We start from the raw sequence: 72,089 nt of genomic DNA, 5'->3' as shown, positions 1-72,089 counted from the left end.
ATATCTTCACGTCTGGTGACTGTATAGCATTTTTAGGTTTCTGACTCATAGATGGAACCAGATTAGGGAATTCTAGGGAATTAGAAGCCATAACTGGGTTGCTAAACCCAGTTTGGTGGTGCCTGACTGTCCGCTTGTGAAATTCAATCTTGAGTGTGGAGTTTCCATGGCTGCTCGTTGGCCTCCTTTGGCCTTTGAGGGTATTTTCCTCTCTGACCACATGTGGATGAACTATTTGTGAAACAAGATGTCCTGGAACTCCAAGGAGAGGTCAGTGGGCAGTACTTTATGGAATTATCTTTATGTATATTTCAGTGTCAAATTTAAACCTTCTAATGCGAGCACATAGCAGTTGGAGTTCTTAGTTTCTTACCAGCTTTAGTGGAGTTAAATTCCTCTGGAATAAGAAAGAAAAAGACAAGTCAGTTGCTTTCTTTGTTCTATAGCAGACAAAATCAGCAGTAAATGTAATTTCCCTTGATCTTCTATCATGAAGACAGCATACCTATCCATCTGCTTCTCCTTATGGTTCTTAGCTACGTTCTTCCCTCTTTCCAGTGATGGACTAGCCAGTGGGCAGTCAGGAACCACTTCATTCCATGCTGGTTACTGCCAGCCACAGGGAGTTGGGTTTAAGAGGATGCTCAGTGCTGTCTAGGTGGGTGCTACAGGGATTATTCTTTCCCCACCTGGCCAAATTCTAGACATAAAACCTGGAGATTAAGAAAGTCCTAGATGTGGGTGCCATGATCCTGCTGTCTTGTCACCGTACGTTGAAGGCTTTAGCAGGCCCGGGCATGACAAACAAGACGCTGGCAGTCCTTGCTCTTCCCCCTTCCCTCTACCCTGTAAACCATAGATTATATCTCTAAAGCTAACCACCAAGGTCTGTCACCTTGATGGACACTTTGATATTGCAGACTCATTTGTAAAATTGATCATCAAGGCTCAGCTATCAAAGTATTGAACTGCAGCAACCAAAAGCCCCCTTCAGCTACCCTAATCAACATGTCCAGTAAAAATATACCACCACATCCTAGCCCATTCTGACACAGACCGCCCCCTTTTTCGTCTTAAAAATCATACACCCGACAGACAGTTCCGGGTGGCGGAGGCACCGGCAGGCAGGCCTAAGCGGCGGAAGCACCGGCGCGCAGGCAGGCCCGGGCGGTGGAGGCACCAGCACGCAGGCAAGTCCGGGCGGCAGAGGCACCGGCGTGCAGGCAGGCCCGGGTGGCGGAGGCACCGACAGTCAGGCCCGGCAGGCAGGCCTAGGCGGCGGAAGCACCGGCGCACAGACAGTTCTGGGTGGCGGAGGCACCAGCAGGCAGGCCTAGGCGGCGGAAGCACCGACGCGCAGGCAGGCCCGGGCGGCGGAGGCACCAGCACGCAGGCAAGTCCGGGCGGCAGAGGCACCGGCGTGCAGGCAGGCCCGGGTGGCGGAGGCACCGGCAGTCAGGCCCGGCAGGCAGGCCTAGGCGGCGGAAGCACCGGCGCGCAGGCAGGCCCAGGTGGCGGAGGCACCGGCAGGCAGGCCTAGGCGGCGGAAGCACCGGCGCACAGACAGTTCCGGCCGGCGGAGGCACCGGCAGGCAGGCCTAGGCGGCGGAAGCAACGGCGCGCAGGCAGGCCCGGGCAGCGGAGGCACCAGCACGCAGGCAAGTCCGGGCGGCAGAGGCACCGGCGTGCAGGCAGGCCCGGGTGGCGGAGACACCGTCAGTCAGGCCCGGCAGGCAGGCCTAGGCAGCGGAAGCACCGGCGCACAGACAGTTCCGGGTGGCGGAGGCACCGGCAGGCAGGCCTAGGCGGCGGAAGCACCGGCGCGCAGGCAGGCCCGGGCGGCGGAGGCACCAGCACGCAGGCAAGTCCGGGCGGCAGAGGCACCGGCGTGCAGGCAGGCCCGCGTGGCGGAGGCACCGACAGTCAGGCCCGGCAGGCAGGCCTAGGCGGCGGAAGCACCGGCGCACAGACAGTTCCGGGTGGCGGAGGCACCAGCAGGCAGGCCTAGGCGGCGGAAGCACCGGCGCGCAGGCAGGCCCGGGCGACGGAGGCACCAGCACGCAGGCAAGTCCGGGCGGCAGAGGCACCGGCGTGCAGGCAGGCCCGGGTGGCGGAGGCACCAGCACGCAGGCCCGGCAGGCAGGCCTAGGCGGCGGAAGCACCGGCGTGCAGGCAGGCCCAGGTGGCGGAGGCACCGGCAGGCAGGCCTAGGCGGCGGAAACACCGGCGCACAGACAGTTCCGGGCGGCGGAGGCACCGGCAGGCAGGCCCGGGCAGCGGAGGCACTGGATACAGGATAGTGCGGGCAAGAAACAGTGAAGCCTGCACTGAGAACAGATTGCCCCGCTACAATTAAATCAAACCCAATAGATAGCATCGGTAAGAGGAGATGGGCAGACGCCAAGGCAAGAATTCACCCAACAATCTGAAAAACAACATGAAAACACCAGAACCCAATGATCTTACAACACAAGGACTTGAACACCCTATCACAGGAGAAGAGGAAAAAACTGACTTTTTGAAAGCAATAGAGTCCCTTAAACAACATGTAAAAAACGCCTTCATAGAAATGGATGAGAAGTATAACAAAAAGTTTGAAGAAATGAGTAAATACGTAAATGATACCCTGGGAAGCCAAGAAAAAACGATCAAACAGGTAATGGAAACAGTCCAAGAATTGAAAACTGAAATGGAAGCAAGGAAGAAAACACAAACTGAGGACCAGCTGGATATGGCAAATATAGGTCAACGAGCAGAGACTACAGAAACAAGCATAATCAATAGAATACAAGAGATAGAAGAAAGAATCTCAGATTCTGAAGACAACATAGAGAAAATAAACGGACGGATCAAAGAAAACACCAAAACCAACAAATTCTCATCACAAAACATTCAGGAAATATGGGACACAATAAAAAGACCAAACCTAAGAATAATAGGGATAGAAGAAGGAGAAGAGGCACAGCTCAAAGGTCCAGAAAACATTTTTAACAAAATTATGGAAGAAAACTTCCCCAACATAAAGAAAGATATTCCTTTGAATATTCAAGAAGCATACAGAACACCAAACAGACTGGATCAAAAAAAACCGTCCCCTCGCCATATAATAATCAAAACACAAAATATACAGATTAAAGAAAGAATATTAAGAGCTGCAAAGGAAAAAGGCCAAGTAACTTATAAAGGTAAACCGATCAGACTTACACCTGACTTCTCTATGGAAACCATGAAAGCCAGAAGGTCCTGGATAGAGGTACTACAGAAACTAAGAGACCATGGATGCAAACCCAAACTACTATACCCAGCCAAGCTATCGTTCACTATCAATGGAGAAAACAAGACATTCCAGGATAAGAACAAATTTAAACAATACGTTGCCACAAATCCAGCCCTACAGAAAGTAATAGAAGGAAAATCACAACCCAAGGAATCCAACATTGCCAACACTGCCTACAATAACCCAGGCATCTAGCGACCCTTCAACAGCACAACTCAAAGAAGGGAGACACACAAACTCTTCTACCAAAAGCAGTAAGAATAACCGGAGTTAACAACCACTGGTCATTAATATCACTTAATATTAATGGTCTCAATTCACCAATAAAAAGGCACAGGCTAAGAGATTGGATACGAAAACAGGATCCAACAGTCTGCTGTTTGCAAGAAACTCATCTCAACCACAAAGACAGGCATCTACTCAGAGTAAAGGGTTGGGAAAAGGTTTTTCAAGCAAATGGTCCTAAGAAAAAAGCAGGTGTGGCCATACTAATTTCTAACAAAACTGACTTCAAACTAAAATCAATCAGAAGAGATCGACAGGGACACTTTATACTCATAACAGGAACGATTCAGCAGGATGAAGTCTCAATCCTGAATATCTATGCCCCTAATATAAAAGCACCCACTTATGTAAAAGAAATATTGCTAAAACTCAAGGCAGACATCAAATCACACACACTAGTAGTAGGAGACTTCAACACACCTCTCTCACCAATGGACAGGTCGATCAGACAGAAAACTAATAGAGAATTAAGAGAATTGTTGGAGGTAATGAATCAAATGGACTTAACAGACATCTATAGAACACTCCACCCAAATAGGAAAGAATACACCTTCTTCTCTGCAGCTCATGGAACCTTCTCGAAAATTGACCACATACTTGGAAACAAAGGAAACCTCCACAGATACAAAAAAATATCAGTGTCCACCTGTGTCTTATCAGATCACCACGGATTAAAGTTAGAAGCCACCAACAAAGCTACCCCCAGAAAGCTGACAAACTCATGGAAACTGAACAGTCAACTACTGAACCACACCTGGGTCAAGGAAGAAATTAAGAAAGAAATTAAAGTCTTCCTTGAATTTAATGAAAACAAAGAGACAACATACTCAAACCTATGGGACACGATGAAAGCAGTGCTAAGAGGAAAGTTCATAGCACTAATTGCCCACTTAAAGAAAACGGAGAAAGCATACATTGGGGACTTAACAGCACACCTGAAAGCTCTAGAAAAAAAAGAAGCAGACGCGCCCAGGAGGAGTAGAAGACTGGAAATAATCAAACTGAGGGCAGAAATCAACAAAATAGAAACACAGAAAACAGTCCAAAGAATCAATGAAACAAAAAGTTGGTTCTTGGAGAAAATCAACAAGATTGACAAACCCCTATCCAAACTAATTAAACGACAGAGAGAGAACACGCAAATAAATAAGATCAGAAATGAAAAGGGGGACATAACCACAGACACAGAGGAGATTCAGAGAATCATTAGATCTTACTACAAAAGCCTGTATGCCACAAAACTGGAAAATGCAAAAGAAATGGACACTTTTTTAGATAAGTACCATATACCAAACCTAAACCAAGACCAGGTGAACGATCTAAATAGACCTGTTAGTCGCGAAGAATTAGAAACAGTTATCAAAAATCTCCCTTCCAAAAAAAGCCCAGGGCCAGATGGTTTCAATGCAGAATTCTACCAGAACTTCCAAGAAGAGCTAATACCTATACTTCTTAATGTATTTCACAATATAGAAACAGAAGAGTCATTGCCAAATTCCTTTTATGAAGCTACAGTTACCCTGATACCAAAACCACACAAAGACCCAACCAAGAAAGAGAATTACAGGCCTATCTCACTCATGAACATCGACGCAAAAATTCTCAATAAAATACTGGCAAACCGAATCCAAGAACACATTAGAAAAGTTATCCATTATGATCAAGTAGGCTTCATTCCAGAGATGCAGGGCTGGTTCAACATACGCAAATCTATCAATGTAATCAACCATATAAATAAACTGAAAGAAAAAAAACATATGATCATTTCATTAGATGCTGAAAAAGCATTCGACAAAATTCAACACCCCTTTATGATAAAGGTCTTGGAGAGATTAGGGATACAAGGGGCATACCTAAATATAATAAAAGCTATTTACAGCAAGCCGACAGCTAGCATTAAATTAAATGGAGAAAAACTCAAAGCCATCCCACTAAAATCAGGAACACGACAAGGATGTCCACTCTCTCCATACCTCTTCAATATAGTGCTTGAAGTTCTAGCAATAGCAATAAGACAACATAAGGGGATCAAGGGGATCCATATTGGAAAGGAAGAAGTTAAGCTTTCATTATTTGCAGATGATATGATAGTATACATAACCGACCCCAAAAACTCTACCAAAGAACTCCTACAGCTGATAAACACCTTTGGTAATGTGGCAGGATACAAAATCAACTCCAAAAAATCAGTTGCCTTCCTATACACTAAGGATAAGGAAGCAGAGAGGGAAATCAGAGAAGCATCACCTTTCACGATAGCCACAAATAGCATAAAATACCTTGGGGTAACTCTGACCAAGGAAGTGAAAGATCTATTTGGCAAGAACTTTAAGTCTTTGAAGAAAGAAATTGAAGAGGATACCAGAAAATGGAAGGTCCTCCCTTGCTCTTGGATTGGGAGGATCAACATAGTAAAAATGGCAATTCTACCAAAAGCAATCTATAGATTCAACGCAATCCCCATCAAAATCCCATCAAAATTCTTCACAGATCTGGAGAAGACAATAATCAACTTTATATGGAAAAACAAAAAACCCAGGATAGCCAAAACAATCTTATACAATAAAGGATTGTCTGGAGGCATTACCATCCCTGACTTCAAACTCTATTACAGAGCTACAGTACTGAAAACGGCTTGGTACTGGCATAAAAACAGAGAAGTCGACCAATGGAATAGAATAGAAGACCCTGACTTTAGCCCACAAACCTATGAACACCTGATTTTCGATAAAGGAGCTAAAAGTATACAATGGAAAAAAGAGAGCATCTTCAACAAATTGTGCTGGCAAAACTGGAAGTCAATCTGTAGAAGAATGAAAATAGATCCATATATATCACCATGCACAAAACTCAAGTCCAAATGGATTAAAGACCTCAATATCAGTCCAAACACACTGAATCTGATAGAAGAGAAAGTGGGAAGTACTCTACAACACATGGGCACAGGAGAACACTTCCTACGTACAACCCCAGCAGCACAAACACTAAGGACATCATTGAATAAATGGGACCTCCTGAGACTGAGAAGCTTCTGTAAAGCAAAGGACACTGTCACTAAGACAGAAAGGCAACCCACTGACTGGGAGAAGATCTTCACCAACCCTGCAACTGACAAAGGTCTGATATCCAAAATATACAAAGAACTCAAGAAATTAGACCGTAAAAGGTTAATCAATCCAATTATAAAATGGGGCACTGAGCTGAACAGAGACTTTTCAACAGAAGAAGTTCAAATGGCCAAAAGTCACTTAAGATCATGCTCAACTTCCTTAGCAATCAGGGAAATGCAAATCAAGACAACATTAAGATACCATCTTACACCGGTCAGAATGGCTAAAATCAAAAACACCCATGATAGCCTCTGCTGGAGAGGTTGTGGAGAAAGGGGCACTCTCATCCATTGCTGGTGGGAATGCAAACTTGTGCAACCACTTTGGAAAGCAGTGTGGCGGTTTCTCAGGAAAGTCGGGTTCAACCTACCTCTTGACCCAGCAATACCACTATTGGGAATATACCCAAGAGATGCCCAAACATACAACAAAAGTATATGCTCAACTATGTTCATAGCAGCATTGTTTGTAATTGCCAGAACCTGGAAACAACCTAGATGTCCTTCAATGGAAGAATGGATGAAGAAAGTATGGAATATATACATATTAGAGTACTACTCAGCAGTAAAAAACAATGACTTCTTGAATTTTGCATACAAATGGACGGAAATTGAAAACACTATCCTGAGTGAGGTAAGCCAGACCCAAAAAGAGGAACATGGGATGTACTCACTCATATTTGGTTTCTAGCCATAAATAAAGGACATTGAGACTATAATTCGTGACTCTAGAGAAGCTAAATAAGAAGGTGAACCCAAAGAAAAACATATAAGCATCCCCCTGAATATTAACCTTCATCAGGCGATGAAAGAAGACAGAGACAGAGACCAACAATGGAGCACTGGACTGAAGTCTCACGATCCAAAGGAGGAGCAGAAGGAGAGTGAGCACGAGCAAGGAACTCAGGACCGCGAGGGGTGCACCCACACACTGAGGCAATGGGGATGATCTATCGGGAACTCAACTCACCAAGGCCAGCTGGCCGGGGACTGAAAAAGCATGGGACAAAACCGGTCTCGCTGAACATAATGGACAATGAGGACTACTGAGAACTGAAGAACAATGGCAATGGGTTCTTGATCCTATTGCATGTAATGGCTTTGTGGGAGCCCAGATAGTTTGGATGCTCACCTTAATAGACCTGGATGGAGGTGGGTGGTCCTTGGACCTCCCACAGGGCAGAGAAACCTGCTTACTCTTTGGGCTGAGGAGGAAGGAAGACTTGATTGGGGGAGGGGGGGGAATGGGAGGTGGTGGCGGGGAAGAGGCAGAAATCTTTAATAATTAAATTAATTAATTAATAAAAAAAATCAGCAAGAAAAAAAAAATCATACACCCAAGGTCATTTGCTGATGTTTTCAGCCTGAGTTAGAAACCAGCCACTTAACTTTTTTTTCCCACTTAATAAAGGATCTGTCTGTGAACATAGATGTTTGGATATGGTTTGTGCCTAATCTAGGGTTTAGGAGGGAGCAACCCATGGTGTGCAGGTCCTTTCAATTGTGTTCCTTATTTTTTACTGTCTGTCTGTCTGTCTGTCTGTCTGTCTGTCTGTCTGTCTGTCTTCTAGTACCCCAGGAGGGACTTGAATCACAATCCCTGGCTTAGGATACCTTATCCATCAGATGACTAGGGACTTCTTTATTTTTAAAATAAGTGCAAGTGTACATATGTGTCAAGACATATGTGGAGGTCAGAGTATAACCTTGGATGTTGGTCCTTGCTTTCTACCTTAAGATAGCATTGTCTGTCTTTTGTTCAACACCAGGTTAGCTGGCCCATGAGCTTCTGGGCAGTCTGCTGCCTCTGCCTCCCATTTTACCATGGGATTCTAGGATTACAGACACACAGGGCCACATCTGACTTTATTTGTGTTCCGGGGATCCAAACTCAGGTCTCCACACTTGCATAAGAAATACTTTACTCACAGAGCCGTTTCCCAGCCCCATTTTGCTTTCATCACCCTGTTTTTATGTCCCCTTAGCTCAGTCTCTGATACAGTCATACTGATAGCTTTCGACATAGAAACGAAGGGGGTTAATTTAGAATGATTTTTGCTGCAAATCAGTAGATTCCTGTGTGCTCACAAAATTTTCACCCGCTTTCTTATTTTTTAATTAAAAAATTTACTTGTGTGTGTGTGTGTGTGTGTGTGTGTAGCGTTTGTGTCCTTCTACACATATCCATGTGTGGATGTTGAGGCCAGGGTAGGACATCAGTTATCCTGCTCTGTCACCCTCCATCTCATTCCATTGAAACAGGGTCTTTCATTGAACCTGGAGCTGGCAGCATCCTCCTGTCTCTGTACCTTACAAGTGCTTTGGAACATAGCCAGTTTTTTTTTTTCTTTTTTTTTTTTTATGTGGATTCTAGGGATGTGAACTCAGGTCCTCATGCTTGTGCAGCAAGCACTCTTACCCACTGAGCCTTACCCCCAGCTCTTCAGCCCGTTTTATTTATTTATTTTTTATGTTTTATGTGTATGAACACTTGCTTGCTGAGTACTTCAAAGTCACTTACAGTGACAGACAGCCTAGATTAGCTGACTTCAAATCTTAGACTCCCATAATTCTGAGTCTGCATCTCAGGGAGCCAATGTGACAAAGGAAAGAAATGGGCACATGCACATTCAAAAGCCTTTCCTCTTCAGCTCTGTAAACAGAAGCCGGCTCTTGGATTTTAGGGATAGCTGGATGGCTGTGTTTTGTTGGTGAGGACAGAGCAGCCGCAGAGGGAAAGGAGGTGTCAGGAAAGGAGCAGGGCTGATGACTGCAAGGCAGGCTGAGACTTTAGAGACAGTTTCGGGGGTGTTTGGGGAGCATTGGGCATAAAATTCATAGTATGCCTGTGTTGTGACAGTAGGCAGAGGATGGGGAGAGGCTCTTGAGAAGTTTTATTTTTGTGACGAGTGACTGTTTCCCCAGTGCCTCAGGAAGACGTCTCTGTAAAGCTTTCTATCGCTTTCCTGATTTCACTGAGGGCTGACTTGTCCTTTGGGTTCGGTTCCTCTGCAGTTGACCCAGCTGTATGTTACCAGACTTATCCCATGAGCTTTCAATCCCCATCTCACTCTCTCATGTGCAGTCGTGTCAGGACGGGGAGGTCAACCTTGTCAGCAATGCCAAAGGAGACTCTGGAGTAGGCCAATGGATGGCTTCTCCCTCATCTATTTGGCTGTGTTGGTGGAGGCCAGTCTCAGATTGGCATTCTGACGGTCTTCACTGTGAAAGTCCTAAGCTAGAGATTCAGCGCAAACCCTCTTGCCCCTCCATAACTGCCCAAAGACGACAGATACCCTTGCACTCACAGTGAGAGAATGGCATGGCTCCAACGGCAGATTTGTGTTTTTCTACAAGCTTGCTGTAAGCATGGTCTTGTGACCTGATCCCACTGGTGTAACAGTCTGGGCAGCTAAGGGGACGGAAATGTGTTGCCTTAGCTGAACCACAACCTTGTCCCAGGAGAGAAATCACAGTCTCTCCAGTCCTGGCTGGTTAGAGGAGACTGAGGCCAAAGGTAGACAGCCTGCCTTTTAACTTGTCTGAACATCTGAGGACTCAAGGATTGGTTTCGCCTACAGTGAACAGTCTGTTAGTTCATGGGTAGTGGGAAGCTGATTGCTTACATGCTGATGTCCAGGAAGGACTTCTCTTGAGCTAATGGATAGAACAAGACACTGTAGTTTGAATAAAAGCAGAAGCAAATGCTCTTCTTTTTCTTAATTTTTTTTGTGTATGTGTTTATGTTTGTGTGTGCATGTCTGGGTGTGAGTGAGGACACGTATGTGCCACAGCATGTGTGTGGAGGTCCCACGACAACCCTGAGTTGCTCCTCTCTTTGCCCTTTGTATGAAGTAGAGTCTCTGTTGTGTGTCACTATGAACACCAGGCTAGCTGGCTGGCGAGCTTCTGGGGGTTCTCCCATCGTGCACATGCACTGCCATCACATCTGGCTTTATGTGGGCTTTGAGGGTTCAAGCTCAGGTCCTCACGCCAGTGCCACAAGTATTTTACTCACTTAGGACCTTTTCCCGGCTCCCAGAAGCAAAACATTTTTTAAAAGTGAGTATTTATTTTAGTGTATTGTGTGTGTGCCTAAATGTATGTCTGTGTGCTACATGCATCAGGAGCCCTCAGAAGTCAGCAGAAGCATCAGCTCCCCTGGGACTGAAGGTAGAGATGGTAGATGGTAGTGAGCTGTCAAGTGGCGCTGGGAACTGAACCTAGGTCCTCTGTAAGAGCAGTAGGCACTCTAACCACTTCACCATCTCCCAGCCCCCACTTTTATCTCTTGCACTGGTGAAAATATGAAGGAATTATACCTCTAAATGTGTACATTAGCTAAAATACAGGCTAGTGCTTAAGCAGCCCTGTAATTTGGGGGCATCTTTTCAGAGCTCCGTCCTTTGATGTTTACAGCTTCATTCTCCCTAAAACAGCTGCCTTAATTTGGATAACTAGGCTTTGGTATTGTGGGCTTTCAGAAAGTTATCTACTTGGGAGACAGAACTGAGCTTGGCACTAGCCTGAGCTACTTAGTGAGGCCTTGTTTCAAATGTGAAACAAACAAGCAAGCAACCCCCAAAAAGCTCATCTGCCTTACTTAGAATATAATATTTTGAGTATTCATTTTGTATCAGATGAGGCTCTGGGTTACAAGCAACAGTTTGAAAGCCAAGTGGTTCATAAACACAGTAGCACAAAGTGCCTTACAAACAGCAGGAATTCATTTCTCCCAGTTTCGGAGACTGAGAAATATAAGAGCAAGACTAGCCAAGACTAGGGCATGTTCGTCATCCGGCAAGGACTCATTTCATGGCCCACCTTTGTTCTATCCTTATACATTAGGAGGGGTAATGGGTCTCTCTTAGACCTTTTATTTATAAGGGTGCCAGTCATGTTCATAAAGGATCCTCCCCTACTCCCCCATAAAACCTCATACATCCCCACATGCTACACTTTTGTTTTGTTTTGTTTTGAGATAGAGTTTCTCTGTATAGTTTTGGAGCCTGTCCCAGAACTTGCTCTTTAGACCAGGCTGACCTCTTTTTTTTTTTTTAATTTATTAAAGATTTCTGCCTCCTCCCCACCACCGCCTCCCATTTCCCTCCCCTTCCCCCGATCAAATCCCCCTCCCTCGTCAGCCCAAAGATCAATCAGGGTTCCCTGCCCTGTGCAAAGACCAAGGACCACCCACCTCCATCCAGGTCTAGTAAGGTGAGCTTCCAAACTGCCTAGGCTCCCACAAAGCCAATACATGCAGTCGGATCAAAAACCCATTGCCATTGTTCTTGAGTTCTCAGTAGTCCTCATTGTCTGCTATGTTCAGCTAGTCCAGTTTTATCCCATGCTTTTGCAGACCCAGGCCAGCTGGCCTTGGTGAGTTCCCAATAGAACATCCCCATTGTCTCAGTGTGTGGGTGCACCCCTCGCGGTTCTGAGTTCCTTGCTTGTGCTCTCTCTCCTTCTGCTCCTGATTTGGACCTTGGGATTTCAGTCCGGTGCTCCAATGTGGGTCTCTGTCTCTGTCTCCTTTCATCGCCTGATGAAGGTTAATATTCAGGAGGATGCTTATATGTTTTTCTTTGGGTTTACCTTCTTATTTAGCTTCTCTAGGATCACGAATTATAGGCTCAATGTCCTTTATTTATGGCTAGAAACCAAATATGAGTGAGTACATCCCATGTTCCTCTTTTTGGGTCTGGCTTACCTCACTCAGGATAGTGTTTTCTATTTCCGTCCATTTGTATGCAAAATTCAAGAAGTCATTGTTTTTTACTGCTGAGTAGTACTCTAATATGTATATATTCCATACTTTCTTCATCCATTCTTCCATTGAAGGGCATCTAGGTTGTTTCCAGGTTCTGGCTATTACAAACAATGCTGCTATGAACATAGTTGAGCATATACTTTTGTTGTATGATAGGGCATCTCTTGGGTATATTCCCAAGAGTGGTATTGCTGGGTCCAGGGGTAGGTTGATCCCGAATTTCCTGAGAAAGCGCCACACTGCTTTCCAAAGTGGTTGCACAAGTTTGCATTCCCACCAGCAATGGATGAGTGTACCCCTTTCTCCACAACCTCTCCAGCAAAGGCTATTATTGGTGTTTTTGATTTTAGCCATTCTAACAGGTGTAAGATGGTATCTTAAAGTTGTCTTGATTTGCATTTCCTTGATCACTAAGGAAGTTGAGCATGACCTTAAGTGTCTTTTGGCCATTTGAACTTCTTCTGTTGAGAATTTTCTGTTCATCTCAGTGCCCCATTTTATAATTGGGTTGATTAGCCTTTTACGGTCTAGTTTCTTGAGTTCTTTATATATTTTGGAGATCAGACCTTTGTCAGTTGCGGGGTTATTGAAGATCTTCTTCCAGTCAGTGGGTTCAGGCTGACCTCTAACTCACAGAGATTCGCATGCCTCTGCCTCCTGAGTGCTGGGATTAAAGGCGTGCACCACTATTGTCCAGCCTCATGTTTCACTTCCTAATACCAACACTTTGGGGGTGGGGTAGGATTTCAGTGTAGGTTTTGGGTGGTATAAATACTCATGTGTGACGGCGTAAATGAATGCAGACAGATTATAAAAATATATACAGCTTTAATAAGGGAATAGACTTACAGGACCACAGGTTCCCACGGAGAACAGGAAAAGCAGAGAAAAGGGCTGCTGTGATCACGCCCGGCAGATTTATCGGTAAACATTAGCCCGAGGCGAACACACCCCCAATGGGTGGGGCTATATCCCTACACTCATGTTAAGTCATAATAAAATTTAATTCAGTGGTTCATGTGGCTGAAAAGATGATTGGTCCTCTTTTAGCAAGGCGTGGCTGTCTTGAAGGTCCATCTTTTTCTACCTCTTAGCTCTACTTTCCTTCAGGTTGGCTATAATTCTGTCCATGTCAGCACTCTGACTGTCAGTTCAGAGCTACAAAGTCATGAGTTATTGCAAGGGTTTAAATATCTGACATCTTCTGAGTCCACATGTAATCCATAGTTATTTTGTTATTTGCATGTGTGCATGGTAGTCAGAGGTTGATTCTGGCTGTCTTCCTCAGTTGGACTCCACCTTAGCTTTAGGATAGGGCCTGTCACTGGATCTGGAGCTCATCAGTTAGGCCAGGTTGATTGGTCAGGAAGCCACAGCAATCCTCGTATCTCCAGTGTTGAGATTACAAGCAAGTGTTGCTGTACGTGGCTTTCTATGTGTGATCCAGACTCAGGTCCTCAGGCTTGCACAGTATGAGCCATTTCCTCCATCCACAATGAAGTTATTATATGATTATTTAAGGGGCTAATAAAAGACATGTTCTTCCCAGGTTCAAAACTGTGTGGTAGAATCAGACCTGGTTCTATCACTTCTTAAGTTACATGTGTATCAGAATGTTTATAATACTTGATCATAGAGTATCTGGGATTGAAGATGTTCTGGTATACATAAAACCTCTAATAGCTTGTCTGCCATGTAGAACCACTCAATAAATGACAGATATTTATTTAATAGGAGTTTGAGGCATCTACCAGCCATAGCAATACATACCTGTAATCTTGGGTTTGAACGAAAAGGTAAATTAAGACATGGGAAATGGCAAGAAAAGGGAATGGATGGGGACTAAAGGGAAAACGTGGGAAGTATGTGTGTGTAGAATGTGCCTCTTAACACCTGTGTCAGAACTGTGATTAGAAATAGAAGAACCAAGACACGGTTTGTAGACTGTCAAACCAAGCAGGGGTTCTCTGTGTGGGGGACAGGGCTTGCTGCTTCAGATATGCCTCATCCTGAAAGTATTCTTGTAGAAATGCATTATTTTCATTAGTATTTGCCTCGCTGGCTCACGTTGTTTCTAAAGTCAGAGATGGACTTACTGGTGCCCCTAGGAAATATTTCTTCTATGAGGTGAATTTTATAATTCAGAGATAATTTAAGAGGCAAGGCAGGGGCTTAAGATGAGTGATTATGATGCATATTAAAAAGGAAAACTAAACTAGTGTGATTATTTTTCCTCTGATTAAAACTAGCTTTTGAGAAGAACAGTAATAAGACTTTAAAATCAACTTTTTACTTTTTACATATGGAATTTATTAACTCAACCAATTACATATTACATAACACTTGCCGGGTCTTAGGCATGCTGCTAAGTGCTGGGTTTATAAAGATGGATAGTCACTGCTCTGTCGGAACCTGAGTTTGGTCACTGTAATGCAGTGAGATCTGGGCATGAAATCTGTTCAGGTTCGGTGGGCTGTTGTAGGCAGTGGGTGTGGGTGGGTGGACTGTAGTTATGGAGTCTGGGGAGGTTTGTTCAGGTTCCATGGGCAGTGGATGTGGGTGCGTGGGCTGTAGCTATGGAGTGTGGGGAAGTTTGTTCAGGTTCAGTGGGCAGTGGGTGTGGGTGGGTGGGCTGTAGCTGTGGAGTCTGGGGAACTTTTAAAGTGGTGATAAAATTTGCTTGTGGAATTGAAGGAAGAGTATGAATTTGCAAGAATCTGAAAGGTATAGGTGTGTGTGTTTCAGAAAGAAATGCATCTGCAAAGTCCTGGGGGCCATGGATGTCAGCATTGTATTTCCTGGTGAATGAAAAAGATGAAACACTTAAGGGCATCACCTAAGTGTTTGCTGGGACTGCTCCAAGAGGTGTTCAATTGCTTATGCTCACTGGAGTTAACATTTCAAGATCTCACCTAAGGTGTCTAGTTTTGAAAGTCATTGGGGAGAAAAGGTATGGTGCCTGCATGGTACCTTCCCAACACTCCTTGAGGACTTCACAGATGAGGAACTTGACTGCTCAGAGGTTTAATTAACTTCCCAAATTCTATAGGGAAAAAGCTAAATTGAGATTTGGATTGGCATCTGCCTCATCCTCAAACCCACGTTACACCATATTTATCATTTTCTCTTTCTCTGATGACTCAGGACTTCAGTTCACCTGATGGTATTTCTGGGTAGGAGGTATCTGGAAACCACAGGTACAGGACTCTGAGAACACAGGCCACAGGCAGTGCCTGGACTCATGGTTCTTAGGGATTCATGAGAGTCCTGAGCCCAGGCTCCATGACTGAGAGTCTGCCTTCTTAAGGAGCATATAGGGTACTTCTGATGTAAGTGTATTCTGTTTATATTTGAATTAAATTACCATGTGTGGAATTCTTATGTGGTTATGGAAACTTCCCTTCCACCTCTGGGGGGCGGGCAGCCAAGGGGAATATCAAGAGCTGATATGTCTGGGAGTCTCCTGGACAACCTGTGCCAACAACTCAAAAGAGGCTTCTGGTGCCTGGTGTCTTGTTTTCTTTGTGTGTTTGTTTTTAGGTGGTCTTTGGCTCTTGGAGAGAGCATTGTCAGCCGAGGTGAGAAATTTTCTAGTTTTTCTTTTTTTAATGTGGGTGCTGGGGTTCTGAACTCGAACGCGGGCTGTTAGGCTTGTACAGCAGGCTTTCAACAATGGCGCTGTCTCCTCAGCTGTTGCCTTCCTTTTCGTGTTGTTTCAGAGAACTCTGTGAGCCTCATCCACACTCTCTGCTTTTCTAGCTCCTCTGCCCTTCCCAGCATCGTGGAGGGTCCTGATGGATAGATCAAAGACACACACTGGGGAATCATCCTCTAGCTGGCTCCCAGCCTTTCTTGAGTCCTCTGGGGAAACTTCCTCCCTGGCTATCCCCAGATTTATGCTTCCTTCCTAATGCTATCCTATTGGCTTCTCATGCCACCTTACTTTTCTAAAAACAGAGATTCCCCTTTAGCTTGCTTTGGTTCAGTTCTCCTTGTTTCGGTCATCTTAATAACTGGGGTAACTGCTGTCTGGTCATGACTGCCCAGCTGGGCAGTTACTTCTTGCCCCAGTGAGAGAAACTAACCTTCTCAGCATGCTGGGTTTTTTTTCTTTGCACAAAGCCACCAATCTCCAAAGGCAGCCTACCTGAGCTCCATCCTCAGGACCTACAAGGTAGAGAACTAATTCCTGTAGATTGTCCTTTGACTCTCACATGTATACTGTGGCATATACATGTCCATATATGTGTGTGCGCATGTGTACGCACTGTCCCCCCAACACAGATGCAATACATTTTTTTAAGGACATGCTAGTAATGGATTTCCTCCTGGATTTCTGCTTTGGTCTGGATACCTAGATTTTAGAGTTAGAGTTCTGGGTTCAGATCCTACATATTGCCTGTGAAATTGGACAATTTTTAAAAACCCTTTTAAGTCCTCATTTCTCATCTATAAAATGAAGAACATAAGATACTCCTGAAATATAAATAAGTGAATTCTTGAAGCGAGAGCTGATGCAGGGATTGCCTGTAGACAGTTATTTTCCTTCCTCTATTTTCCAGGTTCGGTTTCTAGCCACCTTGAGAGGCTCAGAGAGTCTACTGCAGCCAGAAGGAAACTCTGCCTTAAACTGTCATAACCCCCATGTCCCAGATTCTTGCTTAATTATTTTCTTTAACGTTTAACATTGAGTTGTTGTTGCTCTAGGTGCCCATGGCTTTATCTGTGGTCTCCAGTCTACAGAAAGGTCCTAGGATACAGAATGTGTAGACTTTAGCTTTTTATTCAGTTGTCTGGTTTAGGGGTACACTGAGATAAATGGGCAGCACCTACACTGCAAATGAGAACAAATGATTGGAGCGAGGGGTGGCCTGGCTTTGACTCTGTTTTCCTGATGATTCTCAACCCTGGATATTTAGTGGGATCACTTAGAGAGGTTAAAAACAAACATTGCTACCCAAGCTACCTTCTGGGGAAGTTGAATCCAGATCTTGGTGGATGGTGCCCAAGCACAGGACTCAGAAAAACTCACCAGGTGGTGTTATTGTACATCAAGGCCCTGTCCCGTTGGGAAAGGGGATTTAGTTTGAATTACCTGCTCAGACTGCTTTTCTGGAAGGGCTGGCTGTGATATTTAGTAGGCGTTAACTTTTGAAGAGCACAGGGATGCTTTAAGGTTCAAACCATGCTACAAAAGAGACAGTTATTTGCCAGAAAGCCTGCCACCCACTCGAGCCAGACTGCTCCCTGGCAGTCACGTGCTCCAGGTCACTGGTACCATTGCAGAGTTCCCCAGGGCCCTAAAGTATTTATAACACTTACAGTGTTTCTGCAAGGTGAGCTTTGCTGCTCGATGCCAGAGCTGTCTGCTGTAAGGGGCAGCCTGAGTTAGCTGTGCAGGCTTCTGGGGAAATACTTTCAGGCTGAAAGAAAGAGAATCATGTCCTTCCCACGGAATCAAATGTAACAGCCCTGGGGAGGAGATTTACTAGGCAGACCTCCTTCTTATTGTCTGTGGTCTTTGTCAGATTAATTAATGCTATTTAAAAGCAGATTATAGAGATACAATCCACAAACCATGAACATCGTCTGTCATAACTAATTCAGTTTTAGCAAATCTCCAGAGCTGTACAGTGTTAAAGCATCGCCACAGTTGTATTTAGGACATTTCTGTCACCTGTTAAAGATCTCTGTGCCTATTGGCAGTTGATGCCTGTTTGAGCCCCAAATTCAGAGACACTGGAATTGGCATGGTTTCTATTTGTTTTTTGCCCTTTTTAATGACACTTCATATAAATGGAAGCACACGCTATCTACTCCTTTGTGTCTGGCTCATTTGCTTACACAGTTTCTGGCATCCTTGAAGCACGTACTAGTAATCTACTTTTATCGTCCCTTCCTCCTTCCTTCCCCTCATTGTTCTTTCTTTTATCTGAGTAGCATTTACTGTGCTTCTTTTACTTATCCATTCATTAGTCGATGGGCACTTAGATTGTTTTCACTTTATGCACATTATAAATAATGCTAGTTTGAATATTATATATAGCTTTAAAAAGTTTTTACTAATATATATCGGTTATGTGTAGAATGGGTCTCATGGCATATTTTTTCAGGTATATACTGTATTGTGATCTAATTCTTCCACTATCCCCCCATTTCTACTGATCTTCTTCCCACCCAGTCCTCCTTCTCCTTTCATGTCTAGTAAGAAGCCCCTGAACTACTTTCCAGAGCATTCCCTATCCCTCTCTCTGTTTCTCCACAGCCTCACCAACACTCGCCCTTGCCTGAGGCTCTGATGCTGGCAGATGAGATGGCATCTCACTCAGTTACCTTTATATTTTTTAATGATTACTCATGTTGAGCATCTTCTCTTGTACCCATTTGTCATTTTTATATCTTATTTGGCTAAATGTCACTTTAAATCTTTTAAATAACTTTATTTTATGAGTTTGTGTGTGGTCCTGAATGTGTGTATGTGTGCCACATTGGTTCAGGTGCAGCAGAGGTCAGAAGAGGTTACTGGATCCTTAGAACTGGATTTATAGGTAATTGTAAGCCACCATGTGGGTGTTGGGAACTGAACTCAAGTCCTCTGCAAGACCATCAAGTGTTCTTAACCACTGAGCCATCTCTTCTAGCCCCTCTTTAAGTCTTTTAAAATAATTTTACAAGTTCGTTTGGTGAGTTGTATTTTGCTTAGCCTCTGGGGACTTGACCTGCCTAGAGGTAGTGAGGAAATGAAGGAAAGACAAGCGCAAACAGACATCCAGAAATAGCTGGGTCAGACAGACTGGGCTCTTGGAGAAATCAAAGCGCCCCCAAAACCTCAGCATGTTTATTATGTACAGTTGAGCAGAGAGGTGGGGTTATTGCATTTAGGTAAACAAGGAGGCAGGGTTTATGCTGTACAAATGGTTCGGGGAGGCCAATTTGGCTTATGTCAGTAGAAGCAGTTTCTATAGGGGAGCGGTCTTCAGAATGTAAATATCTTGACGAAGATAGCTATGATGAACATTTTCTGCACACAATATCAATATTCACACTCGGACAAGAAGGAAGGCATTGATATTTCCCCACATCTAGCCCGGAGAAAGCTTTGCCATTTTCCAATGGGTCTGAGTCTAGGGTCCTTGACACGGCTGCCCCATGCATGCGTTCACTCGGGACCTCAGCCACTCAAGGCTTCCTCTGTTCCCCACAGTTCTTTATATTTAGTTCCTTACTAGGCATGTGAGTTGCAGATAATGCTTTCTTTGTACCTAGTCCTTTTGCTTGATTATTGACGCTTTTTGAAGCATGAGCGGCCACTTTTGCCGAAGAGAACTCTACCATATTCCCCCTTTGAATCATGCTTTAGATATCACCTGCAAAACACTTGTTTCCTCAGGATCATGAAGGTTTTTCTCCTAGATTTTCTTTGAAAACTTTTATAGTTTTAACCTCTGTATTTTGGTGTGGCATTAATTCCAAGTTATTTTTTTCTATTTGATGTAAATATGGTTCTCCATTAATTTTATATATATATATATATATATATATATATATATAAAATACATATATATGTTCATCTGATTTTTTTCCAGTACTTCCTTTTTCAAAGTGCTTACTTTTTCCTCTTTTGAATTGCTTGACACTTTTGCTGAGAATACTTTGACTTAAAGATAAGGGATTGTTTTGCAATTTCACTCTTGTTCCATCAGTATATGTATGTCTCTTTATTGTTTAGTGGAAAGGACAGTGTCTTCATTATGTAGCTTTGGGGGATATTTTGCAATTACCATGTGTAAGTTTGGTGGGGGAGATTGCCCACTTGGCAGAGTGCTCGCCTTGAAAACATGGGAATCTGAGCTCATTTTCAAGAAGGCATGTGTAAAAATAAAAGCCAGTTGTGGTTGCACACCTGCCATCCTGGTGTGGGGGCAGACAGGTTTGTGGACCTCTGGACAGACAGCCACATTTACTTGGTAAGTTCCAAGCCAGTGAGAGATCCCGTCTTAAAAACAACCAAATGAAAACCCAAGATGGGCAGTGCCTGAGTAGGTGCCCAAGGTTGTGCCTTGGCTCTCACATGAACACATATACAGAGAGAGACGGCGGGGGAGGAGAGTGTTTGGGATATTTTTCGTCTTTTACATTTCTGTGTAAACACTAGAATCAACTTCCTAACTTCTACAAAATAAATTAATTTATTTGAGATGGGTGTGTTGTTTCAACTTATAGATCAATTTGGGGAGGCAATTTCCATGGGAATAATATTGAGCTTCCACAGAATCAAGATGGGGGGGTCCTCTTTATTAATTCAGGTCTTTCTTAATTCCCTCAGTAATGACTTGTAGCTTTTGGTGTATAAACTTTGCAATCAATGCCTTTTTGAGAGTTTGCGCAGTTCTACCAGGAGAGAGTTTTTGTTTGTTTGTTTGTTTGGTTGGTTGGTTGCGTTTGTTTTCTTTGTGTGCGTGTTTCTCTAAGAATCTCCCTGAAGGCCACTGATACAGCTGTGGGACACAGCTGCTGGGAGCCGGAAGGCAGCATGACAAGTGGGAAAAGTCAGTGGCCTGGGGTCCGCGGGTCATTTCTGATCTTCTGCTGGCCACTCGCCTGTCTCTGAAGTGAGTGTACTGTAACTTATGTAATTCCAAGGTTATGCCATTAGAGGTAATATATGGAAAGGACAGAAATCGAGTCGTCACAATTTCGTAGTGGTGTGGTTGGCACCTGTGGTGACTGTCCCTCAGCAGGTGAGACATTGAAAGGAGAGGCGGCAGTGAGGGGAGGTGCTGTTTCAGGGTATTCATCCTGGCCCTGGAATCCCTTTGCAGATCAAGGCAAGTAGCTTACCACCCACAATGGAAAAGTGAGTATTCTCCCTCAGTTATCTCCAGACAAGTCACCAATGGAGCTATCATCCATGTTTCCTACCGAGAAAACTGGCGTTTAGAGAGATAAAGGTCCCAGCGTCAGAGAGCCGGGAATGGCAGAGCAGAATTTAAACCCACACTTGTCTAATTTTAAAGCTTATGCCTTTCCTGGTGTCTCTGGGGCTTAGGTAAGAAATTCAAGGGAGGATCATGACGAGCTTTGACCACTGAGCAGATAAAAGAAAGTTACTTGGGCACATGGCTATAGAGAAGGAGACAGAGTGCAATCTTTGTTTCTGGTTTTTGGTGGCACTTGATTGAGCACCAGACTTGAAGTTATGAGGCCTCCTGCCTCTTCGTATGTGGGAGGAAGGAGGAGTTCACACAGGTGAAGTTTTGATATGGCTGTTCGTGCCCTCCTGCTAGTTGCTTTGAACTTGCTGCATGGTATCGAAGTTCTCCAGGTTTTTCATTTTTTTCCCCCTACATGTGTGGGAGACCTATATTTGGTTTTTAGAAAATCCTTCAACTTGGCAATTTGGAGGGTATGTGCATCAGAATTAGATGGAATTCTGTTCTGGTTCCATTATTTGCTAGCTTTGCGATCTCAGGACCAGTATTAAATGTATTTGAGCCTTAGTTTGTCATGTACAATCGTAGAAATAATTGATTAAAATGAGATGGTTTCTAGAAAATGTGTATTAGGACTAGATTTACAGTAGATCTGGTTAAATATCTTTTTTCTCTTCTACGGAAGCTTTATAAATAGCTAGATTTAGCTTTAAGGAAATCTCACTGTGGGGGAGTATACTAGTCAGTCAGCCTTAACTGTCAAGTTGACACAGTCTAGAGTCATTTCAAGTGCCTAGACCAGAAAGATCCAGCCCACTGTGGGCAGCACCACCTCTAAACAGGTAGTCCTGGTTATATAAGAAGGCTAAGCAGAAGCCTAGGTGTAGGCCAGTGCAGTTCACATCCTCTATGGTTCCTGTTCTACATCCTTGGTTGTACGGGAGTTCCTTACTTGAAAGTAATGCTTGAATAGTAAGCAGTTCTGACTTGACCTTCCCTTCACTAAGCTGCTTTTGGCCAAAGGGTTTGATCACAGCAACAGAGAGGAAACTAGACCAGAACAGTCCAGTTCCAGAGGCTACAAGACACCCGGATTCATTTCTTGCTCAAGTCTCCTAGGAGCTGCATGGCAGTGGCCTGGGTGGCATTTGCTGGGTTGGGTTCGGATCTTTGTGTCTTTTCCTTCCAGGACCTCAGATGAAGGTATTTGCTGTTCTTAGATGAAAGCAGTCATTTTAGAGAGCTGGAGCCCTTGCATATGAGCACATGTGAACTTCCTGCTTGGCCAAGGTGTGTACCACATAGCACAACCAGGTTACCTGGACAACCTCTAACTTCACATTCTCAAGGAAGTGTCCTTTGCCTAAAGGAAGTGTGGAACTTTGTAAATGGATAAGGCAATCTATCTTATCAACTAAGAATTTTTAATAAAGGCATTTATTTCTTGGTAAGCAAGGGTTAATCATGTATATAAAATATTTTAATCTTTTCTCTTTTTCTTGGTCTACTGCAATTGGTTGGATTCCAGCTTTTCTTATTTAAAATGGGCTGATGAAAGATAATTTGTTAATAGGTAAAAAAAATTGACTATTTTTCTTCTCACCTCTTATTCTCAGTTACTTGCTATCCATCCTTCACCTGCTTAAATGCTGGTGTGCTCTAGGCTTTCCTGGGCACCTTCCTGTCCTCTGCTCTTTTCAATGGGTGATCTCCTAGGGAACTGTAGCTGCCCTTAACTCTCTTCTAATGACTATTTTTTATTAAAATTATTTTTATTTTATGTTCACTGGTATCTTACCTATATGCATGTCTGTGTGAGGTGTCAGGAGTCCTGTAACTGGAGCTACAGACAAGTGTGAGCCACCATGTGGTTGCTGGGAATTGAACTTGGGACCTCTGGAAGAGCAACTAATGCTCTTAATCATTGAGCCATTTCTCCAGACTCTAGAATTCTAGTTTTGGAATCTTTGAGATGCTTATTGGTCAGGTAGAGATGTCTAGTTGGATATGCGAATCTGAAGTTCAAAAGAGTTTCTCATGTATAAATGTGGAAGTTATTGTCAGAGAAATAATATTTAAAGCCATGAGTAAGAAAACACTCAATAATAAAGAAAGCTTCTAGGAACTGAGCCCTAGTCCATTCTGCCTTAAAAGTAGACCAGGAGGTAAGTTTAGAATGAGAAAAATTAGCCAGTGAGGTAGTGAGAACTGTGAGGGTCTGTGTTCTAGACTCTAATAGCGACAATACGAAAAACTAAGGAGATGTGGTGTAATGCGAGGGCCCATGAGACAAAGACTCATGATTCTTTCCAGGGTCTTCATGTCGTCCTTTTGTTCCCAAGTCCTTCGGCAGGGTGCCCAGTACTCCGACTGCTGAGCCCTCTCTCCAGCCCTCTCTGACGATTCTCATTTCACATCTTCAGCTCAGACGACATAGAGTCCCAGAGCATGCAGCCAGCCATCTACTGACGGCTCTCCCATGATATCCCTCTATGTCTAAGTACAATAAAGTGCCGATTCTGACTGCCCTCAGTTTCTTCTAGGACCAGACCCAGTCATTAGTACACACAGGACACCTAGATCTCATTTCGTCTCTTCCCTTATGCTTGCTTTATCTTTAATCTTTTTTAAATTTATTTTTACTTTATGTATTTTGTCTGTCTGTATGTCATGTGTGCAGTGTCTGTGGAGGCCAGAGGAGGGTTTGTTTCCACTGGAACCGGAGTTATAGAACTGTGGATTGTAAGCCTCCATGTGGTGCTTAGAGCAGAAGCCAGGTCCTCTAGAAAAGCCAGCAAACGTGTAACTGCTGAGCCGAGTTTCCAGTTCCCCTCCGTACTTCCTTTCCACAACCATCTGTGAACCTTTCCCCTCTCCAGGGCCTCGTCAATCTGCCACTTCTCTGTCCCTATTGCTGCCACCAAACTATGATCTTTTCATTTGGATTCTTGAAATATCCCTCCTCTGCCTTCTTACACCAGCTTTCCCATTGAATTGTGGGGTTGTGTGTGTGTGTGTGGTGGGGGTATTGCATACATACATACACACACATATACATATATACAGCCATAATTTAAAAATTTAAACTTGTCAACATCTCATCTTCACCTAAACTTTTCAATGACTTCCCACAGTTTTTAGGGTAGAAACTAAATCTTTTTCATTATATGATCTGGTATTTTTCTGTCTCTCGTTTTGTATGATTGTCTCACTGCCTATGTTATAGCTACAATCTTCTCTTCTCTCAAACCCTTGAGTGTGTCATGGTCCTCCCCATGCCTATACCTTAGAGTTTTGCACGTGATTCCCTCTGTTTGGAAAGTTCTTACCCTGATCTCCATCCTTGAAGCTTTAGCTCAGATGTCTCCTTCCTGGTGAAGCCCTCTCTTCCTTCTCTAGACTGGAAGAATTATTTTTCTTTTTGTGGTCTGAAAAGGTTATATATGATTATATATTAATAATGTTAATAATATGTAATGCATATTATGCTAGCATTTTCTTATGTGACTCTTCATCTGGGCTGCAAGGTCATAGAGAAGGTTCTGTCTCATTTCCCAATTTTTAAAAAGTCAGTGAAAAGTTTTAGGTTAGCATATAGTCATTGTATAAATTTATGGGGTACAGTATGATAGTTCAATAAATATTTCAAATGTATAATGACCCACTTAGGGTAACTGCCATATACATCATTTCAAACTCCTAATAAAAACGTTGAGTGTGTGTGTGTGTGTGTGTGTGTATGTATGTGTTTGTGTACTGGCCCATGGAAGCCAGAGATTGACTCCTGTATCTTTCTCTATTAATTTCTACCCTACTTATTTAGAGACAGGGTTGCTTATTGTACCTGAACTGGGGCTCACCATTTCAGCTAGATTAGATGGCCAGATTGCGTCTTGATCAGCTTGTCTTGACTCTGTTAGTGCTGAACACAGATGTACACGTGTGTAATCCTTTTTATAAGGATGCTGGAGACATAGATTCAGGGCCTTATGCTTGCATGTCAAGTACTTTAACCACTGAGCCATCTCAGATCCTTAGTCTTTTTTTTTTCTTCAGATCCTTAGTCTTATATAAAATGGTATAAAAATCCAGTTAAGACTTAGGAAAATCAAAGTTCTGAACTGGAAGAGCTCTTCTGGCCTGAATTTCTATTCACAGATGTGGAAGATGGGAGGCAGGAATGGTATCAGAGTTCTTGACCAAAGCTTTATCTAGAGGAGTGATGCGGTGCTCTGGCCTGATGTTCTGCAGCTGATGTTAGCAAGCCTGATGCTTCCATGGTGCATACGAAGGAGGAAACTGGGATCTGGGGTGCTGAGAAGGCTCCTTATCTCCTCAAAGCCACCATTTTTGTTGAGGACCTACTTTTTGCCATGGATTATTCTTGTCCTTCACACAAAGAATATGTCAGTTTCAACCTTACTGATTGAATTCAACCCATTTGCACTGAGGGAAAAATGAGTATGACAGAGATTAGTAATGTGCTTGCTCTCACACGGCTCCCGAGGAAATGTGCTGTTAACAACGCTGCTGCCCACTGTGGTAAATGTCTTCCTGCTTGCATTGGAGAAGGATGAGGGGTTAAGACTAGATTAGCCTAAGGAGATTTTCATGGGGAACTGTAATCCCAGAGAAGCTTCTTAGTGGGAGGCTCTCAGGGTTCAGCCAGTTGCTACAGGCAATTGTGTGTCACAATCTAGAGAGACAGGCAGGGAGCTGCTGGCATTGCCCTGGCCTTTACCAACTTCTGAAGAGGTAAATGAAGAAGAATTACAAGCCATCGGCAATTTCTGAGGGAGGATGGATCAAAGGCACAGGGCAGGTTTAGTGGTTGTTAATTGGGAATGAGTCCAGAGTCAGGAAAATGAGTCCAGGGAGTGGCATGCAATTAGTCACCAAGTTGTCTACCTGCATGCACTGTTCTTATAACTCAGTCTCTTGACCTGAATAATTGGTGTGCTTAAGAAGCCAACCAGTCCGCACTCTTTCATCATTTGGCTCTTGTCAGACACTTAGCTTTGGCATACAATTTCCCCATATTTTCGGTGGTTCTTCGGTGCTATCAGACATGTTATTACCAGCGCTGATGACCAGGGTGCCATTTCCGCCATCTGGCTCCTTGAAAAGAATGCATAATCCTTTTAAAGTCTTAGTGATGATTTGTTTGACATTTTTTCTAACATTAGTTTTTCAGGTGTTTTACCCCAAATCTACAGGTTTTTAACTTGAATGTTAGGAGACAGCAGTTAGAAGCTAGATGGCGTTGAGAGTAGGATCTTACAAAATTAGATTTGGAAAACACAGTTCATTAATTTCTCTGACAAGGAAATCTTCTTGGGAGAGAGATGGGGAGAGAGAGGGAGAAGAAGGACAAGGGGAGGAAGAGGGGAGGAAAAAGGAGGGAGGAAGGGTGTGGATGTGCATTGCTGGTATAAAACGTACCAAACATGGTGTCAGGAAGACCTATATGACTATCATTCCATTCTAAGTGCTCATCAGTTGAAATGGGATGTCTGTAGATCTTTCTCACTTGTCTCAGCTATAGAGTGTGTGTGGGGGGAGGGCTAATATCTTTCTATCTGTAAGTCAACAAGGGGAGTTAACACTCTGCTCTGCTTCATTCCAAGATGCCACATTACAAAGATATTAGATTTCAAGGAATCAACATCGCAGCAATCCATACAGCAAAATTTTGCTGACTTTATAGTACTAACTTGATACCTCTTTGTGTATGTGTGTATATGTGTGTGCACGTGCGCGTTTGTGTATGTGTGCATGTGTGTATATGTGCATGCATGCAGGTATACATTCATGCTCAAGTGTGTGGAGAGCAGTTTAGGATTAGCAGATTAGCTGTGTGTTTTCCTCTGTCACTCTCTGCCCTTTTTTTTAAGAGGCAGAATCTGCTAACCTGGAGTTTAGTGACTTTTTGCTCGCTTGGTTACCTGCAATTCCCTGCAGTCCTGTTGTCCCTGCTTGCCTGCACCCTGTGCTGGGGTTATAGGTATCTTTTTTATGTGGGTTCTGGGATCCAAACTCAGGTCCTCTTGCTTATGTAGCAAGTATTCTTACCCATTGAGCTAACTTCTCAACTCCAGCACCTCTTGTTTTAATGTGAATTTCTTTGACTTCTAATGAGATTAAATACATCTTTGTGTGCTTGCTGTAAATTGTCTTTTTCTATTCCTAGTCACTGTTTCTATAGAGTTCTCTATTTTCCTTTTGCTTTCCAGAAGTCTCTTGAACTTTCTGGACAACCTATGGATAATAATAATCCATAGGTTAGATTTAGAGGTGTTCTTGGAGCTATATGATCTCCCAAGTACCTTATTCAAGGAGACTGAATCCAAACCCTGAAGCTCATATACAGAAAAGCTGTGGCTTGAACTCAGAGCTCTTTTACCTTATCTTATGAAGCAGAGACATTTTCACAAGGCAGGGATTGCAGTGAGCAGTAAGCAGGAACGGCTGGGCATTGCTGATCCTACCATCTGTTATTCTTTCTAGGCAGAAGGGCCATTTGGACTGACCAGTTGGTTGGAGCCTACTATGGACCAAAAAAGCTCTTGAAGCCTGTGAGGCCTGAGTCTCATTATCCTCCCACATAAGTCTCAAAAACTGAAGAACGTCATAGAATATGCATTGATGACTACCCCTTCCGAGGACCTAAAGGACTGAGACCTGAAGAGCTCTATGACAGACAGGTAAGAGCTTTACTTGAAGAAACACTTAAAGTTTCATAAACCTGCTTGATCAGACTTCTACCCACCATCTTGTGAGTTTGCTTATCTTGGCAGCTACCAAGGTGTATTCCCCACACACCTACCTTTGTTGTGCTTCCGAGCTTTCACTCTTACCATCCAAATGAGATGATTCCTCCTGCACAAAATTCTGTGATCTTTTCAAGATCTGTGCTAAACATGGCCTCCTATACAAAATACCCCATTGATTGTTCTGGGACTCCATTTCAGGGGCCAAGTGCCAGTGAAGTGCAGTGGATAGTGAGCACGGCATGCTACCTTCAGGAGTAATGATGGCTACCCCTGGGGAAGGTAGGTAAAGTTACCTCTTGGAAGAAGACAGCTTTCTGACCAGGTCATCTGTTCTTTTTATTTTGAGCACCCATTGGTATGGAGTATCCATGCGCATCTTTAGAGAGCAGCAGCCGTGCACCAGTAGTCATGAAAACAGCAGTCTTCTCTCCTGTGCTGTGCATCCGCCCCCGCTAGACAGACGTGTGAAACCCGTGGCACTGACTCTTGATCCCTCCAGAAGACACACATTGCTCCTCTGTGACCTTTCAGTTTTAGATACTGTCTGTTGACTTCTCTGAGAGGGAGCAGTTAGCTCCTGGGTCTTCCCACATCCTCTTCCTTATTCTCTTCCTCACATTGTATAGATTAGCCAGGTGTTTGTTTTTATTTTTGCCTCTAGGGTGCTGGGAGACTCTGTTTCAGTGACTTGTGCTACTAGCTCCCTGGCGGTTGAAATCTGAACCTTAGGCACCTTAGTTTTTCTAATCTTCCCTCCAATAATTCTACCTCATCTTCATGCTTTGCCTCCCATCACACTGTACTCCTGATCTTCTGAAATTCCCTCAGTTCTCGTTGTCCCCACATCGTCCACTTGGTTGGGTTCCTTATTTGCTGAGGACATTGCAGCAGTGCTGGTCTCACACCGTCTCCCTCAGGCTCCCTCAGGCCCCGCTCATCTCTTCTGTACCCAACAGCCAGGGGGAGTGGGAGTGGCTCTTCCTCCCCCTCCTCTTCTTTTTGCAGTGATAGGCCAAACTCAGGACCTGAAGTCTGCCAAGCAAATGCTCCAGCCCAAGAATGAGCTATCCAAAGCAAAAATTAGTTAGCTATCATTTTTGTGAATAAAATTCTCGAGTGTATTTTGGGAGGAAATTCAAATTCCTTACCTTGGTGAGGTAGAGGCAGTTTTTGTTTGTTTTTTTGTTGCCATAGCTTTCATCTTCCTGGCCTATGCTTTTCCTTACAGTAAGGTTGGGCAGCCATACACAAAAGCAGTTCCATTTCTTCTGCCAAGACTTTCTTGGTAGTCTAAATTTCTGAGGTAGTATTGATTAATAATTTGGTGCTGGGGGTGAATGTGACCAAAATATATGGTATGAAATTCTCAAAGGATTAATAAAAACACTGAAAAATATCTTGAAGAAAACTATGTATAATCAGAGCCAGTCGGACTTCTGGCCTTGTTAGCTGTGTAACATTTAGCAAATAATTTTATCTCTTAAGTCTCAATTTCATACTCTAATTGAGTAATACTGACTTCATAAAATTCTAATGATTTAATAATTTGTGTACATGTCTATACATACACACTTAATGTATGGCTTCTAAAACTAATATATGTGAGATATAATTACTGTTTTTATAAAAATGTTCCAAATGACAGTGTGGTGTTCTGCACTGACTCATAGAACATAAAAAGGGCATTAGGAGGAGACTGGTAAACCCCAGATAAGCCTAGATTTTAATTAAAAGTGGTATTTCTGCTGGGTGGTGGTGGCAGACACCTTTAATCCCAGTACTCAGGTGGCAGAGGCAGGTGGATCTCTGTGAGTTCAAGACCTGTCTGGTCTACAGAGCAAGTTCCAGAACAGCCAGAACCACACAGAGAAACCCTATCTCAAAAAAAAAAAAAAAAAAAGGCAAAACAAAACAAAAGAGTGATATTCCAGTATGCTTGCTAGTTTTGACAAATATACCACTGTAATATGAGGTGACATTAGCAGACGCTGGATAAGGTACATAGAGACTTTCATTGCAAGTTGTCTGTAAGTCTGAAGTTATTTCACAACACTAATAGATTTTCATGATTGACATTTATTTTATTTTTACAATTCCCCTGGATGACATAAACTGTGATTCATGTCATGTACAGAGGAAGAAACAGGCACCGTACAGAAGCGAGATAATTTATCCACGGTCACCCCTCACTTGAGGACCACACAGCCGTTGCTGGGCTGGGCTTTGATGGAATGCAATGGCTGACACTGAGCCCCTGCTGTGTAGGGGGCACCATCGTAGAGAAGAGGGGATCATGAAAGAAGATGGTCTCTGCACTTCAGATCATTCTTATGAGTGGGAAGCCTGAATTTACATAGCAACTAAATACAAAAGTGGACAGCCAGTAGATTTCAGCTTCTCATTCAAGGCTTATGCTCTGAATCATTGCCCCAGACAAACTGGAGGAAAGTGGTAATCAGAGATTTCCAGGTAAGACTCGGTCTAGTGGGAGTTTAGGGACAGCTGCCTTCATGGACGGGGATTATCATCCACACCATCGCCAGGAGTTTGGTTTGATCTGGGTAGCAAGCATAAAGAAACCTGGAGTGTGTCTTCAGGCCTGCACTCAGCTGCCCTTCTCCTCCTTTCCTTTCAAGAGTACAGTACTAAGAGCGGGAACACAGCCGTGTGCACTTCACTGCTGAGTGTGCAGCCCTGACAGAGGGACCACACCTGTGTGCACTGCACTGAGTGTGCAGCTCTGTGTGTTCTGCTCTGCCGAGCACTTCAGCGTGGACAGCAGCTCATGAAGCACAGAGGCAGAGGGCATCAGTTTTGGTGTCAGGCAGCCAACAGTTCAACAATCGCTCTGTTTCTTACCACACTCTTGCAAACTGGAGTTTGTTACTGTGTGGCCGAGTACCTTAGAAATACAAGGGTCACATTAACCGCTTGACCCCGCTGTTGAGAGAATTAACCTAGTAGGTGAAATTGTGTACAGAGCTGGTTAAGTGCTAGGCATTTGATAAGGATTCTGTTGCTAGTGACACCTGGTGTCTCTCACACCTCTGTTTAGCCAAGGCATTGTAACATGTAATTATAGCTAACTATATTAGATGATAAACCTGTGCTTATATTGTTAAGTGTTTGTGGACAGTGGTCAGGTTCCCACTGGTAGGCTATACTAATATCTGATCATTGAGATAATTAGGAGATGGTATGTGAAGATAACTCATGGCCACACAGTATTTTTGACTTCCCTGCAGATTGTTTGCTCTTTGAGAAAGATTTTACCTTAGATTTTTCAACTCTCTCGGGCATTTACTTTTGAGACATAGTAATTAAATACAAGTCCACTTGCTTTTAGGGTGGACCTCCTTGGCATTTAGATGAATCCAACAACTTTTCTGGACTTTGTCTGTCTGCTGAGCTCAAGGAAATAGGTGTGGGCCGGTGGAGCAGGAAGGGACCAGTCTCAGAAATGACCACCCTATATATTTTTATTTTACTGGGAGTCTTCAATGTCTAAGACAGTAAGATGGGAGGGCGAGAGAGAAAGCAGGGAACCGAACCAGGAAAGGCACAGTTAGTAGTACTGTCTGACAGCTAGGTCAGCTGAGGGAATCGGCTCTGGCCGAAGTAAGAGTTGCTTCGAAAAATCTGGTCGGTGACCCGATTCCCAGACTCATCTTCAGCGTCATCGCCACTCGACTTTCGATGGGCATTCTGGTATAGCACAGCACACACACCTGTGAGCCAGGCAGCCACGGTGCCGGCAGCGAAGATGCAAAAGCCGATGAGCAGTAGGAAGATGTAGTCTTGGTGGTCCAGGTGTGTGATGCACATGTACTGGAGAGGGTTCCCCACCCGTGTGATGGGCCACCCTGACAGCTCAGTGGGCTCCGTGCACGTGGCGTTCTGGCCATCTATGAAGAGAAACACAGCAGGCAGGGTGCTGAAACAGTAGGCTTCCCATTATTCTAAGCCAAAGGGTAAGGGTGTTTGGAGCTCACGGCTCAAAATGTGGCATGTGGGCCAACAGTGCTGGTGTTGTCTCTACCTTGTTAGAAGTGCAGACTCTCAGGCCCACACTAGGCTATCTGAGTTACCTGCTTCTCAACAAGAATCCCAGGGTGTTTGGTGGCATACAGAAGTTTGAAAAGTGCTGTGCCCAGGACTTACCCCCAGGCTTAGCTACACACAGACCATGATAATGCTCTTTGCTTAAGGCCCTCTCTAATGGAAGGAGAGACCCCAACAGAGGGTTGGAAACTTAAAATGGAGTGTTGGAATTTTTGCACTAAGGTTAGCCAGCTTTCTCCTTTCTCTTTTTCACCTACCTTCATCCATTTCCTGGTCCCCTTCCCTGTACTGGAGCCTGAGCCCGCTCAGGGACTACTTTATGGTTTGAATGCTACTTGTCTGCCTAAAAGACGTATATTTGGAAACCTTAGTTCTCAGCTGTTGGTGCTATTGAGTGACTGGCCCGTGAGGGGCTAACCTTGTGAAAGGACTCATTAGCTCTTAGAGAGGGCTTAGTTGGAGGAGTTGGGTCTTACAGAAGTGACTTGAAGGTTGTATCTTTACCTTGGACCCGTGCTCGCTGTCTGCTCCCTGGCTACTGTGGGTGAGTAGCTAACTTGGTTCCACTCTGTGATCTCTGCCTTAATACTCTGCTTAAACCCAGGCTCACAGCAATGGGATCAAGCCATTTTAGGCCGAAGGCTATGAAATAATGAATCAAAGTAAATCTCCATTCCTTTAAAATTGTTTCTCTCAGGTATATTGTCACAGTGATGAAAAGCCAATTGACAGAGACCATTAATATTGCCCGAGAGTATCGGAAACCATTTACTTCAACTTTAGGGAAGGACAAGATTCCTGGGAAAGTCTCTGGTGTGTTCTTTGTATGCAAGTCTGGGTAGCTCAGTGTGAAGATTTTGCCAGTAGGCAAAGCAGTTCTAGTCCTTAGCAATGCTATTGACACTCATCAGTTGGTTGCATGAAGGACTTGAATCCTCAGTCACTTTTAACAGCTGATGCAGCTCCATGGATGCTTCTCTAAGTGCCTCCCTATATCTAGTAACACGTACTTTAGTATAGAGCAGGAAAAGAGGCTTCTTGAGCTACCTACAGGATTCAATCCAAAGCGTCACTTACCAGTCATGTGGATTTTGGCAGTATAACTCACTTCCTCTCTCAGCCCTACTTTCCCATCTCACAGGCACAGACAGTGATGTGTATTCTCAGGGTAGTTAGCAGGGTTGACAGGCATGGCTGAGAAGACAGGCTGCTGTGCCAAGTGTGCACAATACTTGGAACACTGTCCTCAGCTCTGTTTTTTCTAGCTCTGGGTACTCTGCCTTGCTGATGCTGAGGTGTATGTTGAGGTACCCATGTAAACATGCCCAGCATATTTGTGATGAATAGAAAAGCTCCAGCCCAGAGTCAAGACCAGGGTTTGCCATGACCACAATCAATCATAACCATAACTGCTATTGTCTAAGCTTTCAGTGTCGACTGACCTATACACTTTATCTCATGTAATGCTTATAACCATCTTGCTGTTTATAATATTTTCATCTTTGTTTTATAAACAAGGAAATGGAGACTTAGGAAGTTCCATGATTTGTGGTTCTAGGTAACTCAAAGTCTCTAGCTAACAGAAAGCCAGGACTGAGCTGTTCCAGGGCGTGTAGAGACATGGGGACTACAACCGGAAGACATTACAGAGAAGACTCTTCTAACTTTAGAGTAGGAACTGTGCAACTATGTGGTGGCATCAATGTCCTTGGTGACAAGGAAGTTGGGGAAGTGGGTTTGCTGGGAAATCCCAACAGAAGCTAGAGATAGAATCATAGAGGAGGAGGCTGGAAGGACGCGCGTGGGTGTGGGTGTCTGGAGAGAACAGTGGGAGGGATTCCGTTCCTGCCCCTTTCCCAGCGGTCTGGTAGGAGAGTTACAACTGGACGCAGATGAGCTGTTGGAGGAGGCTGTAAACCTGGGGTACAAGACTGTGCCACATTCATTGCTTGCAGTGATCACCAAGGCAGGAGAGGAAGCCATTTCCCTCTACACTGAGTGTGGCAATTTACCATGGGCTACCCTGCTCTGATTGATGTGATTATGTGGAGAGAAAAGGGTCTGTGGACGTGAAGACTTCCTGGGCTCTGTCTGAGAGTTCAAGAATGGAGCTGGGAGGAACATAACTGCTGAAACTTCCAGGGTTCCATCCAGACAGGATTCCCAGGTCACCTGCTCAAACTGCCAGAGAAAGACAGATTTGAAAAAGGAAAACGTGGGATTCTGAGGGTCGGAGCTGTGTCTAGGGGTTTATCTCATTCTATTTTTAAAAAGATTTGGCTTTCAAATTGGGGCTTGGGCGGCAGAGATGAGACTAAACATTAAACACACACTTCCCCATTTCAGAGCATTAACTTTGAAAGGAGCAATTAGGCAGTGATTTTAATGCATTGTTAGGCTGCTGTGCCAGTGAGGGGTGTGGGTGGCTCTGTTAGGAGGGAGGCTCGGGTTTTTTTCTACAGTTCCCTTCTCTCCCCTTCCCCCATCACATCACTGTCAAGGCTGAGCTCTCTCAGTCTCTCTGCTCTGTGCTTCCAAGTGTACCAGCTATGGTCCATGTCACCCACAAATGCTAAGCTGCTTCCCTCAGGTTTAGCTTTGTCTAGACTGATATGATCCCCTTGTGGGCCTCTGAATAACACCCGCAGCACCTGTCCTGTCTCAGCGGCTGCCCACGTTGCCCTTCCTTCCTTGCTGCGCTCCTTGTAGCTCACTTTTTCACCAGTCTAAGCATCTTAAGTGTTGATGGCATCTTGCCCTGGCCCTCATCTGTAGCTGGCTGTGTCCTATAGCTCATGGCATTGACAGTCTCTTTCTTCAGTCTTTGCCTGATCAAGTTCTTCTCACTCTGTGAGAACTAACCCTAAAGCTTCTCTACTCCTACAGGTCATAGGACATGCAGTTGGTTGTCTACAGCCTGGCCTGGTATCATTAGAAAGCACACGCCAAGTCTTCCCTGTGTGCGATGCTTATTTACATGACTGCTTTTTCTAACTACCAGAGGGAGTTTTAGCTCTTGGAGATGTAAAATATATCTGATCTTTATTTTTATTAATAAGAGCTATTATTCACTGCTATTTGTAAGTATTTGGAGAATTTTTTTTAGTAATTTGTAAAGATAATTGGATTCTAGTTAAATTCTTAAAGACAATTGGATTCTGGTTTAATTCTACTGTTGGTAGAAACATGTTCTGTCATTTTGAAAATCCTTAGAAATTTTTCGATAATTTGCATTATGGCATAGCATCAGGCCAATTTTAGTAAATTTTCTTTGTTCTGAAAAATACATTTATCTTTATTTAGTGTATTGTTCTGTTTAACGTCCCTTAGATTAACATCCCTTAGATTGTGGTATTATAGAGATCTGCACCTTGCTGACTTCTAATTTAAGTTTTATCTTTGTACGTGTGTGTGTGTGTATGTGTATGTGTGTGAAGGCTGGAGGTTGACATCTTCTGTTAGTCTCTCTCTTATTCATTTGAGACAGTCTCTCACTGAACCTGGGGCTCACTGTTGTGGCTGATCTGGTCTGCCAACAAGCCTCGGGAATTCGCTTGTCTGCACCCCTCCAGTACTGGGTTATAGAAATGTGTGGCCATGTCTGACTTTCATCATGGCTACTGGGGATCTAGTCTCAGGTCCTCATGCCTGAGCTGTAAGGACTTTACCCACCGACTCATCTCCCCAGTCTCCCCTGCTTACTTCTTAATCTATAATTATCGATTGTCCCTGAGTTCTTGTTGGTTGTCTATTTGTTCCTGTGAGAAGGAATTTTACCTTTTATAGACACATTCTAGTTCCAAACCCTCACCTAACAGTCAGTGTTCCTTTTAGTTCTGTCCTATTTTAACCTATGTTAAAAAGATGCATAGAAAGTTATATCTGTGCTTTTCAGTTATTGACTAATAGCTCTCAATGTCAGGAAAGATTCCTGTTGTAAAGGGTGCCTTCCCCTTACTGTGGCTGGACTGAATTCCTTTCGGCTAGTGCTTGCATTGCTTATCTTTTCCATTCTTTTAGTGTTTCAGTTTTCCTATATTTAAAGTACGTTTTTGTGAGCAACTTACAGCTGGGATTTTCCCTCCTCCCAGGCTAGTAAAACTTTCTGTCTGTCCGTCCATTGACATTGTATCTAGTACTTACTTGTTTTCCATTTATTTCACTTATGTCCCATTTCTTTACTTTTTTGCCTTCTTGCTTATTATTTAAATCTACTTTCTTAGCTTGTTGGTACTATGTTATTTTTCTAATCTGATTTGGTGACTTCAGAGATTATATACCTGTGTACTGATGGTGGGATATTTGATGTGTGCCAGGTATCACATGAAGCATTTGTAAAATTTAGCTGTAAAACCTACTGTAAACCAGCTTGGAGGGTTGATTTAAATATTCCCAGACTAGGGAACGAGTAAACTATAGTCTATCCTTCCCTCTTACTTAGGGCTGCCACCTGCTATCCTCTGACCAGTTCCAAAAGGCTCCTTTCTCATTATGGATGTATATCTAGGCCCCTGATAGCCCTTCTTTCAATTACTCCAGTGGGCCCAGAGCATCTGCCCCAGTTAAAACTCCCAGGCACAATTACAGATGTTATTAATGTTTAACTACTTGAGAATAGTTCCAAAGGAAACATTAAATATCACCTTGTTTATTTCTGCACAGAGTGTCTTACTCACAGGCAGTAAACATGTCTTCCAGAACCAGGTGTGTGCAGACACCAGGGAGTCTGTGTTTCAGAACCACATATGAGCTGTAAAAGGCTATGAAGCCTCCCTTTGAACTTGGGCTCCTTCTCAGAGGAACCTTTCTTTGGCTTGCAGAAAAGATCATAGTTCTGGGCAAGGGCCATGCTCCGGATGTCCAGGTATTTGGTACAGAATCAAGCAGGCCCCATGCAGCCTACATCCTATTGTGTGCTCAGCGAACTCTCTGGGCTTTGGTGGGGGTGAGCCTCAAGGAGGTGGCAGGGTACAAGGAGAGGATGGAATTGGAGGACATCCCTTCATTGACCTCCCGAAACACCAATTTTTATTTCTTTTTTCCATTTCTTTTCCTTCCTTCCAGGTTCTTTCCTTTCTTCCCTGCTGTACTTAGAACTAGTGCATAGTAGGTAACATTTATCACTGAGTGAGATTCCTAGCCTCTTTAAAATGGTTTGAAATAGAGTCTCATTAGGTTTCCCAGTCTGTGAACTCATTCTGTCTGTATTCCAGGCAGGTTTGGAATTTAGCAGTCCAACACTAAAGCTGGTGGGCGGGCAAGGCCTTTACCATGGCTTTATGAATCTTTTTACTTCTGACGTGGGTTCTTCTGCCAACCAGGATCTCTGTTTCTTCAACACCCAGTGACCTTCCTGTGATGTCCTAAGTCGGGGCTCACCAAACTACAACCTGTTTGTTTTCATAGTCTTTTCTGTCATTAAATTACTCTGTGCTGGCTAGTTTTATGTCAGCTTGACACAGCTAGTATCATTTTAGAAAATGGAACCTCAATTTAGAAAATGACCCGACTAGATTGGCCTGTGGGCAAACCTGTGGTGTACCCTCAGGAAACAAGCAGTTTATAACGTTTCAGGGGTGAAGGGCACTGCTATTCTCCAGTGAACCAGGAAGAAACAAGGAACTCTCCTTGCTCACATCCCATATTCAAGGCATAAGCAAACACTGTGGGTGCCGCTTTCACTATTTTGTGCCTCAGTTCTTAGTGTTCTTACCACATGCAGTGTTACCCTGGTCTGAGTCACCATCCTCCCTCACTTACCCCCCTTTTCTGACAACCTCTCCTCCATACAGCAGCAGGAGCCAACCGTCAATCACAAAGCATGTTACTACTCTGCCAAAAACCCTTCCAGGGCTCCTTGTCATATTAGAATACAACCTGGCACTTCCGTGGCTTGTTTGCCGTGTGGTCTGCCTTGTGACTAGTTGTTTCTGTCTCAGTCCTTTCCTCTCCCCTGCTTCCCTCTACTCCAGCCACGCTCGCCTTCTAGTGGTAAGACACATTCCGTCTTAGGATCTTTACCTTCGCTTGTCCCTTGTCTAGAAAGACCCTCCTTACCTCACTTTCATTCTCCATGGCTTGACCCTCACCTTATTCAGCTCAGAAGCCACCAACTGGAGACCTCCTGATCTGAAACAGCTACCAGAGCTTCTGTGCTTGGCCCTTGGAGCCCTTTATTCTAAACCGTCTTCCCTTTGCTGTTCTCATTTTGCTTGAGTTCGATGATACCAGAGACTGTGATTCTCCATATGTGTATTTAATGGCGTGTTCTCTAGTCTGAATTTACTAACACTCATTGTCTCACAGGAATCTGTTGCTCAGGAGACTCAAAAGTTGGGCTGGTTATCCTTAGCCTTCTTAGCACCCCTTCTTCAAGAGCACTGGAAGCGCCAGGAATGGGAAATAACAGGACTTGTGACTGGGCTTGAGATACCTAAGCTGACCAGAAAAGAGGATGGACAGGGCTCTGGGAAGATGAAGTGAGTGTCAACGGACTCCAACTGGCCCTAACTCCCACAAAGCTCCTTCCCCCCAAATATGCACAGGCATCGTTGGTCTTTCACACAGTCCCCTTCTACTGCTGTTAATTGTAACCAACTGAATGATAAGAAAAATGGCTTCTAAATAGCCTCCAGCTGTGACAGACTGGTCCCTAGAAAAAGAGCTGGATGTGGGGTAAGCAGAGAAGACCCCAACTACATCTCAGTAGCTGATAAGGGTTACCTTCAAGCAGGCAAAGCTAAGGTGGAGTGTGGCTGCTGGTGCTGTTGTAAGGTATTGGGGATCAAATTCAGGGTCTCACATCTACTCAGCAAATGTCCTACTACCAAGGAATAGACTGACCCCTGATACACCTGCTGTTTGTTTTGTTCTTGAGACAGGGTCTCACTGTGTAGCCCTGATTGACCTAGAACTTGATACAGACCAGACTAGCTTCAAACTCACAGAGATCCTCTTGCCCCTACCTGTAGCCTGAGTGTTGGGTTTATAAGTGCATGGAAAGAACTGCCTGGTTTGAAATCACTTTCATTTAAAAACTACTTGACTGGGCTGAGAAAAAAAATCTCATTCAACCCAGGACTATCATGGCAAAACTACTGGCTGCTTAGATAAACAAATGTGAGGACCTAGTCTAATTAACAGCTACTAGACTCCATCAAGGGTCTAAGACAAGGAAAACTTACAAGGTCAGAACATAGCAACTCCAGCAGGCACTAAATCTCACACACAGTCAAGATTAGTATCTAAAAGGTCAGAGACATACAGAGGGAGGCTTCCGTTACCTCTAACTGGGGGGCCAGTATGTAATTATTTCCCTGGTTGGGCCATGAGGATATGCAGTGTTACCCCCAATTGACTTGGCTCTGATATGCTCAGAGAATTAACCAGTCTGAACAGAAATCACCCCAGTCTTTGTCCAGTTTCTGTCATCTTGCAATCCCCCCACCACACACACACACACACACACACACACACACACACACAAGCAGCTTAGTGGCTGCCCACACAGGTTCCCCCATTGTCTCTGGAAGCTGCCCTGACCACTTTCTTCTGCAATAAATCTTTAGCTTTGGAAGTTCCCTTTGGTCTCGTTAATTTCTCATTTCCCCTTAGTACAGTTTGCTTTTCCTTTGCTTATACTCCCGTGAGTTCACATATTTAACCATCAAGCATGAGGCAATGAACTAGAGAGCCTGTCCCAGGTTGGCACCTTCAGTTCCTGGGTCACAGCTCTCTGGACCCCAAATCCTCACTGCCCTGAAAGGAACTGCATTTCTGCCATGGTGTGCTGTCTCACCGCAGGCCTAAGACAATGAGGTCAGTTAATTCTGGACTAAATCCTCCCAGCTCTGAGCCAATACTCACGTTCTCATGCTAAGTCGGAAATGTCAGGTATTTTACTATGGTGGTGGGAAGATGACTGAGCAAGTGTGCAGCTCAGTGTATCTCCCACAGTCATCCTAGCTGAACCTTAGGATTCGTCCTTTACTTTTCTCTTCCTCCAGTTTTCCCAATTTTATTCATTCATTTGATGCAGTATTTATTGGGCATTTTCTCTTTGTCAGACTTTGTACTATTTTCTAAAGGTGCAGGCATACTGTCATAGTATATTAAGAAGTTAAGTTAATACAAATTTATTATCTATGCTTTTGCCAGAGAGGAAGTATAAGGAACCACGAAAAGGCCAGTTCAGTCCTAAGTCCTATTGTTTCTACCTTCCAAATTCTTTCCTATGTCTCTACACCTCCATTCCCACTGCTGCTAATAGGCTGTTCTCTGCCTCCTATGTGTCTACAGGGGCTAAATTCCTAACTCTGTCTCCAGACTTGCCTGCCTTTCAAGGCTTCACACGATCCCAAGCATGGTTCCCAGATAATTAATTATTCAGGGTCAATTAGGATATACCCTCATCTCACTTTCTAGTTGCATCCATCATGCTGGATTCCTCCAGGATAAGATGCTCTTTATCTGTAGAGATGAGGAGACTCAGGTAGGCTGTTCTAGTCAGCCTTTCACTGAAGCTTTCCAGAAGCCTAAGTTTGCTGGGTGGTTTGAGAACTCACATGGAGAAATCTGGTGCTTCACCAACTGAAAGACCTTTAGACAACTTACTCTCTGGGATCCTCTTTGGGTTGAGTAAGGGAGCCTATCAGAATCAGTAGTTAGCCATTCTTTTGGGGGGTGGTTTAATCACTTCCCTTTCTGCCCCTGTACTGCTCTCAGAAAGATGATCATCTAGCATTAAGGCCAGGGAGTATTTTATAAGACACGATAGCCAGGCTGGCAGAACAATTGATAATGTTTGAACCATCTGTTGCATAGAAATTAGTTCTCTTTTTCTCTCAACTCCTCTTCCCACATCTGCCTCTGGTCTTTATTTCAGTCTGTCTGGTGGAGGAACCTGGAGCTGGGTTAACATTTATAGTGAAATGGTGAAGGACCTGAATTCATTCTGGAAATCTAAGTTTTGACACAGCTAAGGGTAACTTTGTATTTGGTGTGTTGAAATGGGGCCCATTATCTCATTACAGCTGCCTGGATACCGGATGAAATAGCCTCAGAATGAAACTAAGATGTTCTCTGCTCAGATGCTTCCAAAATGATCTGGACCAGAAGCAGCACATGACCCAACCCATCTGCTCCCTGCAGATGTCCCTTAGTTGCTTTGTGTACCCACTTCTGTGGTACCCTTGCCTAGATTCCCCCTTGACTTTTGGGCCCCACCGCTGGGCTCGATTAGAACTGCCTAAGGACTACAATGTAAGAGTTGACACAAAGGACCTTGTGTCCTAAAACTGCTCCATTCTTAATTCTGGTCGCCAGTCACTTTCTGAATTCTTAATTTCTGATTGTTTCCTGTCAAGCTGCAAATGCCCGAGAGGGAAACATTTCAAAACATTATTACCCATTAGCATCTCAGTGTGAATTAATTTCTTCTCTACTTGGAACAGCCCCAGAAGCTCTAGAACACAGAATATTGACAAAGTCTCTCAGAGAAGTGGCCTAAGGACACTTGTATTGGCAGTTGGATGAATCAGAACTCAGAGTGGGATTTTTGTGCTCATTAGAGTTTAAGGATCTCTGTTTGGGTGTGTCAGGCCTGAGAAGAAAGACTGGGGCACTTGCTCCCTTGTGGCAGAGGACAAATTGACGGAGCTTAACCCTGGCGGTAGAATAATGCCAGCATTAGAAGCTTCCTGCTTCTTAATTTCCCTTGCTAACTGAGGTTGTAGCCATCTTTACTAGGAATACCTCCATCTCCATTTTGACCCTGCATGCCCTTGTTTGTCTGGGATCCTGTCTGTTGAGCATTGCTCTCTTCTATCATGAATATCTACTTTTTCTATTTAGAAGCCTGCCAGATCAAGGGTCTTAGAGAATTTCAAGTTCTCTTCTCCCACTTTAAAGACAAGAAGGGTGAGGGAGTAGTTCTCCTAAGGTCACCCAGTGGGTTGCTGCAGCTTTCTGGCTTTCCACTCTGTTTTACATCTGTCTCTTCTGTCCCCAGGTGGTCTTACTAGGCAGGAATTAGGACCTCTTTGTGCCACAACAATCTTCACACATTTTGCACACATAGAATATAATAAATGTTCTAGGGGCAAATAGGTTGATGTGCACAATAACAAAAGATGCTGTAAAAATGGAGAACAACCTGGAACCTGGATGTCTGGACACATCCATGCTGGGCCAGACTCACTGGTCACTTACCTGTGAGGACACTGGCTACAGGTTGGGTATGAAACAGTTCCTAAAATCTCATGTTGACAGCTTGATCACCAATGTAATGTTCAGCTGTGGGGGCTTTGGGACGTGACTGAATCATGGGTTCGTTGACCTAATCCGTGAGTTAACTCATTGAGAAATTCTTAATTTGAGGCCAGTATTGGAAGGAAGTAGAAACTAAAATGTGGGGCCTCGTTTTAAGAAGTAGGTCACTTTGTTGTGGGTCCTTCCTTCTTTATCTCTCTGCCATAAACCTAAAAACCATGGAGCCAGTCAACTGTGAACTTAAATCTTTGAAATATAAACCCAAACAACTTTTTTCTCTTTTAGGTTGTCTTCTCAGACATATTTTCATAGCAAAACAAAACAAAACAAAAACCCCAAACAAACACCAACCAACCAACCAACCAACCTACTAAATAGCTCCTCCAACACAAACCTAACACACTACGGATTCTAAAGCCTCAGTTTCCCCAGCGCTGCGAGAGCCACTGTCCTGTTTGGCTAACAAACAAACATGGAATAACAATCAGAAATGCAGTTCCATGGTACTTCAAATTTCAAGAGCTCAATAGCCACATACAGATAATGGCTACTGTATTGGATATCACATATAAAGTGTTTCCAGTGCTGCAGAAACACCTGTTGGGCTGCTTTGGGCCTGACTTTGGGGGGGCAAAGGGGAAACAGACATAGAGACCAGGAGCTCAGAGATGAGTGAGGTTTTGGAGAACATCCTAGAAATATTTAAGCCTGTCTCACTAGGGCAAACAAATATCCCAGAGAGAATTCAATTGCCACTCTCACCTTCAGATAGCCCTAATGACTGGAAAATTACAGCTGCGGCCAGGAATTAGTTCACCTACTTGCTGACCTGGGCTAAAAAGGAACTGGAATGCACGCATCTGTTTTTAACCCTGTACTCACCAAGGCTCAGCAGGATACCTGACCACTGGCATATCAGGACATGCTTTCATTTCTGCTGTCCTCTGCATTTGCAAAGTGAACTGTGTAAGACTGAATGCTTTCATGTGTCTGGTTAGAGTGTCGTAGAATTTTGTTTGAGTAATACTTTCGATAATAGTACCAAGTGTCTTGTTAATTTGGGAAAGTTTCAATATTCCTGTTTTGTGCAGTATTATGATGAATTGAGGTGAGCAGAACATTCCAGTTTCCTGCACAGCCTCCCTTGCAAGGGGTCCCCTGAGCCCAGGATGTGATATAAGAGAAAAGGACATATCCTCATATATTTTCTTAAGACCCCTTCATTTTCTTTCAGCACCTCTGTTTCCTTCAAGGCTTTCCACTGCTGCAGAATTCGTCTTACTAATTAGAAATCCCAATAGTCTATCCCTTCCTCTTATAGGAGAGCTGATAACAGTGCAAGGATACTTGTATTATCCTCCTCAGGAAGTTAGTATTCTTGCAGGGACCTTTTTAAAGTCATGGCATTGGGGGCGTGAATATCCTTTATCTAACTTCAGCTCAGTAGTAGGCAGCAGTTGGGAGGGAGTATTGGAGTGAGGCTTTGCTCAGCACTTGCAAGTTGCAAGGCTATGCCCCCCCACACACAGTTGGGCTGACTTTCTTGCCTACTTCCCTGGAAAGCTGTGCCCATCTATAGCTGCCTCTGGAAGTGGGATTTTCTCTAGGGTGAGCTTTAAGACCCAGACTCAGTGCAGGCACAGCTACTTTGGGTGCTGCTCTACTCTGAGTCTCGTAACTCACTGATAGGTAACCAAGTCTTGATTTTGATCTTCACTTTGACTTTCTGAGAGTCTGTGTTCACAATTTATCTAATAGTCAACTCCTTCCAGGAGTCCCCTCGCCTCTTTCCTCGTGCATTACAATTCTGGGATTTAATGATCACTTTCCCAAATTCTATGCACACCCAATCTGTGTCTCTATAGTCCTGTTTCCTGGACAGTATTTTGTGTGTTGAACCTTCCTGAAGTCTACCCCTGTTCAACGAGCCACTTGGCAGACATCCTCTCTACAGTACTATGCATTTGTCGTATGTCTACAACTGTTTACAGAAGGTTTATGAAGTGTCTTGCTTAATGCTAACAGCAGTTCCTGAATGTTCTCATCTCATCATTATGACAGGCCTAGGTAGGCTGGTGCTATTATTATCGATGCCTTAAAGATGAGGTGATAAATTGAAGGTCAGAGAGGTTAAATGACTTATCTGATATCTTATAGACAGTATCAGGCTGGTATCATAATCCAAGTCTATTTCTCTTCAGAACCTGAGCTCTCAGCACTGGGCTCGGCTGTCTTGCATGGTGACTGCCCATCACTTGTAGCCAAGGTTGGTTTAAGTGTGTGTCCAGACATATACTGGCTCCAGATTTATTTAGGTCTGTTGTGCCCCAGACCTTGAGACACATATTTATGGTGCTGATTTCCTAGGGTCACGTGAATCTCCACATATGGCCCCTCTGAGCCTGGCGTTAGTTAGACTCATTGGCAATTGTTTGGTAATGGGAGTCACTCAAAATACATTTGAAGGGATGAACAGATGAACTAAATGGTAGCATGGTAATCTGTTAGTTCACTGCTTTTTAAAAAAATTATGTTTTAGATCCATATCTATTGCCATGCACAAAACTCAACTTCACATGGATTAAAGACCTCAACATAAAATCAATGACACTTAACCTCATAGAAGACAAAGTGGGAAGTACACTTGAACACATTGACACAGGAGACCACTTCCTAAATATAACCCCAGTAGCACAGACACTGAGAGAAACAATTAATAAATGGGACCTTCTGAAACTGAAAAGCTTCTATAAAGCAAAGGACATGGTCAACATGGTGCCTACAGAACAGGGAAAAGATCTTAACCAACCCCATATCAGACTGAGGGCTGATCTCCAAAATATACAAAGAACTCAAGAAATTGGTCATCAAAAGAACAAATAATCCAATTAAAAAAACAGGTACAGATCTAAACAAAGAACTTTCAACAGAGGAATCTAAAATGGCCTAAAGACACTTAAGAAAATGCTCAACATTTTTAGCCCTCAGAGAAATGCAAATCAAAACAACTCTGAGATTCCATCTTATATCTGTAAGAATGGCCAAGATTAAAAAAGAAACAGAAAAAAACAAAACAAATAAAAACACTGATGACAACTTATGCTGGAGAGGATGTAGGGTAAAGGAAACCTCCCTCCATTGTTGGTGGGAGTGCAAGCTGGTACAGCCACTTTGGAAATCAGTATGGTGATTTCTCTGAAAATTAGGAAACAACCTACTTCAAGACCCAACAATACCACTTTTGGGTATATATCCAAAGGATGCTCATTTGTACCACAAGAACATGTGCTCAACTATATTCATAGCGGCATTGTTTGTCATAGTCAGAACCTGGAAACAACCTAAATGCTCCTCAAGCAAAGAATGGATAAGGAAAATGTGGTACATTTACACCATGGAGTACTACACAGTGACTGGGAGGTAAAAAATGATATCTTGAAATTTGCGGGCAAATAGATGGATCTAGAAAACATCATATTGAGTGAGGTAACACAGACCCAGAAAGACAAATATAATGAAGTGGCTTTTAGACATAAAGCAAAGAAAAACCAGCCTACATACAATTCACAATCCCAGACAACCTAGACATCAAAGAGGATCCTAAGAGAGACATACATGGATCTAATCTACATGGGAAGTAGAAAAAGACAAAATCTCCTGAGTAAATTGGGAGCATGGGGGTCATGGGAGATGGTATAAGGGGAGGGGAGAGGAAGGGAGGAGAATAGAAAAAATATATAGCTCAATAAAAAACTATTAAAAAATTATTTTTATTTTATATGTATTTTACGTGTTTGCCTGCATATATTGTAAGTGCACTGCATGTATGCAGTGCCTGCAGAGATCAGAAGAGGGTGTGTTAAGCCGGGCAGTGGTGGCGCACGCCTTTAATCCCAGCACTTGGGAGGCAGAGGCAGGTGAATCTCTGTGAGTTTGAGACCAGCCTGGTCTACAAGAGCTAGTTCCAGGACAGGAACCAAAGCTACAGAGAAACCCTGCCTCGAAAAACCAAAAAAAAAAAAAAAAAAAAAAAAAAAAAAAAAAAAAAAGAAGAAGAGGGTGTGTTAGATCCCATGGAACTGGAGTTATAGACAGTGGTTAGCTTTTCTGTGATTGTGGGGAGCTAGGGAATTGAATCCAGGTTCTCTTCAAGAACAAGTGATCTTCCTGAGACATCTTCCCAGCACCTCACTTGTTGCTTTAGAAGGTACGTGTAGACTGATGTTGCAGCAACATACTGCCCTCATACTGCGCTACAGGGACCATACAAATGCTAAGAGATAGTATCTTCTCGCATCAACAGAACCTCCCTTTTACAAACTGGATTCTCCTTTACAACCAGGCTACTTTGTGTCACTGATGTTCTTCCTGTGTCCTGAACTGTGGATATCTGAGAGAGAAGTGTGAGTTCCTTCTAGAACATGTCAAGCTCACCATTTTGCCAGCAAATGTAGGATATAAGTAGGGGAGATTGCAATTGAGAGTTCACTAGGGATGTAAATCTATAGCAAAAGTATTTCTACCCTGTAGAATAATTACAGGAGAGTCAAGTGAAATAATGCCTGCTTTGCGTTAAATGTTACTAAAGGATGAGAGGCATCTAGTGAATTTTACTGTGTGTTCAATTTGGTGTATGTTTGTGTGCCTGTGCATTTATACATGTGTGTATGCTATATAGATGTAATTCATACACACACACACACACACACGCACTTATATATGGTGATACCTACCTTTGTGTTTGTGTATATGTTCATGTGTTTTTATGTATATTTACATACATGTATGATCATAATTTTGTATTTTGTTTTTTTCAAGACAGGGTTCCCTGTGTAACAGCCCTAGTTGTACTGAAACTCACTCTATAGATCAGGCTGGCCTCGAACTCACAGAGATCTGCCTGCCTCTGCCTCCCAATTGCTGGAATTAAAGACGTGCGCCACCACCTCCTGTCTCATGCTCCTGTTCGTGTGTGTGTTCACACATGTGAGAAAGTGCAGGGAAGAAGGAGGAAGAGGAATGAAAGGATTAATAGAAAAAATATATAGCTCAATAAAAACTATTAAAAAATTATTTTTATTTTAGATGTATTTTACGTGTTTGCCTGCATGTATTGTAAGTGCACTGCAAGATGCAGATGAGGACCAGCACTAAAATAGACTGTGTGAAATCTGTAAAGGTAAAGGAATATTGCAATTACTTTGTGGTAGTGACTGTTAACAACAAAAATCTTTTGTGAGTCCTAAGAAGTAGACAGATATGAAATAAAACTAATTTAGTTATAGTTAACTAACCAGATGTAAGATGATAGTGATATGTTTTTCAGATTTAAAAAATAATGCATTCTCATAAAGACCTTGCTATTTCATCTATACTTCCTGAAGGTTGGTGTGTTAGAGGTTTGACCCCTGCAGTCCATGCAGCTGTTAGTAGGTGGAGGCACTTGTGCAACTCTGTGCGTGCCCTTGAAAGAGATACTGGGACCCCAATCCCTTCAGCAGCTTCCTCTGCCACAGGCTTTCACTGTGACACATTGCTTTGCTTTGGGTCCTAAAGCAGATCATGGAACCTCCAAAACTCTGAGCCAAAATAAGTAGATTTTCCCAGGTATTTTGTCAACTGACCCTAAACTGCATAGCTCAGACTTCAACTTGAAATCAATTAAAAAACAAAACATTTATTAGTGGTGTGATTTTGGTCAAGCCAGCCTATGTCCTCATCCAATGGCAGGATTAAAAGTATCAGTTTTGGTCTCTTCCACAGGCTAGTGGCACAGAATTTATCTAAGGTTTGGTGTATAGCCAAGCAAAGAAAGTGAGACCTGTGAGGAAAAGCCATCTCTGTTGCAGAGATGTCTGCAATGAACAGGAACAGTGGGATCGTGTTTCTCCAGGAAGTGGTCTGGAAGACTACTCTGGGCCTCTGGACAGCAGAGGGGGTGAGTAGATCCGCAGCTGTGGGTCCCAATGGCTGGTAGAGGAAAACGGTGTCTGCCTTTTATCCATGAGGGATTTATGAGCTTGGCAAGACAGATTTGCCTTCTGCTGTCTTTGAAAACATATACTGAAACAGACCTGTTTTGTAATCTTGTTCAATTACGGATTGAATTGAATAAGGAGTCCAAAGGAGTCAGCCTGAAAATTCTGAGAAGACATAACTGTAAAAGCGGAATTTGATTAAGGAGTATTACAAGAGGGGTGGAAGCTTGGTGAATTGCATGGTAGGCCTGGGAGCTGGAAGAGAAGGTGAATTGCCACGGTGTAGTCAGCTAGGATAGGAAGTTGCCCTGGCAACCTGGTGATCACTAGTCGAGGAAAATTTGCCTGTATACTTGGATCATACAGATACATGACTTGCACAAGGTTGGGCCCGTCAACGTTCTGTGGTGAATGGGGCTTCTAAGGTCTTACCCCTACCTGAGGAGCTTTTGGCAGTTAGTGGTTACCAGGGAAGGGGAAGACATTTTCTTCAGCGACGTAGCCAATGATAAGTTGCCCATGTTCCTGTATTTCTATAAATACCTTGCTATGCTCATGTGAATGACTCTAATTAAACTCATCGATTTCTCTCTCTCTCTCTCTCTCTCACACACACATATGTGCTCTCCCTCTCACACACACATATGTGCTCTCCCTCTCACACACACGTATGTGCTCACACACAGGACACGAGAGAAGGGAGGCTAGCTGGAAAGAAGACAATTAGTAGGAATAGAAGAGGGTAAGAGACATGATGGGGGAGTGACCGTAACATATGTGATTAACAAGTGCTAATTAACACATTTGATCTCTAAAAATGTGTATGTGGGGATTTGCTTTGGTGTAATAGCCAAGCAAAGAAAACGAGACATGGTGAAAAACTGTCTCCTTTGCAGAGATTTCTCTGGCTGTGGCCAGATAAATTTGGGGATGGGCAGGAAAAGGCGATCTCTTTGCATCAGATACATACATGAACTGACAGGAACACTCACATTTAGGAACTACATTTAATGCACAGAAGTTGGCTGTCTATTAGAGTGATGGATACAAGGCATTCTCTGACTCTTAGGGAAGACGGCCCAGATGGTATCATTGCCCCTGCCTTCAGTCTTAGTCTATTGGGGAGGCTTCTGACAGTTACATTTCCTTCTTGTTGATTCTAACCATTCCAGCTCAAGTCTCCGGCAGCCGAGTCAGATGCCTTCTTAAATTCTGCCTGGGAATCCTGGTTTGCTTCACTCTAGTGTACTTTCTGCCCGGAAGGCTTTTTAAGACCTGGCCACTGAGAGGTCTGGAGGGCAGATTTTCCTTGTGGTCATCATGCCCCTCTTCCCACAAGTTCTTGCCCTGTCATTCTTGGCCAGGAGTTGCCAAGTGAGGACAATACCAGTGGCTCAGGGCTTTCTGTAAGGGGCTTCATTTCTCTGAAGCTTTGACTTCCCTGAGGTTGAAGGATATAGCAGAGCCTCTGGGAAGAAGCTGTGAGGCATTGGGGAACTGAAAGAGCCATGGCAGAGAGGCTTGGGTCAGTGCCCAGAGTGGTAGCACCCAGCTTGGGACTCTCCCGGGTCAGGATCTAATCCTAGCCTCAGTCAGCTTGACACTGAGCGCTGTGATCTGCCCTCTGAGTCACGCTCCTCTCTCCTTCCTAGTGAGGTCAGCATTTCAAAACAAATCAGACTTTTCTTTTCTCCTGTCTTCTGCCGTCCCTCTAGCTCCCATGCCCCTCTCCCTATGGAACTTTCCCTTCCACATCTCGCAGTCCAGTTGGAGTCTCTCTTACCTCTGAATGGCTGAATTTATTTTAGACCGTGGAAAAATTCAGTCACTGCATTAATCAAATTAACACAGTGTACCAGTAGAGCCCAGTGTCCCTGAATTATCTGTTACCTTACAACTACAATACTTATCATTTACACACACTTTTTTTGGCTACAATTCTGCAAATTATATAATATTACCAGTTTTATGGATAGGAAACTGAGGTGCAGAGAAATGAGATTTTTCTAAAGGCAGACAATAGTAGGTGACACATTTGAACTCTGAATTCTCATTCCAGAACCTTTCCTATGAAGCCCCCCAAGGAGGGGCCAGGTCAAACAACAACAGTGCTTTGAATTATTTTCACCCAGCTTTCCCTCCCATTCTGGCCAGCTTTTGACTTACCTTTTCAGAAACCAACTCCTCCTATTCCTTCACATCCTCTTCCCCACTCCCAATCAGTCCCTCACCTGGGTGGTCCAATTTGGACACTAATAAGTAAATGGCGAAGTTCAGGAAAGAACAGTTGCACTTCCAGGGGTTTCCACTTAGATACAGGGTCTGGAGTGCCACCAGGTGGTGCAAGGCCTCGTGATCAATGGTCCGCAATCCGGTGTTCCTGAGGTCCAGGTACCTCAGAGAGGTGGTGTTGGCAAAGGTGTATTTGTCAAGGGACAACAGGTGAGGGTTGTTGGAAATGTTCAGCCGCACCAGGTTGGTGAGCACCGAGAAGCTGAAAGGGGAGATGGAGGTTAGGTTGTTGGAGCTGAGGTCAAGGTAGATGAGTTTGAAGACCCCGATGAAGGTATAATCCATTAGCTCTCGAATCCGGTTGTTCTGGCAGTCCAGGTAAACAAGGTCACTGAGGAATCCTAGCTGCAGAGCTGGTAAGCTAGCGATTTTGTTATTGCTCAGGAGTAGCCTCCGGGTGTTGAGAGGAATGTTCAGTGGGTATTCCATTAGCTGCATACCTGTGCAAGATACTTCTTGGGCTTGACACAGACAATTGACTGGGCAGTTGGACCCTGATACCAGCCCCATTCCTAGAGAAAAGAGTAACAACTGGGGGCCAGCGCCTGAAGCAAGGGACATAGTAAGAAGCCACGGTTCCCCTCCTTCTACCTTCCCGAGGGCGGGCACAAGCTGTCCTGATCTGAAGGCTGCCGAGGGGTGGGGCAGGGCAGGGGCTGGGTGCTGGAAAAACTGTAACACTCTAGCTTTGTGCAAAGCAATTTTCCATTACAGGAGAACTGAACAGAAGTTGAAACGCGAGGCCCAGTGCCCTGCTGCCGGCTTGGTGACTCTGCCGCTTGCTCAGTCCGGAGTGCTGTTGGAAGCTTGCCCACTTGGCGACTTTGAAAGGTCTCACCCTTTCCCTGCCTTTGTAAGTGAAGGGGAGCCAGGGGAGAGCCACATGACAATGAGGTTGCCAGTTGACACTTTTGTGATGTCAGCAGCCTCAGGAGTCTCCCAGGCAGAGGGAAAGGTTCTTTTCTCAGCTCTTCTTCTGGGTGGTGTGGGGTGTTTTGTGTATGTAGGTAAGCTTGCTCTCTGGAGGAGTTGGGCATGTGGCTGCAGGGGACAGGCATGAGGGTACCGTGTGTGTGTGTGTGTGTGTGTGTGTGTGTGTGTGTGCCAGTACATGCTTGGAGCATTCATACCAGCTCCTCACAGACATGTCAGAGAGGATTTGACTAGATTGGAGCCTCTAACTCATAGGAGGGACCTGGGGTGCCTCCAGTCCCATCATCCTTTCTGATGAGCAGCTCTCAGAGTGGGTATTTTCACGGGCTCTGAATTTAGAGGGGTGCTAGTTGGTTTTAGAAGATAGGAAAGGGGTTTGCCTCTTTTGTAACAAAGCAAGGGGAATTTCTCTGATAATGTGGGACTCTAAGATTTTATTTCAGCCGGGTGGTGGTGGCACATACCTTTGATCCCAGTACTTGGGAGGCAGAGGCAGATGAATCTCAGTGAGTTTGGGGCCAGCCTGATCTACAAAGCGAGTTCCAGTACAGCTGGGCTGTTACATAGAGAAACTCTTATCTCGAAAAACAAAACAAAAGATTTATTTTCTAGATTGTATGTATACATCCTTCTTTACATTTGGAGAGAGAGAGAACACAGTATTTTGAAAAGACTTTTAAAAAAAAAAACAATTGTAAGGTACTCTGCTTAAAGCCCAAATGCACATATTAAAGCCAAAACTAAAATTGAATGTGATAATACGAATTATTTCTTATTTCTTGTATTCACTGAGAACTTTAAACACAGTGAGTACTTTTCTATTGCCGCTTCTGTGAGTTTTTGGAGGCGTGGGGTCTGGAAGCTTTCTCTGGGATGTGTAACTTACTCCATGGGGGAGGCATGAGGTCAGAAGTGAAGAGACAGCACCTTGGGAATTAAAATCATATACTTACGGAAAATAGGATCGTACTCTTTAGAGAGTTCATATATAATGTAGGTGAAAATATTAATAACTCAATAAAATCTATATTTAGTTTAACATAGTGCCTGGCACTAGGCATATAATAAATATTTATTGAATGAATGATGCGTGAATGTCTCTGAAGGTTTGCTTCCTTTTCTTGCATTTCTGCCAAGAGAGAAATTAATAAAGTCAAGTGGATTCATGGCTAGTTAGCTAATGCTTGATTTTGTTTACTGACTCAGCATTTCTTGGGTGACTGGCTGGGAATTAACACGATGACTTAGGGATGTTTACTAAATTGAAAGTGACCTTCTTCCAGCAGAAATTCCAAACACTTAATGTAATGAGCTAAATGATAGTTGTACTAATTGAAACAAGATTTAATTGATAGGGAAGCCAGCCTTTCTTTATAATTAAAATAAATTCTGTTAAGAAACAAACAAACACAAGCAAGTCTTTCCCTAGAGCTTAGAAAATTGCCCGTGAGATAAATTTAGAACATAAAAGTCTATAGAAGGAGATTAATCTCCAAAGTGGCCATTTCCTCTGGGAGTTGCAGTGCAGTGTGCTGCTCAGGCGGGGTCTCCTAGGGACACTTTATTAGGTGTGGGTCTTGTGTGCTGGCCACTTTGTTTGCATGCGTGATGGTCGCTGACTGACCTCCAAAGCGCTCAGAATGCTTTGACTTTCTACTCTATCTTTCTGAGAACCTTTTAAATTACAGTGATTTATCTATGTATATTTGTGATGTTTATGTGTGTGGAGACAAGTGTGACATTGTGCACATGGGGGTCAGAGGACAACTTGCAGAAATTCTCTTCCAGTCTTTGGGTCCTGGTGACTGAACTCAGATCATCAGTCTTGGTGACAAGTAGCTTTACCCGGTGAGCCACCTCACCAGTCCCCCACCTTTCTTTTACACCATTCTTCCAGGAGGACACCGAGGAGTCAGGTGAGCTGAGTGGTCATGGGCAGGGTTCTACTTTTAACTCTAACTGATGGAGAATTCCCAGTGTAATGGTCCCTTCCTGGGGCCAGAAAACCTCTAAATGACTCTCTTGTTGACTAAAGGAGCTTCTCTTATGATGACAGGGCAAGGTGACACATGGCAAAGTGGTGTTTCTGAGACACTGAAGTTCTCTTGGAGTGGGGGATGGGACTTACAAGACAGGCTGCTAAGGGCCCTCACAGGTTTGAAACTGCAGCTATGAAAGCAGAGGACAGATGCTGATGCTTAAGGCCACTTGCACAAGGTAAGCAGCTCTCATGTGCTCACTGTTGAGAATTCTGCGAAGCTGCCTTGCTTTAGGTGGTAAGGGAAGTTGATGTGGGCATACTTTTGTTTGCCTAAGAAGAAAAGAGCAATGGGGAATAAATATGCCGTTTTATTCAAAGTGTTAATGGGCTCAACCGAGGGCTCAGATGGAGTTATCAACCAGTGGTACAGAGGCCAATACATTGTTTTTTCTTTCATAGCAGTTAAACATGGGTTCATATCTAAAGAAGGTAAAATTCTTTAGATATGAGAGCCACTTAGCATATACAATTCACCCAGACTTTGATCTTGCCCAGCTCTTCTTAAGTCTTCTTGGTGGGCATGGGACTATGGGACAGTGCCAAGAAAAGCAGGTGAAAACAAATAAGGTCGTGTGGAAAAGAGATAAAAGTTCCAAAGCATGCTGGAAGGGAAGGGCTAGGACCCATAGGCCAAACCAGTGTGTGTGTGTGTGTGTGTGTGTGTGTGTGTGTATACATATGTGTATATGTATGTGTATATAGGTATATATACTGATATATACATACACATATGCACATATGTATGTATATATAGACAACTATATATATATGCACGCGCACGCGCGCACACACACACACACACACACACAGAGATATATATGGTCTGTTTTTAGTACCAGCTAGTATAAAGTACCATTATCTTTTCCTTCAAAGTTACCTGAGTTCCTACTCAGGAGACCAGACCCTTAAGAGTTGGAGGACCTCACTCCAATTTCTTGTGCTCCCCAGGAATGCTTTTGTTTTCAGGATTCCTCAATATTGTGCATTTCATTATCCACAGGTGACCAAAGGAAAGCCCCATAACTGCATACAAGACTTAGTGGAGGAATTGGATCCCACTTCCAGCTCAGAACAGATGGATCTTTGTACCATGACTAGGATTATTTAATGTTATTAGGTCTTGTGGTAGTCTCAATGTAATTGGCCCCCATAAACTCATAAGGACTGGCACTATTAGGAGGTGTGGCTTTGTTGGGGTAGGTGTGGTCTTGTTGGAGGGAGTGTGTCATTGTGGAGGCAGGCTTTGAGGTCTCATGTATGCTCAAGCCACACCCATTGTTTCAGACCACTTTCTGCTGCCTGTGGGATCAAGACATAGCTCCTTCTCCACTCTCGGCTCCTCCTCCAGCACCATGTCTGCCTGCACGCCACCATGTCCTGCTGTGTTGATAATGGACTAAACATCTGAAATTGCAAACCACCCAGTTAAATGTTTTCCTTTACAAGAGTTGTCATGTCTTGCTGTTTTTTAGACAGTAGAAACCCTAAGATGGGTCTAAAAGTAAGGTTATAACTTACAGCTGTCAGGGAGAGATGGCTTGGTTTTCCAGATGCCTTATAGATTTCAGTGTGGGAGATGCCTGTGAAATGTAAGCTTTGGGAGAACATTTTATTGATCTGGGTGGTAATGGACATACACCTTTGATCCCAGTACTTTGGAAGCAGAGGCAGGTGGGTCTCTGAGTTTGAGGCTACTCTGGTCTGCAGAGTGAGTTCCAGGACAGCCAGGGCTACACAGAGAAACCCTGTCTTTAAAACCAAACAGAAGATTTTATTTCGTGATGGGAATTGTACACCCTTCTGTTGTCTGGGTTTTTGTCCTGCCTGGTTTCTGTCCTCCCACCAGGTCCCACAGCTGTTTAGCCCCAAAGAAATCGCACAAAGGTCTATATTAATGATAAACTGATTGGCCCATTAGCTCAGGCTTTTTTTTTATTAACTCTTATAACTTAACCCATTATTCTTATCTGTATTAGCCACATGATTCATTCAGTATCTTTATCAGCAGGGCAATCACATCTTCCTTCTTCTGTGGTTGGAAAGGACTGGGGAGGAATGGGCTTCCTCCTTTCCAGAGTTTTCCTATTCTCATTGCCCCACCTCTACTTCCTGTCTGGTTGTCCAGCCTGTACTCCCTGCCTGGCTACTGGCCGATCAGCGTTTATTTAAAACATGATTGACAGAATATGGACAATTGTCCTGCGCCACCCTTCCTTCTTTCTGTGGGCAGAAGTCTCCCCTTAGGTGAGAGGGTGATGGACATTGCTTTTTACCATCTACCAGCATCAGGCACATGATCTTTTAGCCACCCAGAGAGTCCTGTGGTGTGATCCCACCTTACAAATGAAGGGAGACTCTAAGGAGTGCTAACACTCCAAGTTACAGAACAGACACATAACAAGCCTGGAGTCAGGGAGGGTCCAGACACAAGCCTTAACCACCAACCACAGCATCTAGAAGTGCCCTCAGTACTATGTTTTTCATGAATTCTGTGGGATAAATTGACCTACCAGATCAGGCCCCTGGTTCTAATTGTGACTATGCGCTGGGGCTCTCTGTCTTTCAGAAGGCCTATGGCGTTGTTTATCCTTGACGTTCTTTTTTGCTGCTTATTTGATTTTTTTTTTTTTTTTTTTTTTTTTTTTGTGGTGACAGATTGAACCAAGTGCCTGGTGCTAGGCAAGCATTCTCCACTGAGATTCCTAGTCCTCTTTATTTATTTATTTTTTTGAAGATGTGACCTCTGTAGTTCAGGCTGATCTCGACCTAGCAGAGAATGACCTTGAACTTCTGATTCTTCCACCTCCATTTCCTAAGTGCCGGGTTTAATGTGCTGGGGATAAGAGCCCAGGGCTTCCTGAATGCTAGGTGAGCACCCTACCAACTGAGCCGCATCTTCAGGCCCACCCAGCTCCCATTAACTTCTTAGAGCAGGCTTTGAGACTCTCTTCAGTAAACGATAGGGAAGAAACTAAAAGGAAAACCAATGTATTTAACTCAGAGAAGGAATGGTAAGCTGGACATGACGACTCACGTATGCAACAGAGCACTCAGGAGACTGAAGCAGGAGGATTGCTGCAAGTTTAAGGCCAGCCTGGATTGTAACGTGAGATACTATCTCAACCCTCGCCCCTAACATTCCAAAAATGTGTAAAAGAGAGAGAGAAAAAGGAGTTCAGAGATGACAGTAAGCTTAGCAGTGGATGTCTGGGGTGATGCAGTTTCCCTGGAGAGTTCTCGTCCTCCACAGGGAAGAATTCTTTCCGGGATCATCTACAACATGCTGTGTCCAGTGGGAAAACTGATGCCTATGTGGTACATAACTGCCCTGGTAGGAATCTCTTTGGAACCAGGGGTGACTGCCTCACCACCCTGTCTCCAATGTAATACTTGAAACTGAATTCCTCAGGCAATACAAACCTCTGTGTAGCCCCTAGGCGAGATCTATTCCCTAAATAGGCTTGTGAAATCCTAGTGCAAGAGGGGGGGGGACCAAAACAACAAACCAGTCCTTCATATTTTCCATTGACACTCTTCAAGAAAGACTTTTGGAAAGACGAGGACTTTAAGAAGTGTGGTCAGTATAAGTTAGATGGGACTTCCTCTGTCTGGTTCTGTGTGTAGGCATTGGTGTGCATCTGGTCTGGAGTCTAGACAGGATAATGCTCATTTTGCTTGAGTCTGGTGAGAGTCTTTATGTCTCCATTTTCCTAATGTCTTTGAAGGGCCATTCTTTTCTCACTGTCTGTGGAAGAGAAGTCAGATGCCAAGGCTATCTTGTCCTGATACCCTTGATTTGCAGGAGAGCACCCTGGTTACCCTGACCATAGGAAGAAGGCTTATCCACCAGAGGTCTTACACAGAGCAGAGCATCAGCTGCATCTTCATTGGTGCTCAGGACTCCTCTTGCATGGTAGATTTTCCCATACCACCCTCCTTGAAGAGGCTGGAATGACCTTTCAACATTAAAGGTTCCAGTGATATTGTATTGGAGGCAAACTGAGCCAATGGTCAGCTTCTAGTGTTTTGCCTCTGCTGCCAGGCATGCCCTCAAAGGAACTTTTCTACATGAGGGCTCCCATGGCAGATGGGGAAGGTGACCTCCACTTCTGGGTGTCCTTAGATCTGCCCAGGCATTAGGGATTTAACTGGTGATCCGTCATGAGGTTAAAGAGTTTCTGCTTCATGGATTTTGCTGGCTGCCTTCCCACCAAGTCAGCTTCAGATGTTTAGAGAGCAAAGGTCAGGGAAATGTCCTATGAGGTCCCAGTCCCTCCTGCTGCATTATTTGGCCACTGGCTTCCACCTATTTCCCCAACTCGGAGCCTCTGTACTTCAGTGCACAAACACTCTCTGCTGGGTTCTCTCTGAGATAGGTTCTTTACTGTTGCCCTAGTAACAGAATTACTAAGTTGAATTCCAGCCTCGGAAGTATGTGTTCCTGGTGAGGTAATGTCTGTCGCATCCAGCATTTCTTTCCTTCTCACTCCCACTCCCTCACTTCAACCCTTCTGTCCCTCACACTTAGCCTGCTGTCCTGTCCCATCCCTGGCCTAAGTGTCTTCTGCCCACCCTCCTTGATGGGGCTTTCTCAGGCTCAGGAACTCCTCCTTGGCCAATCCCACATCAAAGTGGCTTTCAAAGCTCTTCAAGATTGCCCCAAACTGTAACCCGCTGTGCAGCAGTGTTTCAAGCAGAACAAGCCATTGCTGAAGGGGTGCTTAGGGATAGTCAATAAAATTAGACGGGAGTCTCCCTAGACCTATAAAGGCATTATAGTGTAAAGTTGAAGCATGAGAGTTTAATACACATAGTGTTTCTCAAAGCTTAGCATTCTTAACAAAGTTTCTTAACTTAAAATTCACTTTCCTCAAGTACAAAATGGAAATAATGCTAATAACTTCATCTGAGCTTCTTTTTTTCCCCCTTCAATTAGGGAAGCTTATCTCCTAATGTTGGGTTAAGGCTGTGAAGATGGTTCACGGTAAAGTGCTGATGCACAAGTGTGAGGATCCAAGTTCAGATCTTGAGGGCCAAGGGGAGAGCTGGCTGCAGCGGTGCACATTGATAAGGCCACGGGGAGAGCTGGCTACAGTGGTGCACACTTGTAAGGCCACGGGCGGAGCTGGCTGCAGCGGTGCACATTGGTAAGGTCACGGGGTGGGGGAGGAGCTGGCTGCAGTGGTGCACACTTGTAAGGCCACGGGGGGAGCTGGCTGCAGCGGTGCACACTTGCAACCTCACCACTAGACAAAAGTAGATTGAAGCAGGAGCAGGCAGATCCAGGAGTTTTTCTGGATTTCCAGGTTACATGAGATGGTGAGCTCCAGGTTTACTGAGAGACCCTGCCTCAAAAGTACAGTGGAGGCAGGAAGGCTCAGGGGTCCAAGGAAACTATCAGGAAAGAACTTAGAACCTCTGCTCCCCCATATATCAGAACCCCGGGAACACAGGCTGTCGAATGAAGGGTTTCCAGGTTCTCCACTTCACACAGCTGTATATGGAACCTTATTTGGGAGGGAGTCGAGAAGGTCTGAGAACTTCACCTTTCAACTCTGCACAGCTGTGGCAGCGATACACACCAAAAGTATCTTTTGTTTCTTGTTTTCTTTAGTTTTCATGCTCGCATACGTGCCTCATGGCGGTTTTGCTCTTTTTTTTGTAGACTGTTGAGTTAGGTTTTAGGATTGTTGTTTCTCCACCCAGTTTTCTGTAATGTGTTCTTTACTCTTCAGCCGCATCATATGTACCTCTCTCCCATCCTTATGTCTTTTCCTCTTCAGTCCTTAGCCTCCCCCTTTTCTTTTAACTGTAATCTTCCACAAGTGTAACCCTTTCTAAGATCTGTAGATCCTAAGAGCATCCCAACTTTGCCCTCCCAGATGTTTTACCTACCTTAATTTTTTTTCAAAGCCCACCTACTACTAAATCCTTGTCCCCTCCCACCCCACTTCCGTCCTTTCTAACCTCATTCACTAAAATCTGGGTCCACTCCACACTTGGCTGTTTCTCCTCTAACAGTTATTGAAGCCAAGGGGAGCACTTTTATCCACCGACCACTAAACATTCGCAGAGTGGCCATAGCAAGCAGCTGTGGTTGCTTTCTCAGTTCATTTCCCACACAGAAAATAACATAGCGCTTACACCAGGTGCTCTGAGCGCCTAGACTGAGAAATTATTTTCTCAATTATATGCTCATCCAAGTCCGTCTGAACATTGCAAATCCTTCAACTGAAGGAATATAGTTGATTAAAAAATAAACCGAGCAACAAAATAACACCAGATGCATAAATACCAACACAGTAACATGAGAAATATGGGTGGGGGGAACAAGACACAGAACTCTTCCAAAAATTATTAACCTTAAAGAAATGGTTTACTACTGAGAGTTGGTCAGACAAAGTCTCAGAGAAATCACAGTAGAGATTTTAAGTATGTGCAATGACATAGACAGCTGGATAAGACAAGGAACGTGATGAGCTAGTTGAAAGAAGACTCCAGCAAAGAGATAATACTGAAGAAAAACATCCTGGAATTCTGGAAATAAAAAGCACAGTACATCAAATAAAAAGCTGTGGCAAGTTTCATCTACAGAGGCAAGGAGAAGCCAGAATATCAGAGCTTGAAGATGAAGTGGAGAACTGGCCATCCCGCCAGGACAAAGATAAAATGATAATTAGTCACCAGGGGGACTTTAACATATATGAGACATACCCTGGAAAGACTAAGTTAAAGGTTATGGACATAGAAGGAGGACCTCTTTCTAAAGGTACAGAAAAGATTTGCAAAGGAATCATAACAAAAAAAAATTTCCCAGAGTTAGAAAAAGCGATGCCAATCCATATACAAGACATTTAGGACATTACACAGACAATGCCAGAAAAGAACTTTATATCATATTATAATTAAACACTAAATATACAGAATAAACAAAGTATATTGAAACTGACAGTAGGGAAACTTCAAGTCATTTATAAAAGAGGGAGTATTGGAATAACATTGGATTATTCAACTGAAATACTAAAAGCTATAAGGGACTTGGAATGATATAAATACCAGTCTAGAATATGATACCCAATAAAGCTGTATATCATAATGGAAGAACAAATAACTTTCTGATAAAAATAGGCCTAAGTAATTTATAAGCACTAAGTTCTACAGAAGATACTCAAAGGAATCCTGCAGACTGAAGAGATAAATCTACCCATGAAGTCACAGGAAGGAATAAAGAATGATGGGGGGGGGCACACATACACAAAATGAACAAAATGGCGGGTGTCAGAATAAAACTTTTCATAATAACTCTGACTAGTAATAGTCACAGTTCACCCATCAAAAGGCACAGGCTATAAGATTGTATAAAGAAGTCAGGAACCACCTGTTTGCTGCCTGCAAGAAACATGCCTCACTACTGAAGTCAGACGCTGTCTTAGGGTGATAGAATAGACAATGTTGTAACAAGCAAATGGACCTATGAAACAACAGTAAGTGTCACTTTGCTAGTATCTGAAAAAAGGATAAAGTCACTTCATGTTGATCAAGGGAGCAAATCCATCAAGAGGACATTATTATCTAAGACTTTATGCCCCAAACTCAAATACTATTAGATGTAAAGTCAGAGATTAACCTCTGAAAAATAAGTGGATGTTTTCAATACTTCCACCATCTGATAGGTCACCCCAACAAAAAAAAAATAAATGGAAATATCTGAGTTAAATTATATCATAGATAAAATGGGCTCAACAGACATCTACAGAAAGTCCCATCCGAACACTGTAGAACACATTTTTTTTTTTCCTCAGCAGTCCATGAACTTTCTTTAAAATAGGTTATATTAGGACATGAAACAAGACTTAACAAATACAGGAAAATAGACATAAGTTCTTGTATTCTGACCGTAGTGGGATAAGACTACAAATCAACAGCAAGAGAAACCCAAGAGTGTACACAGTCATGTACATGGCATTAAACAACACGGTAATGAATGCTGAATGGAGTCATGAAGAACTCAGAGGAGTAAAAACATTTCCTAGAAGAAAATGAAAATGAAAACAAAACATACCAAATCCTTCTGGATACGATGAAAGCAGCCTAAGAAGGAAGTGCTTATAACGCTAAGCACTTGCATTAAGAAATCAGAGATAAGCTGAGTGAGGTGGACCATACTTTTAGCTGCAGAACTTGAGAGGTGTGGGCAGGTAGATCTCTGAGTTCGAGGATAGCCTGGTCTAAAGACTGAATTCAAGGACAGCCAGAGCTACCTACATAGAGAACGTTGTCTTGACACCCCCCCCCCACACCCCAAAACGAAAGAGGACGGAAAGAAAAATGACAGATCTCATTTTATCTATTTATCTAAATTCCTAGAGTACAGCAAGACAATCCCAAACTGGTAGACAAAGAAAAGTTAAAACCAGGGAAGAAGTTAATAAAATGAACTTCACCTGTAATAAGAGCACTTTGAGACAGAGGCAGGCAGATCCCTGAGTTTGGGCCTCAACATAGATGAGGATGTGGAGAACATGAACCCTTATTAATGCTGGTGGGAGTGTAAATTCATGTAACCTCTGTGGAAATCAATGTGTAGGCTTCTAAAAAAAGCTAAAATTAAAGCTGCCGTACAACCAACTATACTCCTGCTGGGCATATACTCAAATGGTTCCATATCCTACTACAGAAATACCTTGTACATCCATGTTCATTGCTGCTCTGCTTGCAGGAACCAAAAAATGGAATCAGTCCGGATGTCTTTCAGTTGATGACTAGAAGTGAGCCAGACCCACAAAGACAAATGCTATTGCTCTCACTTCATAAGAACTTCCTAACTATGAATTTTTAGATGTTTGTGTTTAGCATTGAGTGTCTGTAAAGGTCAGGAAGCAAGAAAGAGCCCATGAAAGGGCAAGGGGAAATGGTCGTAATGCAGAGATGGGATAGTATAATGCTTGTGATATGAAATAAGGGGGAGTACTAGGGGATAAAAGTTTAGGGGGGTGGGGCAGAGGGGGTCAGGGAGAGGAGGGCATAGGGGAGAGTTAACTGAAACTAAGGTGGTGGAGTCTGTGGGGGAGGAGTGTGAACAAGGTATGTTAGTGGTGAGGATGGTGGTGGAGTCTGCGGAGGGGGGGAATGTGAACAAGGTATGTTAGTGGTGAGGATGGTGGTGGAGTCTGTGGGGGAGGAGTGTGAACAAGGTATGTTAGTGGTGAGGATGGTGGTAGAGTCTGCGGGGATGTGTGTGAGGGATGGAATTGAGACCGATGAGTGGGTGGAAGCTGCAGATGGAGAATACAGGTGTCGAAGGAATGAGTTTAGGAACAGGTAATGACTTTGTTTTGGGGCTTGCTGCATTTGACATGTCATAGCTCACTTTTATTGACTCACTGAGTGGCAGGTACTGCATGGAGTACTTTACATATGTTATCTCTTATATAATTCCCCACTAGCTTCTTGCAGGAAAAGTTATTAACCCCCATTACAGTTGAATAATTTGCCTACAGTTACTGGATCTCAGAGCTGGGGGTCTCTCTAAACACATGGTCTCCTTGGCATCTTAAAAAGAATATCTTTTACTTATATTTTGGTAATTTTATACATGTAAAAAACACATCTGGATCATATGCACCTCCAACTCCTCCTTCCCACTCCCCCTGCCCCATACTCCCAACATGTCCTCTCCTCACTTCCTGTCCTCTCTTTTCTTTGTCAATGACCCATCAGGTGAGGGGACTTCTTTTGTGACACATGCCCTCTCCACCTTGGTTCCCCGAGTTTATGGCTCAGCCCACACCCCTCACTCTGTTTTTTTTTTTTTTTCCTTACCTCAAATCTTCCCTGGCTGAGATTTTTAGTCTTGAAATGACTAAACTTCTCTGAATCTCAGATTTTTTTCTCTGAACAATTTATGCAGTACAGAATTGTAGGTATCAAGAGATGGAGTTCACGGAGGGTAAGGCCATTTGCTACATATCTTAGTATTTCCAAGTGCTGGGCTAGAGTTCGGCTTATGTTAGCTGCTCTGTGATTACTGGCTGAATAGATGGCTGGCTGAGTGCATAGGCTGCTATGAATTCAGCGGCCTTTCACCTTTGCTTGATCCTAGAGAGAGTTTTCTCTTTCAGTTGCCCTATAGTCTTGACTGTGTTTGTGTGTGTGTGTGTGTGTGTGCTGTGTGTTTCGGGGATAATTATTTTTGTTTGTTTGTTTCAAAAAGTTGTCTTTTGAGAAAGGGCCTCACTATACAGTTCATACTAATCTCAAACTGGAATCCTCCTGCCTCAGGCTCCTAAGTGCTGGGACTACAGGTTTGTGCTACTGAGCCTAGTTTAGGAAAGTCTTTTAAAAAATCCTTTAGGGGCTGGGCAGTGGTGGTGCACACCTTTAATTTCAGCACTCAGGAGGCAGAGGCAGGTGGATCTTTGTGAGTTCAAGGCCAACCTGGTCTACAAAGTGAGTTTCAGCACAGCCAAGGGTACGCAGAGAAACCCTGTCTTGAAAAGCTAAACAAACAAACAAACAAAAAAACAGAACAAACAAAAACAGAAAACAAAGTTTAGGGGTTATATATGCCCTGGGAATATGTTGCACGATTTCTAGTTTGTCTTAATAATAAAAGCCGGAGTCAAGTATTAGTGGGTGAAAATTGAAAGATCAGAGAACCTGAGCAGCTAGCCACTAGTTCTTACCTCTACGAAATCCTTAGAACAAAAAGGGGCAAGCTCCTGTCTCTGTGAATCCTCAGACTGAATGCCTTGAGCTCCTGCTTCTTCCTGCTTTATTTCTGTCTTTCTGCCCAGCCATATCCCTTCCTGTCTCCACCTCCCTAGTGCTGGGATTAAAAAGGCATGTGACTCCCAAATACTGCGATTAAAGGTGTGAGCCACCACCACCTGGCTCCATTTCTCTTTGAGACTGGATCAATCTAGTGTAGCCCAAGGGGGCCTTGAACTCACAGAAATCTGTCTGCTTCTGCCAGAGTGCTGGGATTAAAGGTATGTGCCACCACTGCCTGGCCTCCGTGGCTAACTAGTGGCTTAGCTTTTGATCTTCAGGCAAGCTTTATTTGTTAGATCACAAGCAAAATATCACCATAGGAGTAGACCTGGGTCCTGATGTTGGTGTTAGGTGGTGGGGATGTGCCTGGGTGAAAGGGGAAGAGGTAAGACGGTCAGAAAGCAGTTTAGATCACCTTTTCTCTGGGAATGGAGAAAGATGCTAGGGCATTAACCAGTAGTCAGGAACCTAGGGAGTGGTGAGTTTTAACAGCCGTTTTCTGGTCCAACATAACAACTTTCTAAGTGCTGCTCTCTCCTCTCGTTGCAGGCCCTTACATTTGAATAACCCACATATGGATTCCGATGTTATTTCACTAAGTTTTACCTATAAGATGTATATTTAATACCCAGGGAAAACTCTGGTTCTCTCTGCGGATAAACAGGTAAGCTATCTGCCTGAGCTCAGCATGCTGAGATAATTAAGGTTAGTTGCCATAGAGAGAGAGGGAGAGCAGCACATTAAAATGTATCATACTTTCTGTGTTTAGGAAATTCATTTAATTAAATATTCAGAGCCAGCAGATCTACCTAGACCCAGATACCTATTCATCTGTCAGCTGTGAGGAGAGGAAAGGCATTTCCTCCGGTGAGCGTCTGCATGGCCCCCTGCCTCTGCTCAGACACGAGGGGATCACTTCTGTCATGTCTACTGACAAAATGCGTGACCATGTATACAGAGTCTGTCGGCCAAGGCTGTACCACTGCGGGCCCTTTCGAATCCGGACCTTCCTTCTCAGTCTCGTTGTTCAGTTACAAAGGCGATTGCTTGCTGCTCTGACCTTATTATCCTTCACACTCTGTTGGTCCCACACATCTCTAATCAGAAGATCCACTTCAAACTCTGTATCTAGTTCAAATGTCAGGTTTTCTTGGAGTCTTAAGCTTTCTTAAACCTTTTGTTTTCACAAAAATTCTCCCCACAGTGTGTTATGGTCATAAGTCTTTCCCATTAGAGTATGGCCTCCTTGAGGTTCAGGCACCTTTTAAAACTTAATATTCATATACTATGCCTGGTTCATATAGCTCTTTTTAATTTTTCTGAGATTTATTTATTTTTATTTTATGTCTATGGGAGTTTTGCCTGCATGTATATCCGTGTGCCAGATAAGGGCATCGAGTACCCTGGAACTGGAGGTATAGACAGCTGTTAGCCACCATATGGGTGCTGGGGATCAAACCTGGGTCCTTTGGAAGAGCAGTTAGTACTCTTAACCCTCGAACCTTCTCTCAAGCCCACCCACATAGTTCTTATATCACTCCTGTTGAAGAAAACTAAGTTAATAGCATTATATAAACTCTCAACAGTACACATTATGCCAAAGTGATTTATTATTTGCATGCATATATGTACGAGGATGTATGTGGTTTATATGTGGGGTGGGGAGACGCCCACCCATGTTTTCCTGTAGACAGTGAAGGACATTGGTGTTTTGGTCTACCTCTCGCTGCTTCTTCCCTGGCTTTATTCTACTTCCCTCAGAAACCTGGAGTTAAGGGGTCGATTAGTTTACTTTTTCTTGCTGCTCTAATAAATGCCATGACCAAAAGCAACTCAGGGAAGGAATGGGTTTACTTCAGCTTACATTTTCATGTCCACGGTGAGTCATCAAGGGAAGCCATGTCAGGAGCTCAAGGTAGGAGCCGATACAGACGCCACTGAAGGATGCTGCTTGCTCCTCTATGGCTTGTTTAGTTATTTTATTCCTCTCTTATGTAACCCAAGACCACCCACAATGGGCTAGACCCTCTTACATTAGTCATCAATCAGGAAAATAACCCCACAGATTTGCCTACAGACCAGTTTGGTGGAAGCATTTTTTCAGTTGAGGTTTCCTCTTCCCAGATGACAGTAGCTCGCGTCTAGTTGACAAAAACCCTAACCAGCCAGCACAAGGGGAAGATAATTGGGATGGATTTAAAGTGTGGATGGGAGGTGTAGACAGAAAGAACACGGGGCCATGGAACTAAGTTTTAGTCCCCGGTCTTTCAAAACCTCACTGAAAAACCTAGGAGCGCACTTTGCTTCCTGCGCGTGGAACAAGACAGCTCTAGACCTCAGGTTCTGTGGAGCCAGGCAGGAGCAGCAGTGGGGCCGGACATCCCAGCTGTCCTTTACAAAGGCCTTCATTCAAGCTAATAGCCCATGAGGATGTGACTGGCATAGTCTGGAACTGGCCTTCAGGAGGTCACTAGGAAATTGGTGAACACTAGCCAGGGTGCAGGAATGCTTTCGGCTTCATTGGGAAGGGAGCAGAAAGGTGCCCTTCCCGAGGAAAGACACTGCCATTAGAGCTGTTAGAATAGTGTAGTAGCATGGCCTTGGGAGGAAAAGAGAGGAATCAAACAAAACCAAACCCGAATCCTTCAACTTGTGATGGTCCCCATTCAGAGAACTGGGGAAGCTTAAGGAGGCTGGGTAGGCGGAGGGAAGAGTAAAGAGTTTATTACCAAGGCGAATGTGGCTTAACCAGCTGGACCAATTAGAATACAAGGGACCAGACAGGAGAATTTTTTTTTTAATTGAAAAGGCAATTTCATGCTCATGGAAATAATTCAAACACCATAAAATTTATCACTGAAAATTGTTTCCCGTGTTCCTGCTGGCCTCCTTTCCCAGAAACAGCCACCTTTGACAGTTCCCATGTATTCTTCCACAGCATTCTAGCCATCCTTTGCACTCTGTCTTTTTTGAATGTGGCGATATATTTTAGAAATTGTTCTGTAACCGCACACATATTCATTAATCATTTCTGAAAATATTCGAGTGCCTCTTGAGAGCCCAGCACTGAGTGTTCCAGGCAGGGGGAATAAGATCCAGCCCTTCTGAACATTCTAGCGACAGCACCAGAAAACAAACAAGAAAATGATCATTACATAACATAATGACAGAATGATAAGAGCTGCCAGAGGAAAACAGCAGTGTGAGGGCAGCCGCAGTGGGGAAGATGTGTTTAGATGAGGTGGCAGGGGAAGACTGCCTAGGAGATGACCCGAAAGAGAAGACAGGCTGGATAAGCTTTCCAGGTGGAGGGGCATGGGCAAGGGCTCTGTTTGGGTTTCCTTGCTGTTGCTAGGATGAACACAGGCCAAAAGCAACCTAGGGGATGAAAGGGCTTATTTGACTTATCCTACCATGTTACAGTAGACTGAGGGAAGGCGAGGAACTCGGAGCAGAACTTGGGGTAATGGTTCTTGCTGGCTTGTGACGCTTCATGATTAGCTCGCTCTCTATAACAGCCAAGGAGCACCTGTCCAGGGAAGGGCTGCCTCCTGCAGGCTTTCATCAATTAACAATCAAGGCAATCTCCCAACATGTCCACAGGCTAATCTGATTTAGACAGCCCCTTACTTCAGACTTTCTTCTCTGGGGACCCTAGGCCATGTTGACAATTGAAGTTAATTAGGATGGGTTTCTGGGGGATTGGCCGTTAGTGGGGCAGTGGGGTAGTGGGGCTGAGTCAGAGTGAGACAGAGAGCAGAGGTTATACAGGCAGTAGGGGCAGAGCTTATGAGGACTGGAAGCCATGGAAGGAGTTTGGTTTGTATTCTTAGTACATGGCCACTGAAAGTTTGGGAGAAGGGATAACAGCTAATACATGGTTTTAAAAGTTCCTTCTGGCTACCGGGTGGTGAATCGGCTAAGAAAGAGCGAGAGTGGAACTGTCAGAATCGAAAAGCAGGGCACAGGCTTGATCCAGGATGGCGATGTAGGTCTCAGTTTGGCGAGTACCACCCACAAAAAGTAGGACTTATAAGAAAGGATTTTAAATGATCCCATGAATTCTGGCCTGAGAGACTGGGTAGAAGCTTTGCTTTTACAGGGTGCTGTGGGCATGGGGCAGACAGTATGGTGACAGATGCTTTCTGACCTGGGTGCATAAAACTCAGGTCACGTGTGTCCTGTTTCAGTGCCGATTTCCAGAAGCACAGAAATGTCTGTGTTGGAGCACATGGCTTAACTCTGGATTGGAGGCAGAGATTTAGGTGTCAGTGAATAATGGCTTAACTGTGGGCCTGGAGTACCAGCAGAGTTAGCATGAAGCCAGGAGAGTTAGGAGACCCTAGCTGGGGATGAATTCCTGGATCCTTTCTTCATTGAGAGCTTGGGGCATGGAGGAAGAGCCAACAGAGGGGACTGAGATAGGCTAGCCCATGAGCGAGGCGTTCACTCTGGGAGCCCACCCCAGTATGTGGAACAAGGCCTAGGATTTCTGCTGTGTTTGCTTGCTATGCCATACCATACCACCACATTGGTTTAATTAGGCCTCTGTACTTTGGTGTTTGATTGTTACCAATCCTCTTCTGGTGAACCATGCTGTGCATGAATGCCTCTCTCCTTGTCAGTGGTTCTCAATGGGTGATTCAGTGGGAATGCTTCAAAGACCTCTGTTTTCCTGGAATCTGAATGAGTACATGGATTACTGAGTTATTTAGATGTCGTGAGACAATAGCGCTTGCAGAGCAAGAGAGAAATAATGAGAACAGTTTATACATAGAGAAATGGACATAAGAGCGAGGACAGGAAAGTCCCTTTGAGGCAACTAGTTCTGGCCATTGCTTCTGTGGGTGGCAGTAGCAGTAGTAGCAGTAGTAATAATTTTAATAGTAATAATAATAATAGTAAAATAATACCTTGACATTGACACTGTTGTAATACAGCACATTTTTGGCATAACTCTACACTGTAAAAAGTGACATTCTGATTGTTTCCCCAAATTTACTGAGCTGCGAGATTGGGCTATGTCTTGATTGAAGGCAAAGAGCAGATGTGGAGAATGGATTTGGCCTCATTCTCACTAGATGTGTGGCAGCGTGTTTGATCTTCAGCTTTGGGTTTTATAGAGTGCTGATTCATGGCATCAAGAATCACAGATGCCCAATCATCCTGTTTCCCCAAGTTCCCCTCATCCTCTCCTTCATACTTTTCTCTCCCCATCTCCCCTCACCCCCCCATCCCACCCCACCCCCAAGATTCCAATTTTTTGCCCGGCAATCTTGTCTATTTCCCATAGCCAGGAGGATAACTATATGTTTTTCCTTGGGTTTACCCTCTTGTTTAGCTTCTTTAGGATCACAAATTATAGACTCAGTGGCGCCTACCCATGGCTAGAAACCAATTATGAGTACATCCCATGATCTTCTTTTTGGGTCTGGGTTACCTCACTCAGGATAGTATTCCTACTTCATGTTCTGGCTTTGTGGGAGCCTAGACAGTTTGAATGTTCACCTTCCTAGACCTGGATGGAAGGGGGAGGACCTTGGACTTTCCACAGGGCAGGGAACCCTGACTGCTCTTGGGACTGGAGAGGGAGGAGAAGAGGAGTGGGGGAAGGGGGAGAGGGGCGGGAGGAGGGGGAGGGAAATGGGAGGCGGGGAGGAAGCGGAAATTTTTTTTTTTAATTATAAAAAAAAAAAAGAATCACAGATGACTTGATGCTGCGAAGTCCCTCCAGCCCAGCATGGGCTGGGGCTTTCCTTGCCATTGTTCACTCGTCACTGTAGCACAACTGTTTTACGACTTCTGGTGTTCTGGTCTTATTGAGTAGTTCAGAGGTGTGCACAGCCTGCATGCAAATGCCATGCAGATTACACAAGGGGCTTAAGCATTTGCAGGTTTTAGAATGTGCTGGGGAGTAGTCTATGAACAAACGGTTGTTTCTCATGGTCTTGTCTCAATTCACTGAAGAAAACAACCTCAACCAAGGCTACTTCCGTGATCCTAACAAGCCCAGGATTGTTTGGGCTGACAGAAAGGGTTTAGCATACCACAGATGAGTTGGAGTATAGGCTATTTATAGTTGGTACAGTTCAAGGACACACATGTTTAGGGGTGAGGAGAGAATGCAGAGCCTGAGTTGGGGTTTGGGTGGTTTCAGGGAAGGGGGCCAGAAGCCTTTCATGAGGAGTCAGGATCTGATGAGTGGAAGGGTTTGTTCTTCTCTGAAGTCATGAGGGATCACAGAGAGGGTGGGCTTTGGAGATTATTTAAATGATAGGAGACACATGGCTTGGCATGGGGAGTGGGAGGGCTTTCCAGGCGTGATGGGCTGTTTGGAGGCTGTTCAGAATCTGGTCCAAGATATGCTCAGAGGGGCGAGTTGACTGCTCCATCTTGGTGAGGCTGTGATTTTAACTCTTCTGTTGGATAAGAGGTGACATGTCAGAGGGAGGTACAAAAGAATTTTCTGGAAGATAGAGCCAACTCTTAGTCACTGAGGGGAAAATAGCTAAAAAATATAACCGTATAATAAAAGAAGAGCATAAACCTTAGCCAGTTAGCCTCCAGAGGCAAGCGAGCTATTAGCTTGGCACTCCATTTGTTTTAGTCTACTGACACAGGCAAATGGGGCTATACCGTTTATGGTGAGGAGCACTGTCTGTGCAAATGTGAGGATCTGAGCTGAGATCTCCATCATCCTTCAGTATCCCCAACACTGGAGGGGGAAAAGGGACACGAGGATCACCGGGGCTCGCCTGATCACCAGGTTAGCCTAAAAACTGCAGACTCCAAGTTCAGGGGATGGGGGGTGAGAGTGGGGGGTGGGGGTGGGGGTGGAGAATGGGGATGGGGAGAGCCATTGTCCTCTTTCTCTGACCTCAGCATGTCCATGCACATACACGTGCATGCACATGTACTCCACACATGTGTGTACCACACACAAACATGTTTCATAAGTACTACAGAGGTCTAGAGCTTGGTGGAAGCACCAGATAGGAAGTACAGCTTCTAAGAAATGGAAGCAGAATGGGCAGTTGTGGATGAGGAATGTACTAAGAGGTCTTTCTTTGACGTTTCTTTGAATTGCCTCTACTTCATTTTTGAGGGAAGCACAGAGATCAGCACAGGGATTGCACAGTGGGTGCACACCCCATATGATGGGAGACTGTGGCTAGCTAGGAGTTAACATGGAGCTCCTAAGGAATAGCCGGTGGTGGCTGAATGATTGTAATACTGTACATTCTCAACATAAGTGCACATTTCCTGTTCAGGACATGGATTTAATGGGACCTATTAAAATAGGTAACTAAGGTTCTTTTTATTGAGAAACAAAATGAAGATTATTTGTCTTGGCGTTGGAACCTAATTTCCCATTTTCCTCATCACAGGGTTTTATCCCGGCCAGGCAAACCTACTTACTATTCTCCTAGTCTAGATGGGCAGTGCCAGCGCGCTCAGCCCTTTGTTTAGGAGGCGCTGTGAAAGTACTGCTTCTGCAGATTCCTTTGGAGACTCCAACTCCAAGCTGGCTGCTTTCTCAGGTAGAGCTGCCCTCCCAGGCCTCACAACTCTCCCCTTTCTCTACTTCTCTCTC

At 44.0% G+C, this 72,089-nt stretch overlaps 1 protein-coding gene across 1 annotated transcript; it reads right to left on the bottom strand.

The window, feature by feature from the left end:
* Nucleotides 1-31,732: 31,732 nt before the first annotated feature.
* On the bottom strand, nucleotides 31,733-51,309 carry Lrrc52 (leucine rich repeat containing 52). Its single transcript, XM_057769123.1, has 2 exons — nucleotides 50,688-51,309; nucleotides 31,733-32,052 (listed from the first exon to the last, which is right to left on the bottom strand). The coding sequence occupies exons 1-2, from the start codon at nucleotides 51,307-51,309 to the stop codon at nucleotides 31,733-31,735; spliced, it is 942 nt and encodes a 313-aa protein (XP_057625106.1).
* Between the last annotated feature and the right edge of the window lie 20,780 nt (nucleotides 51,310-72,089).

Source organism: Chionomys nivalis, chromosome 5, assembly GCF_950005125.1.
Source record: "Chionomys nivalis chromosome 5, mChiNiv1.1, whole genome shotgun sequence".
NCBI classification, from domain to species: Eukaryota; Metazoa; Chordata; class Mammalia; order Rodentia; family Cricetidae; genus Chionomys; species Chionomys nivalis.
The sequence above is the reverse complement of the archived record's forward strand: the minus strand, read 5'-3'. Positions and strand labels throughout refer to the sequence as shown.

Coding starts and splice junctions, on each gene's coding strand:
- Lrrc52 (XM_057769123.1), bottom strand. CDS start 51,309: ATGTCCCTTGCTTCAGGCGCTGGCCCCCAGTTGTTACTCTTTTCTCTA. Junction 32,053..50,687: donor GTCCAAATTGGACCACCCAG/GTGAGGGACTGA, acceptor TTCTCTTCATAG/ATGGCCAGAACGCCACGTGC.